The sequence below is a fragment of the Delphinapterus leucas genome, chromosome 15 (assembly GCF_059928025.1).
Source record: "Delphinapterus leucas isolate spDelLeu-1000000601 "Yukka" chromosome 15, BTC_Dleu_Yukka2, whole genome shotgun sequence".
Classification (NCBI taxonomy): Eukaryota; Metazoa; Chordata; class Mammalia; order Artiodactyla; family Monodontidae; genus Delphinapterus; species Delphinapterus leucas.
The window spans coordinates 88,466,459-88,536,265 of record NC_143143.1 but is presented as its reverse complement, the minus strand read 5'-3'; the positions used below and the strand labels follow the sequence as shown (position 1 = coordinate 88,536,265).

The 69,807-nt window shown below is 56.6% G+C and overlaps 2 protein-coding genes across 5 annotated transcripts in view; both read right to left on the bottom strand.

Annotated features, from left to right (window-relative positions):
- Positions 1–2,314, bottom strand: part of PCMTD2 (protein-L-isoaspartate (D-aspartate) O-methyltransferase domain containing 2) — a 16,823-nt gene extending 14,509 nt beyond the window's left edge. Inside the window, exons 1-2 of one of the 3 annotated variants that reach the window (XM_089897230.1) lie at positions 2,217–2,293; positions 1,903–1,977 (exon numbers count right to left, since the gene is read on the bottom strand). The gene's annotated coding sequence lies outside the window, so the exon portion shown is untranslated. The other 2 variants (XM_089897228.1, XM_089897229.1) reach the window with 2 other exon arrangements.
- A 19,941-nt stretch (positions 2,315–22,255) lies between these two features.
- On the bottom strand, positions 22,256–57,482 carry MYT1 (myelin transcription factor 1). 2 transcript variants are annotated; one of them, XM_022597425.2, is made up of 21 exons: positions 57,150–57,482; positions 56,106–56,136; positions 50,767–50,829; positions 49,786–50,033; positions 47,536–48,300; positions 46,305–46,439; positions 45,743–45,833; positions 44,566–44,679; positions 41,219–41,433; positions 39,697–39,884; positions 38,906–39,163; positions 36,061–36,215; positions 35,019–35,081; positions 34,835–34,903; positions 30,508–30,570; positions 30,094–30,177; positions 26,695–26,916; positions 26,032–26,123; positions 25,363–25,466; positions 22,890–23,033; positions 22,256–22,569 (listed from the first exon to the last, which is right to left on the bottom strand). In XM_022597425.2, the coding sequence occupies exons 1-21, from the start codon at positions 57,202–57,204 to the stop codon at positions 22,429–22,431; spliced, it is 3,300 nt and encodes a 1,099-aa protein (XP_022453133.2). In that variant the 5' UTR covers positions 57,205–57,482; the 3' UTR covers positions 22,256–22,428. The 2 variants fall into 2 exon arrangements, with proteins under 2 accessions (XP_022453133.2, XP_022453127.2); XM_022597419.2 differs by having other exon boundaries at positions 39,697–39,821.
- Between the last annotated feature and the right edge of the window lie 12,325 nt (positions 57,483–69,807).

Below are 69,807 nucleotides of genomic sequence, written 5' to 3'. Positions count from 1 at the left end.
CGGACCTGAAAGCCACCTCTTCACCCAGAAGCCCGCAAAGTATAATGTTCTATCCTCAGAAAGCAAACATGGAGTATATGTTGGGTATGTTTCATTGTCTATTAAGTATTTATCCCTTATTTTCAACTTTGCCTCACTTTGAAAGTTTATTCCACGTGCAAAGGCTAGGTTTTTAGTAAAACTAGCAACTAACTACAACCTTTTTATAGGCACCACCTGCCCGTCACGACCTCATTTTGGCTTTACGACATTATTAGGCATATTGGGACTGAGAAGTTATTCTCGTGGTCACACACCAGTGCGAAAGGACAGGGCTGCCATTCAACCCCGGGCCTATGTTCTTTACCCCACACCAAATACAGCTTTAAAAAATCCTCAAGGGAGCAAAATTCTTTACCAATGAACACACTGGTAATCTCTACCCAAAATGACAGACGAAATAACTACGTGGTAACCCTATCTGCTGCCACTGGTAGGCTGCACGTGATAACCTGTAGGATCTGATATTTACTATTAACTTTCCCTGGCAATCTAACACTCCCTCACACTGGAAACAATCACTGCTTATTACTGACCACGAATGTGATCAGTCCTAACGCCACCAAAAACACCAGCAACAGGTTAAGAGATGTCCTTGCCAAACCAAATCTGGACCTACAAGCCACTCAAATTCAATTTTTCAAAGTAATGGCAAGTCATTTTTCGGATGCTGCACTCGACTATACTTTGCAACCCTGAATTCACCGCTCCGCAGTAACCGGGCACCACCCAACAAGAAAGCCTTACTCTAATGCTGCTTCTTCCAAAACCAGCCGTAAGGGCACAGGGAGGAGACAGCGCTCAGCCATCTGGAGCAGGACCAGGCATCGGAAGGTCTCAGGTGGACAATCGAGGAGGCTGTGACAGTGGCCAGGCTAACGGAGCATGCAGCTCTGATACCCGGGGCCAAGATTCAAGTCGACGCTGGGTTTATCAGGCTACTTATTAAGGGCAACATGGACAAAGTAATTCAGCTGGAAGATGAGCTGGGGAGAAGGAACCAAAACCACACCTCCTGCCGCAGGAATAATGGAAGAAATGGAGACTTCTTTCATTTTGAAAACCAAAACTCTTACAAGGAATGCAGAGGGATTTTTTTCCCCCAAGTACTCGAAAGGCTACCATATACACACTATACATGAATGAGCCTGATAAAAGCCAGGCCAGTGGAACACGTGTTGGATGGAGATAATTTCTACTAAACACACAAAAAAATGCTTTCTAAAACTGGAACTGAAAACATTGACACGTTGTCAGAACGAGGAGTCTCTCCCCGCCAGGGATGTCCCGCGCCAAGTACAAGCAGGGAGGGGGCCCAGGCGCTGGTCTCAGGGGCCGAAACCCACCATCTCCAAGGGCCCCTCCCACCCTAGCGTATGGCTCTATTTCCCCCCAGCAGAGCCACAAGTTCGGACTTGTTTATACAGGGACCTGCCGGTCTACCCAACACTGAGAATGCAGTTGTTTACTTCAGCCCCTCCTTGGTCAAAAAGAACGAAGAAAACGTTGACAAGCACATTGAGCAAAGGGGGGAAATAAAGGACTTCTCTGATGTGCAAACATCAACTCGGGAGACACAGGCCCTCGCAAACACAAACAAAACACACGAACCAAAGCCCGGCGAGCTCTCCTTTCCCAACGGAAGGCGTCTTTCAGGTCTTGCCTGAAGCTAAGTCCCCAAGGCTTGAAGGGCCAATACTTCCTTAACAGACTCTGTCACCTTCGGAAAAGGTACAACCTGTTTCAAACCTTGGTAACTCTCCACTTGCCGTGCTAACTGCAAATGTTTCCTACTTAGTAAGTCAGGGACGAGCTACGCGTCTGGAGAGTTAAGTCAACCCAAGGGGTGTAAGCAATGCGCACCTGGAGAGACCTCGGGAACCCCCGGAACGCTGGAGGGCGGACCCCCGGGGAGGGGGGAGGGGCGACGGGAGACGCCTGGGACGCGGAGGGGTGTTTATGCTTGGGGGTGGGGAACGAGAGGACAGCGGAAGAGGACAGGAAGACGGGGAGAAGAGAGGGCGGCCCTGGGGGAGGGTCCGGGAGCCCGGGACCACGGGAAGGGGAGGGGTGGAGAGGAGGGAGAGAGGGGGAGGGGGCCGAGGGGCCGCACCGCCCCCCATACCCCGCTGCAGGCCGGGCCGAGGGCGGCGGCGGCGGCGGCGGCGGCTCAGTACCTCCTGGCTCGGCGGGCCCGCGGAATCGGCCGCTGGGCCGCACCTGCAGCTCTTCTGGCGCCCCTCGCCAGTCCGCCTCCCACTACGCAGCCCCGACCTCCGCCGCCGTAAACATCCACCGCCCCACTGCGCCTGCGCGCCCGAACGCCCTACTGCGCGTGCGCCTGGGTCCAGCGTTTAAAGGGGCAACGGCGCAGCGGAGGGCCCCATCCAGACGTCCCGGCCGGCCACGCGCTCCGCTGGGAGGCGGAAGTCAAAGGGCAGCCGCAGGTGAGCGTTAACTCTTCCGCGCCCCACCGCGAGCCAGGACTCAGCTGTGACCACGACAGGCAGGGCTCACTCCTTGGAAGTGACCTTCCAGGAGGGGACCGACCGGTGAGGAAGAAATGAAAACACAGGGGATGGACAGCAACTGGCGGCGGCGGTGGCTACTGTGGCTTGGATGACACGGAAGGGACATTCCAGCGAAGATCTGCAGGACCGGAAGGATCCAGCTGTGCCAAGAGAGGGTCCAATGGCTGCAGGCCAGGGAGAGCTGAAGTGGGCAGGAGCCCCTACCATGCCCACCCCTGCGAGGGGTCCACACAGCCCCGGCTTGCACACCCACCCTCACTGGCTTCACCGCCGCCTCCCACGCCGCATCCTGATCAGCCCTTCCTGTCATTCTGCGTCTCAGAAGTGGCCTGCCCCTGCATCCTGGCCCACTGGCAGGTCCTCGGTGTTACTTCCCCGGCCACCCACCGACGCGGGGGGGCCTTCTGCCCTGATGCCACACATCCCTTGTGGGCCACCTGCCCGGCCTACCCAGTAAACTTTGTGAAATCTGCCCGAAACTCACATAGGTTTTCCAGCTGAGTCTTGAGCAGCAGGACCCTTTCTTTAGACACAGTCCTATAAGGGAGCCCTTATACTTAACAGGTGCAAGCACTGCTGCCTGGGTCCCTCCTGCCCCCACATTCCTCCCCAGACTTGAGCTGCACTTGGGGGCATGGTTTTCACCACTTTCCACGTTCCAGGGAAGGCTTGCTTCTCTTGGTGGTCCACAGCCCCGAATCAGTGGCCCTGTGGTTGCCGCCAACCTAGTGACGGTCACACTGGCTCTCAGAGCCCTTCCTACCTGATTGCCTGTGATAGTCTGTGACTGTTTCAAATTACAGACGCCCTGGAGCCATCCTTGACCCTCTCCCTGCTGTGAGGGGATATGCCCTCCATCCACCCCACCCTGCCTAGGCCTTGCTTCCCTCCTCTCTATGCGGCCAGGCTGTAGCCTCGCATCTCACCACCCCTCCCTCTGCTCTGCGGAGTGGTCTTCCTAATATAAATAATAGACAACATACCATCAGTACTGGTCTTTGTAGAGCATCATGCTAAGCACTTTACAGAGATTATTTCCTTGGAGTAGATATTAGCATGCTCTCCAGGAAGAAGGGCAGCCCTGACCATGGGAGTTGGCCTGGGCTCACGGCAAGGTTGTCCTGCTGGACACAGACATCTGGCAGAAAAGCTGCACTGTGACAAAGGCCACATCTTAACTCTGTCCAGGTAGAAGCCAAAACCAGGTCTCTGTGCCACCAGCATGCCCTCTCCCAGCCCACAGCAGTGAGGCCTGCTCCTGCCTCAGCATAGCTGAGCCTCCCTCTGCCCTGCCCCTCACAGGTATCACTCATTTAGATACCCCTGCTTCCTGACAGCATCCAGCCCATGCAGAATTTGTCCGTCTGTAAAAGAGATGTCAGTGCCCTGCCAAGGCCACCAGACATACTGTAGTTGGATGAGCTGGGATTATTCCTTGTCCCAGGGAGTGGGGGTCACACCATGGGGAGCTGTGGGGTGTCTCTAACAGGTATTGGGAAAGCTCACTGAAAGATGTAGGCTTGGGTTGGGTGATTTGTGGGCCACTCATGGTTGATGTATCTGGAGGAGGGGTCCCCAGGCACAGGGGTGGTCATGCATAGGCCTGAGGCAGGAGCACACCCGAGGCTGGAGCCACATGCGGGGTTGTGTTGTCATCTTCAAAGAACAGTACTAGGACTTCCCTTTGTTCAGGTAGCCCTTTTTTTAAGGTGTTTTTTTTGTGTGTGTGGTAATATATAGATAACATGAAATTTACCATTTTAACCATTTTTAAGTGAACAGTTCAGTGGCATCAAGTACATTCTAATTGTTGTGCAACCATCACCACTATCGATCTCCAGAATTTTTTCATAATTCCAAACTGAAACTCTGTACTAAGAAACTCTGAAGCTCTGACCAAGATGCAGTGACAGGAGTTGGACTTGCCCCCATTCGTGAAACAACAAAGAAATGGACAAAATACGTGATGCAATAGTTCTCGGGACACTAAACATTGTGCAGCAAAGCTCAGTGACTCCTGAGAGATGAAGAACCAATGCACTGAGCCCTGCAATTGCCCCCATCTTACCACTGTGAGAATCTCCAGGCTGCAGTGCAGAGAAAGGGAACCCAAGCAGAGCCAGAAGGACTCCCTGAGTCGAGGAGATAAAACTGAGAATTCAGGGAAGCCAAGGCAGCTAGGGGCCACAGCTGGTGAGGAGAAGGCGACATTGAGAAGGAACTTGGGGATCTGCAGGGGACCCCCCCACACACACCAAAGCTTCAGCAGAGAACTGATCAGCGCATGCATGTCAGTAAACAACCCAAGTCTGGGCGAAGAACCGCCCAGAAGGATTCGAGGCAACGCCCCGCACCGTAACAAGGCAGGAAGTAGTGCGGGCTCCCACCAGCCAGACTGGAAAACCTCTTGGTTCACTGGACATTGGTTAGAGGACGGATGTCCCCTGCATCGGCAGGCAGACTCTCAACCACTGCACCACCAGGGAAGCCCAAGAATATTTTTAAGAACACAAAATATCCAACCCTCAACAAGGTAAAATTCACAGTGTCTGGCACCCAATCTAAAATTGTCAGGTACACAAAGGGGGAAAATACAACTCATAATGAGGAGAAAAATCAAGCAATTGAAACTGGCCCAGAGCTGACACAGATCTTAGTATCAGTAGACAAAGACACTAACACGGGTGCTATAATGAATATCAAGTACTGAAAACAGTTAAGTAGAGACATAGAGGTTACAATAAAAGACTCAAATATAGCTTCTAGAAATGAAAATTATAATGTCTGAGTTGAAAACTCTGCAGATATTATTAGCAGCAGATTGGACATTGCTGCAGGAAGGTTTGAAGAGGTAGCAATAGGAACTGTCCCAAATAAGACATGGAGAGAAAGGAGAATAAAAAGTTAACAGCCTCAGTGACAACTGTGGGACAACCTCAAGTGACCTAATATACATGTAATTAGTGTCCCAGAAAGAAGGAAAGACAGGTTGGGAGGGAAAAAATTATTTGAAAAAACAAAGGCTGAAAATTTTCCAAATTTGATGAAAACTACAAACCTCAATGTACCTCCAGCTCAGAAACATGAAGGAAACTACACCAAGGTGTAACACAATCGAGTTGCTCAACCAGTGATAAAGAGAAAAAACTTAAAACACCCAGAGAAAAAAAGACACATTATGTACAAAGGAATAAAAATAAGGCTGACAGCAGATCTCCTGATGGAAACAATACAAGCAAGAAGACAGTGAAGTAACATATTTAAAATACTAAAAGGAAGAACAAAACCCTGCCACCCTAGAATTCTAGCTTTCAAAAACAAAGGGGAGGGGCTTCCCCAGTGGTGCAATGGATAAGAATCCGCCTGCCAATGCAGGGGACACAGGTTTGATCCCTGCTCTGGGAAGATCCCACATGCCACGGAGCAGCTAAGCCCGTGCACCACAACTACTGAGCCCACATGCTGCAACCACTGAAGCCCACACGCCTAGAGCCCATGCTCTGCAACAAGAGAAGCCACGACAAGTAGAAGCCTGCGCACCGCAAGGAAGAGTAGCCCCCACTCGCCACAACTAGAGAAAGCCCGCGTGCAGCGACGAAGACCCAACGCAGCCAAAAATAAGTAAATTCAAAAACAAAGGGGAGAAGAGTGTAGTGTAAGTGCCTGGCGTGAAGCTTTGATTACCGAGGCATCCATGTCAGATGACATGGCTCGTGAATAAACATATCACCAGCTGTATGACACGACAACTAGCAAAACAATCAGGTAGGGAATTCCCCTCCCGCCTTGCATGGAGTGTTCCCATTTCAGAAAACCCTGGGAGACCTAGAAAACTGAGCACCTGAATGACCCTGCCTACACCCTAATTCCTGCCCTTATGCTCCAGGCTTGCCAGTAATGAGTGATCCCATGATCCTAGACACCCCACCCTCAGACCCTAATAAAGGCAAAGCCCCAGGCTCTCTTTCTCCCCCTCTGACCTTGCTGTGTGGCCCTGAGCTGTGCCATGTACCCTCCAGCACCTGTGAGTAATAAATCTTGTTCCTCAGAGTTCCCTCACGGTTTTTGCTAAAGCGCATCCAGTGATCATAATAAGAACCACAAGAGCCAGTCCAGCCACAACATTGCCCCAGTAGCAGGGTTAGGGGGGGATGTCTCCGGGGCTCACTACAAGTAATACAGGCCCAGAAAGTGCCTCAGGCATTCCTAGCTGAGAGCATCACCATCAACAAGCTGGGACTGACACAGCAAAGAGCAAATTACATCCAAAGTGAGCAGAAGAAAAGAAATAATAAAAATTTGAGCAGAAATCAATGAAACAGAAATCAATAGGGGAAATTAGTGAAACCAGCAGGTGGTTCTCGGAAAAGACTGATAAAATTGATAAACCTCTAGCCAGGCTAACCAAGAAAAATAGAAGATACAAATTATTAATTATCAGAAATGAAATAAGGGCCATCACTATGGATCCCATGAATATTAAAAGCAAATAAAAATATTGTGGGGACTTCCCTGGTGGCGCAGTGGTTAAGAATCCACCTGCCAGTGCAGGGGACACGGGTTCCAGCCCCGGTCCATGAAGATCCCACATGCTGCGGAGCAACTAAGCCTGTGCGCCACAACTACTGAACCCATGCGCTGCACCTACTGAAGCCCACACGCCAAGAGCCCTTGCTCTGCAACAAGAGAAACCGCTGCAATGAGAAGCCCGCACACCACAGTGAAGAGTAGCCCGCGCTCACCACAACTAGAGAAAGCCTGCACACAGCAATGATGACCCAGTGCAGCCAAATAAATAATTAATTTTTTTAAAAAAAGAATATTGTGAACAACTCTAGCTCACAAATATGATAATCTAAAAAATGAACCAGTTCATTTTAAGACGCAACTTACCAAACTCATACAAGGATATATAGATCATGTGAATAGTCCTACATCTATTAAAGAAATCAATAATTAATGACCTTCCAAAACAGAAAGCACCAGGCACAGATGGGTTTACTGGTGAATTCTACCAAAAACTTAAGGAAGAAATGATACCAGTTATCTGATCTCTTCCACAAAACAGAAGCTAGGGAACACTTCCTAACTCATTCTACGAGACCAGAATTTCCCTAATACCAAAACTAGACAGAGACATTACAAGAAAGGGAAAGTATTAGGTTGACCAAAAGTGTCATTTGTTTTTTTCTGTAAGATGCTCTAGTAGCACTTAGCTGTCTTTAACTTCATTCGAAGCAATTTTGTTAGATTGTCTGTGACAGCTGTCATATCAGCGTGCATTTAAAACAAGACTTATCAAAATTGGTGAATTTTTGTGTAACCATTTTAATATTGAAGATGGAAGGAAAAAAAGCAACATTTTCAGCATATTATGCTTTACTATTTCAAGAAAGGTAAAAATGCAACGAAACGCAAAAACAGATTTGTGCAGTGTATGGAGAAGGTGCTGTGCCTAATTGACTATGTCCAAAGTGCTTTGCGAAGTTTCGTGCTGGAGATTTCTCACTGGATGATGCTCCACAGTCAGGTAGAGCAGTTGAAGTGGACAGATCAAATCGAGACATTGATTGAGAACAATCAATGTTATACCACTCGGGAGATAGCTGACATACTCAAAACATCCAAGTCAAGCATTGAAAATCATTTGCACCAGCTTGGTTATGTTAATCGCTTTGATGTTTGGGTTCCGCATAAGTTAAGTGAAAATAAACCTTCTTGACCGTATTTCCGCATGCAATTCTCTACTTAAACGCAACAAAAACGTTCCATTTTAGAACAAATTGTGACGGGCGATGAAAAGTGGATACTGTACAATAATGTGGAACAGAAGAAATCGTGGGGCAAGCAAAATGAACCACCACCAACCACACCAAAGGCTGGTCTTCATCCAAAGAATGTGATGTTGTTTATATTGTAGGATTAGAAGGGAGTCCTCTATTCTGAGCTCCTTCCAGAAAACCAAACGATTAATTCCAACAAGTATTGCTCCCAATTAAGCCAAGTGAAAGCAGCACTCAACAGAAAGCGAAAAGCGTCCACAATTAGTCAACAGAAAATGCATAATATTCCATCAAGATAATGCAAGACCACATGTTTCTTTGATGACCAGGCAAAACTGTTACAGCTTGGCTGGGAAGCTCTGATTCATCTGCCATATTCCCCAGATATTGCACCTTTGGATTTCCATTTATTTAGGTCTTTACAAAATCTCTTAATGGAAAAATCTTCAATTCCCTGGAAGACTGTAAAAAGCACCTGGAACAGTTCTTTGCTCAAAAAGACAAAAAGTTTTGGGAAGATGGAATGATGAAGTTGCCTGGAAAATGGCAGAAGGTAGTGGAACGAAAGAGCGAATACATTATTCAATAAAGGTCTTTGTGAAAATGAAAAATTTGTCTTTTATTTTTACTTAAAAACTGAAGGCACTTTTTGGCCAACCCAATACAAACCAATATCTCTCATGAGCATAGACACAAAAATCCAATATGTACAAATTGAATCCAATAATATATAGAATGAATTACACACCACGACCAAGTGCAGTTTACTCCAGGGATACATTTAACATTTCAAAGTAATCCATCACATCAACAGGCTAAAGAAGAAAAATCTTATGATCATATCAATTTTGGATATGAAATCGGATTTTGTTAGATGCAGAAAAAGCATCTGACAAAATCTAATACCCATTCACTATAAAGACTCTCAGCAAACTAGAATTAGAGGGGAACTTTCTCAGCTTAGTAAAGAACATCTACAGAAAACCCACAACAAACATCATACTGGATGAGAAAACAGATACTTTCCCATAACATTGGGAATAAGGCAAGAATGTTCTCGCCACTTCTCTTCAACATTGTACTAGAAGCTCTAGCTAATCCAATAAGACATGAAAAGGAGAGAAAGGGTGTGCAGATTTGGAAGGAAGAAATAACTGTCTTTGTTCGCAGACGACAAGATTGTCTACATAGAATATACCCCCAAAATCTATTAAAATAAACAAACAAAAACCTCCTGAACTAATAAATGATTATAGCAAGGTTTCAGCATACAATGTTAATATACAAAAATCTATCGCGTTCCTACTTACCAGCAATGGACAACTGGAATTTGAAACTAAAAACACAACATTTACATTAGCACCAAAACAAACAAACAGCAACAACAAAAAAAAACCTTAGGTATAAATCTAACCCAAAAAAGTACAAGATGGATAAGAGGAAAACTACAATACTCTGATTAAAGAAATCAAGGAAAACCTAAATAAATGAACAGATATTCCATGTTCACAGATAGGAAGACCCAATGTTGTTAAAATGTCAGTTCATCCCACATTGATCTGTAGATTCAATGCAATCCAGTCAAAATCCCAGCAAACTATTTTGTGGATATCAACAAACTGATTTAAAGTTTATGTGGAAAGGCAAAAAAAAAAGAATATCTGACACAATATTGAAGGAGAAGAATAAAATTGGAGACTGACAGTACTCGACTTCAAGACAATTTAAAGTTACAGTAATGAAGACAGTGTGGTATTGATGAAAGAATAGACAAATAGATCAACAGAACAGAATAGAGGGCCCATAAAAAGACCTGCACAAATACAGTCAACTGTTTTTTGACAAAGGAGCAAATCAATTCAATGGAGAAAGGATAGTGTTTTCAACAAATGATGCTAGAACAACTGGACATACAGATACACAAAAAAGGATCTAGACACAAACCTCACAATTATCACATAAAAGTTCTAGAAGATGATATAGAAGCAGACGTGGGTGACTTTTGGCTTGGCGATGATGTTTTACATACAACATCAAAGACAGTATTCATGAAAGAAACAATTGGTAAGGTTGATTTCTTTTTTTTTTTTTTTTGGTTGCACTGGATCTTAGTTGAGGCAGGCGGGCTCTTTAGTTGCGGCTCACCAGCTCCTTAGTTGTGGCATGCGAACTCTTAGTTGTGGCACGCATGTGGGATCTAGTTCCCGGACCAGGGATCGGACCCGGGCCCCCTGCATTGGGAGCGCAGAGTCTTAACCACTGTGCCACCAGGGAAGTCCCAGTAAGGTGGATTTCATTACAATTCAAAACTTCTGCTCTGTGAAAGACACTATTAAGAGAATGAAGGGATAAGCCAAAGACTGAGAGAGACTATTTGCAAAACACATAACTTATAAAGGACTTGTATCCAAAATATATAAAGAACTCTTAAAACTCAACAACAACAGAAGCCAAATAATCCAATTTAAAAATGGGCCAAAGACCTGAATAGATGCCTCAGCAAAAAAAGACATACGGAGGGCAAATAAGCATATAAAAGGATGTTCAACATCCTATGTCATCAGGGAAATGCAAATTAAAACAACGAGATACACTACACACCTGTTACAACGGCTAAAACCCAAAACACTGACAACACCAGATGCTGGTAAGAATATGGAGTAACGGGAACTCTCATTCATTGCTTGTAGGAATGCAAACTAGTGCAGCCACTTTGGAAAACATTTTGGCGGTTTCTTACAAAGCTAAACAGTCTCATTAGATACAGCAGTCTCCCTGGTATTTACCCAAAGGAGTTGACAACTTACGTACACACAAAAACCTGCACACGAATGTTTACGGCAGCTTTATTCATAATTGCCAATTTTTGTGCACAACTGTGGTACATCCCAACTATGGAATGTTATTATTCAGCACTAAAAAGAAATGAGCTGTCAAGGCATGAAAAGACAGGGAGGAACCTTATGCTATTTCTAAATAAATGAAAGAAACCAGTCTCAAAAGGCTACAGACTGTGTGATTACGTACATACTGTATGATATGACATTTTGGAAAGGGTGAAACTGTAGAAATAGTAGAAAGATTAGTGGTTGCCAGGGATGGGGTTGGCGAAGGGGGGATAAATAAACAAAGCACATAGGGTTTTTAGGGCAGTGAACCTATTCTGTGTGATACTGTAATGGTGGCTATATGACATATGCATTGTCAAAACTCACAGAATGTACAACCCCAAGAGTGAACCCTAATGTAACTTATGGTCTTTAATAGTGTATCAATATTGGTACATCAGTTGTAACAAGGTACCACATTAATGCAAGATGTTAATAATAGGGGAAACCGTGTGCAGGGGAGAGAGGGCATACGGGAAGTCTCTGTACTACCCCCTATTTTCTGTAAACATAAAACTACTCGCAAAAATGAAGTATATTAATTTTTTTTTAAAGGAGATGAAATTTTTTTCAGACATACAAAAGCTAGAAGCAGCAGCAGACCCGCACATGTGTCAACAACAAATCAGCCCTCGCCATGGGCACTTGCCAGCCACGTCTGCAAAGATTAAGTCCTGTGCTGCTCCTGCAGCGGCAGCTGCAGACCTTCGACACCCCCGAAAGGAGCTCAGGGCGGAGAGCAGAGATGAGGGGCTCTGTGCTCCGGGAAAAAGTGGCAGAACAGGTCTTCAGACAGTTAGATATTTCCAGGAGCCAATTTTATGAGCCCAATTCTTGCATCTCCTCATATCTAGAAAAGCACTAAAACCCTTCATGGTGATGTCTGCTCCTTGTGACTAGCAGAAACCTTCTGCAAAAAAAATGTGTTTGATTGCATGTGCTTCCCCTTCACCAAAATCACATCTATACTGACCTTCCCCCCCACCTCTTTGGAGCGGTTTCTCAGAGATATCTGGGATACTGTCTCCCGGGCTGCAGTCCTCATTTTGCCCCCAAAAAAACTTAACTCGCAACTCTCACGTTGTGCATTTTTTTAAGTTGACACATGAAATGATAAAGTGAGTTTTTCATGCAGAAAGCAAACAATAACAGATGGAAATACAGATCTACACAAAAGAATGAAGAGCCCTGGAAGTGCTAACTGTGTGGGTAAATATATAAGATTATTTTTTAGTGTGCCTCGGTCCTGGACAAGGACGTCACTTCTCACTTTACCTACTTCAGTGCTGTTTTTACTACGGACAAGAATTGCCTTTGCAATTACAGTAACTAAAACATGCCTCCCCCACCCCACCCCACCCCCAGCCCCGCTTCCAACGTCTCCTCCAAGGGGGGGGGGGGGGGAAGGGCTCACGTCCACTCTCCGCATCCGGGGCCTCGGAGTGAGATTACTGCCCACAGACGCATCAGACTCCACTGGGGGGGTCAAGGAGGGGGCCTCAGAGCAAGTGAATGCTGTTACACCTGGACCTTCTCTCCTGCCTCTGGCCATCTGTGAAGTGAGGCAGGACGGATCGCATCCCAGGGCCAGGCCATAGCAACGACGAGACCCGATATTGACCACAAGGCGTCGCCGCTGCACTGTTGTGTTGAGAGCGTCCAAACTAGGTCATCTGAGAAGAGAAAAAAGTTTGTTCTTCTTCATTTTAAGCCATTCGTAGCCATTTGTGGTGGAATTAGCCACAGTTTCAGACATGAGCTGAGGCTTCTCTGCTATTTGTACTATGTTTGATGTTGATCTGAAATTATTGGTGAACTCAAATGTATTCATATAAGTAAAATGACTGGGAAGGGATTCTGAAAAATAACTTCTCATCTTAAAACAAACGACCTTAATAAAAGGTTAGCAATGCCTGGGCACAGGAATCTTCAATGATTACTTTTATGTGTCCACTTGACTAGGTTATGGTGCCCAGATATTTGGTCAAATACCAGTTAGGTGTTACCATGAGGGTAGCTTTTAAACGTGGTTCACATTTACATCAGTAAACTTTGAATAAAGCAAATTACCCATCAGAATGGAGGGCCTCAGCCATGCAGCTGAGGCCCTAAGAGCAAAGATGGAGATCCCACTCACCACCCTCTCACTACCACTTACCTCCAGACATCAAGACCTCCGGGTCTCCAGGCTGTTGGCCTGCCCTACAGATTGCAGACTTGCCCCCCACATTGTGTGAGCCAGTTCCTGGAAATAAACCACTCTCCATATATAGATATAGATGTACGGGTATAGATAGATACACATGATATGGATATAGATACGGATACGGATAGAGATAATAGCTATAGATATGGATACGGATATAGATATAGACATAGCTATAGATATGGATACGGATATAGATATAGATATAGATACGGATACAGATACAGATATAGATACAGCTGATATAGGTATCTCCTCTTGGTTCTGTTTCTCTGGAGAACCCTGGCTAATACAGCGTCCTGACCCAGAAGTGGTAGCAGATCAGGGCCCAGAGGTCTGTCTACAGGACACCTGGGGCAGAAGCACCCTGAGGTGCTGACACCCGCATTTCTTAGGGTGCCGTTCCCAGGATTCGAGGCGCCCCTTCCCCTTAGCCAGCTCTCACTGTGTTTTATGATTTATGAGAGGGAAAGCTTGCGGGGACAGCGTGAGCGGGTAGCAGCCTTAGAGACATGGGGCCAGCCTGGGAAGAGCAAACTCCAGAACCTCTGGCTGCAGCTGTCAGTGGACAAGACCAGTTGCCAGTGCAGGTGGCAGCAGCAGTCGTATTCACCCTGCGGGCACCAGGTGGGTGGCAGTTAGACTTTGCAGACAGGAGTGCCCTGGGTGGCGCCTCCAAACCCAGGGCTTAGCTGGCAGCTGTGGTCAGACATCAGGTGTCTGGTAACCCACGAGGGGCAGATCTTGGAGCCAGGAGTGGTGGCTGGTGCTGATGGGGGGTGCAAGAAGGAGAGGCAGGCTAGAGGGTGTCCGCAGAGCATCAGGGGTGGCATGTGGCCCAGGGCCTGGGCTCCCGCTCGCTCCCTCCCACTCTCCTTCAGCAGCATGTGCTGTGGACCCCTTTACAGAGAAGGAAACTGAGGCACAGGGGCTGGAAGTGTCCTGCTCAAGGTTCCCAGGTATGAGACGGGCCTGGACTCAAACCAGAGAGCTGACACCTGTGCTAACGTATCGGAAACCAGGAGCCCCCGTGAGGGGCATCTCGGCATACTCTTAACTCATGTCCATCTGCTGCCCCTCACCACTGTCCAGACGTACTTCCTGGGCCCTCCTCCAACCCTACAAATCCCCCACCCTGCTGAGCATGAGTTCTGTGCTTGGCTGCCCACGGCCACACCAGTCTGACCCTCAGCCTCCGCCAGAGCAGCATGGGGGCTCCGGGTGACACTCCACTTAAAGGGTTTAGGTGACTGAACAATGTTCGAAGACCGCCAGTCCCGACCCAGGGCTCCAACGTGCAGGGCAGCAGCAGCATCCCCTCCCCCACACCACTGGCCACCCAGGGGCACATAAACCTGTTGGGGGTACCCTAGGGCCCCTCTAGCATGAGTGCGGGGTGGGTGTGGATGGCCCCTGGGGCAGAGCTCTGTGGCCGGGGGGGGGTGAGCCTTGAGGCCTGGAGCACATCACCACCACTGTGAACCCCTCTCACAGATGCCTCTGAGCTGGCTTCCCAGGGACATGCGATGGCAGGGGTGGGGTGTCCAGATGTCTCAGGGCAGCCTGCTCCCCATCGCAGTGCACGCACTTGTCTCAGCGCGTCTGCCCCCTGAACTGAGGAGGAAACTGCCGCACAGAGGGTCGACCTGCCCAGGGCCTGGGCCGCTCTGAGTGCTGTTCACAGGACACGTGGCGACCGTGAGCTGGGAAGTATCCCTGCTGCACTAAAGAATTTGCGGTGGGCTGCGGGCCAGGGAAAGAACCCCTCTGAACGTGCACACATGATTTCTCAATTTAAAGTTGTCTGGACTCTAAAAGGCCCCTAGACTCAGCACTTAAGAAGGAAACACGTTTGAGGGTCTGGTGGTGATCCCAGACCCCAGCTTGGCAGGAATCACGTGGGACAGACCTTCCCCCACCCAGGGTCAGCACAGGGGATGAGGCCAGGAGGCCGCTGTAACCTCTGGGAACAGCATGAATGTGGAGGGGCCTCCAGGGAGGGTACAGTGTGAAGGTGGCTCTGGAATGATCAGGAAGGTTCTGGAAAACGTGGTCCCAGGGCAAGGACCATGTCTTACTCCTCTCTGCCTCTGACTGAAAATGCGTGCATCGGAGGAGACCGCCTTTAGGCATCCAGAGAAGACATCTTGGACAAGCCTGGCCGCCCTTGAGGGAAACCCATGGCTACCCCAGTGACAGTGAATCCTCACCGGACAACAACTGGAGAGGGGCCACTCTGACAGCAGGTCTGGCCTGCCTGGTGGCTGCCACCATCCCCAGCTCACAGTGAAGGAGGAGCCTCTCCAGGAGGCTCCAGAAAGAGGAGATCAGAACATGTGGCTGGTCCGTCCTCCTCCCGTCGGACGGCATGGACTGTGAACCTGGCAGTAAAGCTGAGAAGGGAATCTCCTGGGCCTGGTGGCCCCAGACCCCTGACGTCCAGGTGGGGCCCCTGCGGCTACGTCAACCTCTTTGTCCAAGACACAGAGGCCAGCTTCCACCTGGCTCCTCCCACACTGCAATGGGGCAGTGTACCTTGGGCCACACTACAGACAAGCTGATCTGCAAAGAGCCTTCTCATTCTGGAAAAAAAAAAGACCCCGTCTGTAATTAGCCCGAGGTGAAGGGAGACAAATACTTTCTCTTTGTAGCCCCTCCGTCATGTTTGAAAGCAAAGTTATTTATAAATCAGAAGCACTGATTGCTTTTCTCTCAGAGCTTAGCACCCTGGAAGGAGGGACCAGAGCTCCTCTGGAGTTCACCGTGGAGCCACCTGTCAGGGAGGGTTAGGCTCAGGGTCTTTCCCTTGACGGTCCAAGCAGGTCTGGGGACTTCTTAACTCCTGGGGCTCCTGCCAGGCGTGGCTCCCACCTGTGGGCTGCTCCTAGCTGAGGTGTCCAGGGGCACAACTGGATCCTCCTAATTCAGACCCAGGGCCCTGGGCCCACCTCCTGCCCCATGCAGCCACCCCTCTCCCCACTCTGGCATGATCTAGGGGGCACCCTGCTCAGCCTTCCTGTGGCAGGTGGGACATCCAAGTGGAGACCCAGAAGGTGCTAGAACTGGGAAAGGCAGGCCTGGGGAACAGTGTGGGCATTCTCTGCACGTGGCACACTCTTGTAGGGATGGTGAGAAAGGGAGGGGAGAGGCCAGGAGGAGACCCAGGGCAGCTTCTGCGGGGCGCAAGGGGGACAGGCTGGAGGAGGGCACAGAGGGGGAGGGATGGAGGGAGCCATAAAAGGCGCTGGAAGGGTAGAAGCCAGGCTTCAGTGGCCCACACACCCTAGACCAGAGGGGACAGGGAGAGGGGCAAGGCTAGCAGGGGCGGGGTCTGGGGGGCAGAAGGGACCGCAGGGGCCTGTCCCTAGGGTCAGCTGCCAGCACTGGTGGTGTGCCCACGATCGTGGATCCCCTGGCACCCCTATGTGTTTTAACCTGACGGGCACTTGGCTGAGGTGGGGGCTGGGATTCTCTCGGAGAAGCCACCTCCTATTTCAAGGAGGAGCAAAGAGAAAGGCAATGCCATAACACCTGCAGACCCGTATGGCAAGGTTTGGACCCGTATCGCCCAGTGTTAGGAAACCCTCCACATCCACAGCTGTAACAGCCTCTACGGAGCCATGAGCCTTAGGGGTGCAGTGGTTAAGGGGAAAGTCTCTCCTGCAATCATGGGGTGGCATCAACACAGCCTCCACACACAGCCTGATGTTCACCCACTTGGGGCGTTACCTGTGGGTCCAGGTAAGGAGGGCAGGTAGACACGCCTATCTACATTGGCACCCTCTCAAAACCTGGCTAAAGTGACAGTTTTTAAGGTATAAACTGGCAGGCAACAAACACATGAAAGGGTGCTCAACATCACTAATCATTAGAGAAATGCAAATCAAAACCGCAGTGAGGTATCACCTCACACCAGTCAGAATGGCCATCATCAAAAAATCTAGAAACAATAAATGCTGCAGAGGGTGTGGGGAAAAGGGAACCCTCTTGCACTGCTGGTGGGAATGTGAATTGCTACAGCCACTATAGAGAACAGTATGGAGGTTCCTTGAAAAACTACAAATAGAGCTACCATATGGCCCAGCAATCCCACTACGGGGCATATACCCTGAGAAAACCGTTAATTCAAAAAGAGTCATGTACCACGATGTTCACTGCAACACTATTTACAATAGCCACGACATGGAAGTCCAAGCTATTAGGAGGGACAACCTAAGTGTCCATCAACAGATGAATGGATAAAGAAGATGTGGCACATACATACAATGGAATATTACTCAGCCATAAAAAGAAATGAAATTGAGCGATTTGCAGTGAGGTGGATGGACCTAGAGTCTGTCATACAGAGTGAAGTAAGTCAGAAAGAGAGAGACAAATACCGCATGCTAACACATATATATGGAATCAAAAAATATATATGGTTCTGAAGAACCTAGGGGCAGGACAGGAATAAAGACGCAGACGTAGAGAATGGACTTGAGGACACGGGGAGGGGGAAGGGTAAGATGGGACGAAGTGAGAGAGAGGTATGGACATATATACACTACCAAATGTAAAACAGCTAGCTAGTGGGAAGCAGCCACACAGCACAGGGAGATCAGCTCGGTGCTTTGTGACCACCTAGAGGGGTGGGATAGGGAGGGTGGGAGGGACACGCAAGAGGGAGGAGATATGGGGACATATGTCTATGTACAGCTGATTCACTTTGTTATAGAGCAGCAACTAACACACCAGTGTAAAGCAATTATACTCCAATAAAGATGTTTAAAAAAAAAAAAGGTATAAACTGGCAGGAATGGGAAGATGGAAGAGGAGACAACAATGTGATTCAGAAGGCAGAAAAGACACCGATATGCAGTGGACGACTTAGCAGACCCCAAACCCGAATTATAGCTAGAGTGTGGGAGGCTCAGAACCAAGGCCATCCGCACCTCAGAACCCGGGTACCTGGCAGATTCAGGTGATGCTGGAGAAGGAAGAAAGGGCCTGTAACAAAGATGGCTGGTGGCAAGTGTCTCTGAGAGCTGGGGAACGCTCCCCTCCCTCAGGATAAAGCCTTGAGTTTTATTCTCTGCAGGGTGTAAAAGAAGGGTCTGCAGGCTGGGAGAGGAGGCCTGGCTGTGGATGAGGTCCCCACCCCAAAAATAAATCCTAAGAGAGCATATGCCAATGACACCAAGACCTTCCCCAACCCTGGACCCCAGGAGGCTGGTGGCTGAGGCAGACCCTCCAAGCAGGAGGTAGGATCAGCTTTTTGGGGGGTGAACAGCTAATGTCATCATTAGACTGTGGGACCATACAACCTTCTAGCGGCACGGTGCTGCTGCATCTGCTTGAAGCCAGAGGGGCTGCCGTGGACCCTCTGCCCACAGCATCACACACAGACACCAGCAGGTAAGTGCAGAGCCCCATTCAAGCCCAGGTCTGCTGACACCACAGTGGACAAAGCCTCAGAAGCCCAGGATATCATCGTGGATGGAAGCCGAGAGATACTGAGGACCCAGAAGCCCGAGGCCAGGCTGCCTAGTACCTCCCAGAATCCTGGAGCCGGAGAACAGCTTGGAAAGCCTACAGGTCTTATAGAGCAAAGCAGCCTCCTGAGTGCTGTGGTTCTTCAACATCAGGGTCCTACACGCCAGCATCCGTGCCCACGGTGCTACCTCTCCAGGAAGCCCCCTCTCCTCCAATCCACCTGCCACATCCGGCACACGGCCTCTGAGAGGTCTTCCGAGATCCCACACTCCAGGGGAATGCCCTTGGCCCACCTGGCCAGCCATGGGCCTGAGCAGCCCTGCGGGTAAGGCTGAGTCCATCTTTGCTGGAGCCCAGGCCCAGGGCCAGTCCAGGGCTGGTTTGGAGCTGACCTCTCCCCAGGCTGTCCTTTCGCTGTGGCCCACCTGTCCCCCAATTATGCATACAGGACTTCACTGAGATGTGGCTCGTGGAGGGAGCCTCTGGCCCGCCCCTGCCCGCACCCTCCACAGCCCCTCTGTCCCCCCACATCTGTGCACTCACCTGCTCTGGACGCTGACCTCTGGGGCCCTCTTCCCAGCCGTGTTGTCTTTGTTGTTCTTTGGACCAACCAGGTTCTGCAGAGCCCACAGGCAGAGCTTACCGCGACGAAGCCAGCTGGAGACCTGCGTGGCAAGTGCGCCGGCACCCAACCGTCACCTCCACGGGCACCAGCGCTTCTCACGTTGCTGGAGCCCTTGGAAATCTCTGCTGAGGCCGTGCCGTGTGGCGCTGGGGAGAGGTTCTGGCTGAACTGGTGCCAGGTCGGGGTGCGGTAAGCTGGGTCCCCCGAAGCGCAACGTTTCAGAGTCAGGAGGCTAAGAGGCCCGCTAAACCCTCGGCAGGGAGCGGGCGAAGCCCGGGGAGAGGGCGGGAGCAGGGTGTCACGCGTGGGACGGACACGGCCCTTCACCCGTTCTTCCGCAGTCCTGGCCTCTGCTCGCCTCCTGCCAACTCTCATGCCTCCAGAACGCTGTCACCCCAGCATCTGTGTGCTGACACAGATGAGTACCAACCCAGACCACTGGTTCCCTGTGCCCCCCCGGGGAGCCCCTCCTCAAGGCTGCACAGGTTCCACGCACTGTCACATGCTCTGGTCCCCACAGCCAGCAGCTGAGGCCCTCCAGAGCCTCAACTGTCCAGCTGGGACAGGTCTTGGAAGTGAGGCCCAGAATTCCTAAGAATCTCCCTTCGTTCTCAATTCGGGTGGGAGCTCCAGTTTGCCCTCAAGGGCCAGATTCCCAGTGAGGTCAAAGTTTGTTGACAGTTCAGGTTGAATGTGACCAGAAGCCCCAAATCTAAGTCTTACCTGGGAGAGCCCCGCCTGACACAAAAGGGTAAAGCAGTGAGGAGCCACTACAGCCATCACCGCCTTCAGGTATGGCTGAATCCAGGAGCTCTGTCTGCCTCCCCCTCCCACCTCCACCTTTCTCTCTCCCCCTCCCAGCTCTGCCTCCCTCCTAAATGTCCAAACTCCCTCCTCTGCAGATGGCTCCCTCCGGCAGCCAGGAGAGGTGGCCTTGGGCAGCCCCCATTTCACACCCCCAGTCTAGCAACCCCAGCAGGAAGACTTCTTCTGACCCTAAGAGAAAACTCTGATTTACACATGCAGGTCTGTGACTCAGACCTTGGGGGGGAGGGCGGTTCCACAAAGGAGATGTGGGTTCCACGTGTAGCATCAAGGAGAGCCCACCCACCATCCACTCCCCAGGAAGGTGACCCCTAGAGCTCTCGGGACAGAGACAGCACCCTCACCAGACACAGCTCCCACTCGCAGTCAGAGTGGACTTTTATTAGGAAATCACCCTGCAGACACACTGAGAAGTGCTGTGCTGTGGGTTCAACGTTTCCTGAGGAAGGAGAATCACAGTATCAGAGCTGTCAGAGGGACGGGAGCCTAGAGCGGGCAGCTGCTCAGGGAGGCCTGCGGCCAGCACCCCTCACAGCAACAGGACTCAGCCATCAAGAACCGGCACACAGACGCGACACAAGAAACACGCCAGAGCACACACGTCTGCACTACGCTTAAATAAACAATAAATACAGAATTCCATTTGCTGTCGTCCGCGCCTGAAACCAAAGGAGCCAAAAGGGATGAAGAAAACCAAAAAGTCGTTCTTTCCATTGGACCGAGGGGGAAATATCCCCAAATTATCAAAATTCCTGTTACAAAATACTTTTTTAAAATTCCATTATTAAAAGAATAAATAACAAAATATATAAAAAATAACTCAGTTGCATTAAAATCATAACTAGAAGTTACAGCAAGATTTTTCGTGTGGCCTATCGCATAGTGAAATCGTTAATTTCGCTTTGATTTCATTGATTTCCCTCTCGTGTGTCCTAGTGTGGGATCTAGGTAAAATAGTATAAAATTAATAAATAAAAATGTTAAATAAATAGCAAACATTAACATAAGAGGTTGTGAATATAAATACTTACATTTTGACAAAATTAAATAATTTACAGAATAATTAAACTAACTACTTTCTTATTTCTTCCAGGAAGTGCAATTTCTCTACTTTTAAATACTAACTTGGAATCGCAGTCACAGTTGATTTGGACTCTATTTACACGTTAGGAACATTGTGTTTTTAACACATTAAATCAAAATTTACCTTCTTTCTAATCTCGAATGGATCTAAAAAGAAGTGACACCTTGGTGGTCTCTAGTTAGGAACTTATCCCCTGACCTCGCTGACACTGTCCCCACCTCAGTAAAGCTCAGCCATGACCCGGGTGGTGGGCGGGTCACGGGCCACGTGGGCACACAGAGAGCCAGAGGCCCTGGCCTTGACCCCAACATGGGTCTAAAGGCCACAGCCTCGAGGGAGCCAAACCCCGAGCACAGGGTCTGCAGGCTCAGCCGGGGGTGCTTCCATGTGGAGCTGGCGCTGTCTTTCAGGGGGTCCTGGGCCAGCTTCCTCGAGGCCTACTCCTAACCTACTCTCTGGAACGCTGTTCTCTTCCACCCTTAACGTAAAAACTGAATTAAAGGACAACAGGAAACACACTTGCCACGCGGCCTCACCGCGCAGGCGCACTGGCCGCCCCAGGCTGGCTCATCACACGCACCACCGCCCGGCCGGGCTGCCCTCTCGGCCTTGACAGACAAAGGAGTACTGTGGCTGCAGCTCCAAAACTTCCCTGAGAACCTGGTCCTTGAGTTTCCCCTGGAGACTTCGAGCTTTCAGAAGCAAAAATAAATCACTTTGTAATACTTCACGCCCCGCACTCGTGTGGAGAGGTCAAGGCCTCTGGCCCGGCGAGCGCATCGCATCGAGGGAGACACGGATTTCCAGGCACCCCTCTGGGTAAACCCCCCGAGGCCGCCCTGGGCTGCCAACTAGAAGTCACTGTGAGTTGGGAATCTCCACTGGGAGGGCAGGGCAAGGGAGGTAAAAGATGGAGGCAAGTCGGGGTACCCCCGGTGCCCCGGATCAGCACGAGGGCTCCTCACACGAGGAGGACTAGACCTGGATGCCCCTCACGGCCTGCTTGATGCTCTCGAGGAGGTCCTTGTTCTCGGGGTTCTGGTAGCACTCCTGGTTGGAGTACATGTCGGTGAGGGTGCTTACATAGGCATCAAAATTCTGTTCGCATATTGGCTCCTAGAGAACAGAACCAGGTTAGCGAGGCCCATCCGTGCAGGGGGCCCCAGGGTTTCCAGAAGCAAGGGAAATCGATGGGGGAACTCTCGGACCCACACGCCCATGCCACCAGAGACAAGCCCACGGACCCACCACGGGCAGCACTCGGGCTGAGACAGCCACAGCCCAGGCTGCTCAGGGTGTTACAGCCACCATGGCCAGCTGTCTGCCCAGGCAGAATCCCCAGCTCAGGGCCCCTCCAGCAAGACCCCAGAGGCAGAGGGGCGCCCTCCCTCCCAAGAGCCCGAGGACGTGGCTGCCACGGGGCTGCTGCTACCTACCATGTGCGGAAGGCGGATGTTGGCAAGACTTTGGATGAGGGCTTGGCTCAGGCCGGACAGCTCCAGGAACAGGGCTTCGTTCTGCTCCTCGATGAGCCTGTTCTCCTCCTCGATGTTCTTCAGGCTCCTCTCCATGGACGAGATCTGCGCCAGACAGAGACGGGAGCTGCCTTCCGACGCATCCGCCCGGGAGCGCACGGGGTGTGCCCGCTGGGCCACGCCTCACGTCCCTCTGCGAGAGGGTGAGGAGGCAGAGGCCCTGCCACAAGTGAGGGCTGGCAGCACCCTGGTCCCTGGGTGGAGGAGGGGATGCAGTGACTGAGCCAGGGCGGGGGTGCCACGGCTTTATGTGCCCCACGGGGTGGAGAGGAGCACAGACTGAGGCACCTGGGCTCAAGTCCCAGCTGCTACTAGCTTCCTGTTCTTCCTCTCTGGTAGGGACACTGTACACACCTTGTGGGACGTCCACCTGCCTTTGGGTTTCCCCCACCAGAAAGACCAACCAAGTGCCTTATTAAAGCTGTGAAGGTGGGCTTCCCTGGTGGCGCAGTGGTTGAGAGTCTGCCTGCTGATGCTGGTGGACGCGGGTTCGTACCCCGGTCCGGGAGGATCCCGCATGCCGCGGAGCAGCTGGGCCCGTGAGCCATGGCCGCTGAGCCTGTGCATCCGGAGCCTGTGCTCCACGGCGGGAGAGGCCACAACAGTGGGGCCCGTGTACAGGAAAAAAAAAAAAAAAAGTAAAGCTGTGAAGGCAAGCAAAGCAGGCCGCTGCAGCTCTCTGCAACTCACGGCGGAGTGGAACCAGCACACCAGAGAGCATCCTGGGATTTCTGGCACAAACACTTCTCCTTCTCTGGACCCAGCAGGGCACTAGGAGGGAGCCTGGAAGTTCTCCCAGGGGCTCTAAGGGTTCCACATGGAACAGCAGAGGACGGTGATGACAGGGGTCATGGCCATGGGCAGTCTCACCTGCTCTAGGCGCCACAGGCACCACATGAGTCTCAGGGTGAGCAGAACCCTGTGCAGAGGGTCACCACCCCATGGGGAAGGTGGGAGAGAAGCCCACCACGGGGCCTGGACCAGAGGAGACATGCTTGGGAGGGCAGCCCCCAGCCTCACTGCATCTCAAAGGAGCCTCAGGGCAGAGGCAATCTCATGCAGTGTGTGTGACACACCAAGCCATCCCTCAGGGGCAGGATGGCGAGCCGCCGTTTAGGAGGCTACGGCTCTGTGACCTGCGGCTGAGAAGCATCACTCTCTCACCGCCTAGTGACAAGCCTTTGGCTTTAAAAAAGTTTTGAGTAGAGGTCTGGAGCCTGCCTTCTCTGCCTGAGCCCTCCTGCGGGGCACACAACTCAAAACTCCCCGGACGGGAAGGGGAACTCCAAGTCCTTCCAAAAGGACGATAGTGAATAATCTGTCTATAAATAGGTGGGCATTGGCAAATAAAGAGAAATCAGAGGTGCTTCCCAAGGGTGTTGACACTGGGAGATCCCTTGGACTTTGAGAAGGAAAGGAGCAGGGAGGTATGGGGGGGACAGCCACCCAGTGGGGTGTCTTGGTCCCCAGAGACAGCCCCTGCACCCCTTCTCTGCTTCCACTGCCTGTGAATGTGGAGAAGACGTTGCACAGCAGAACAAAACTCCCTCCAGATCCTCATGGGCTGATGCTCTTTTTACACCAGTTCCTGGGTAACAGGAGGTCAGCGTAGAGGCCCGTCTGCCAGGGGAAGGAGGGGCGGCACAAGTCATGTGGACTCCAACATCTCACACTTCCCATTCACCCCCTCTGCCCTCCAGTTCCGCAGGGCCAGGTCACCTCCTTGTCCTTGGGGACGTGGCTGTGTGCGGCCTCCCCTTCTGTGCCCCTAGCTCTGCTCCGGCCCCCACTCAGCAGCCAAGGGAAGGGCATGGTCTTCTTTTCAAAATAGACCATCACCGTTCTTTGCAGGTTTTTGTTCTTGTTTTTTTCTGGTTGCAAATGTTCGATTTGGGGAAATCAGAGAGGTAGGATGCAGACACCTAAAGTAACGTGTAACCCTGTCCCTCAGCACAGCAGTTCTTTCTGGGTCGGACACCGTGCTCACCGCTTTCCTCGTAGAAATGCATTCACCTTACAACAAATGAATGCAGTAGGTTCTCTTATTATCTCCACGCTACCTGGGAGGACATCCAGGTACGGATCAGATGAGAGCCTCACAAGGTCACAGAGGTGGTTTGTGGCAGCGCTGGGCTAGAACCCAGCACCAGCCGGGCTCTGAGGACCCACACTGGGGCTCTGCTCCTACTAACCAACGGGACCAACAGCCACCAGCACCTCAGGACTCCTGACGCCGCTGAGCAGAGCACGCGCTGAGCAGAAGCTGGACAAGGCGCTGGGCTCCCCGCACACTCCCCAGAAGAGGAGGCCGAGGACGGGAAGGACATCCTTGGGTTGGAGGGCGGGGCGGGGGCAGGTAGGCAGCACCACCCACCTGGGACTGCAGCTGCACCATGGCGGCCTCCATCTCGGAGTTGGACTCGTTCAGGTCTCGAATCTCCTGGTTCAGCTGCTTGATCTCCTCGTCGCTGTCCAGCACTGCCCCAGAGAGAAACCTCAGTCGCGGCTCTCGCAAGCGGCGGTCGGCCGAGACCTGATTTCTAGATGGACCCAGGTACCCCCTTCCCAAGCAGAAGCCCTGGCTCATGGCCCACATCTCAGGCTGGGAAAGATGGCCTTCAGGACTAGTAGACGTGTGTCAGCTGTTTGCCTCCTGGCCCTGGGTCTTGGTGGGAAAATAGACGCCTCCTGGGCAAGTGTTAATTGCTGAGATAAAAATGGAAGTTTTTCCCCGATGGCGCTGATTTCCTCAGCTTTCCTCTTCATTGAGCCTGAGTGAGTTCACAGGCCCACACTATGGCTTCCAGCGCGGCCAGCAGGGCTCACCAGCCCCCAGGTTAGAGCCGTAATGACCACGCGAGGGCACAGGGCAGCCAGAGGCTCTGAGCCCAGGTCAGGAGGGCCAGCGGCTCAGCTCAAGAGCTCTGTCCCCACCGCGACTCGCTCCAGGGTGGCTTTGCTTCCCGACCCACTTCTCGCCAGTGCCACCCGCCCACTCTGGCTGCAAAGACCACGTGCAGGGGCTGCAGGAGGGCAGCCTTACCATCACTCGTCTTGAATTTTGTGCCGAGAACCTCATCCCCTGAGACTTTTCCCTTCTTTCCAGCGAAGGTCGCTCTGGGACAGCCGGACAAGCTGGAAGCAAAGGTCACACGTGAAAAGCCAGTGCAAGCTCACGCACCATGGGCCAGTCTGAGGTCACATGTCACAGTGAGAGCTGGCGGCCTGGTGGGATCCTGTTTGGAATGTCGCTCATCCCCAGTGCCCCTCGCTCCCGACACCAGCCCGCAGGCTCCCTCAGTCCTCAGCAGCCCAGGCCATTCCCAGCTCAAGCCACTGCCCTGAAGTCTTGTCCCTCGGACGGCTCGGGGCAAGCGCCACACCACCTTTTCAGAAAGGACTTCCTACCCGCTTCCTGCTGCTATCTCCCCGCAGTGTGTACCATCCTTCACCAAACTAGGTATTTAACTTGTGTGCTGGTTTGCAGGGGGGCTGGTGTCCTCTTGTTCTCCAGAGACTGATACTTGATGGACTTTCAGTAATGGCTTGTGGAATGAATGGGCTACCAGTTCGGGTCTTGCTTTTTCCTCGAGAAACTACCATTTACACCTGAGCCCTGGTCTGGCCCTCCCTGGGAGCCTTGCCCACAGCCCCGCAGCTGGGGCCCTCCTGGGTGATGCAGGGGCAGGGAGGCTGGGATAGTCACCTCCTGTGGGTGAGGAAGCTGCCGTTGGCATGGCCGGAGCCGTCGCAGCCCGGGGTGGGGCAGGTGGGCCCCTCGTTCTTCAAGGGCTTCCAGGAGGAGGATGAGCCATTGAGGGAGCCCTCTTTCTGCCTTCGGGCGGCCAGAGGGCAGCCCGACGCACTTCTGTGAGAGGCGTATTTGCCGCTGATGTGACCAAGCCCCACGCAGCCTGGAACTGGGCACCTGGGCACAAAAAGGTCAGAGGTGAGCCCCAGGCGCCGGAGCCCAGAGACCCCCCCACCCCAGGCCAGACCCTAAGACACACCGGGGTCTCCTGGACGAACTCCAGGCCTTGGAGCAAGAGAAGCACAGGAAGCACAGGAGGCCTGGGGCCTCCCCAGCACAGGGCTCGCGCTCCCTCCCCAGCCTTGGCCTCACATCCCCTGCACAGCTGGGGGGTCAGCAGCCACCTTCTTGCCCCGACCCTCAGCAGCAGTGACCCCTGGGGCCTGGGGCTGGCTCTTGGTGGCCTCAGGTCCACAGCGGGACCTTGCGGCTGGCATCATTTCTGCATCAGCCCAGAGGCCACTTGCTGGGCGCTTGCCCTGAGCACTGGCCGCTTGTCACCGCTTTCTGCAGGCCACAGACCCAGCAAGCACAGAGGACCCAGTTCACAGAGAGCTCGCTGGGGTACAGACACACCAGAGGCAGGAAGCCCCCGGGAGGTGGCAGGGCTGGGGGACAGCGTGCTGCCTCGTGGCCCGCACACTCGGACTCATCTCACAGGCGCCCTCCTCAGCCGGGCCCATCCTCATACGTCCCCTGTCTCAGCTCTCACCCCTTTCTCACTCATCCCAGCCACGTGGGCCCTAACGTGGGCTGTCCACCAAGCCGGCCCAAGGTCACCTTCACCGCCGATCCAGAGCGGAGTCACTGCCAGGGGCCCCTGCAGGGGACTTGGGGAGGTTCCCTTCTATGTCCACCGCCAAGCCTGGACACCTCCCAACTGTGGGGTCCCAGGGGGACCACTGGGCCCGGCCGTCTGAGGTACCTGAGGTACCTGACGTTACAAGATCAAGAGGCCAAGTGAGAGTCACCAGCTGAATCTAAGCGCTTCTCTCCTGCTCTCCTTGCGAAACCCTTGTCTTCTCAGGAGGGGCTGCTGGGGTTTCCCAGCAACTGCCCTCGTGGTGAGTAGCTCAGATATGTCAACGGTGACTCTGCGAGTCTTTCCCTCCACACCCCAGGTCCAGATCTTCAGAGCTGTCAGGTGACCTCATGTTAAGACGTGTGGCACACCCAGGGGACCCCCGCTCAGAGGCACATCTCTTTGGTCAGGTGCCAGGGCGGCCGGGGGCAGCCGAGGCCTCTCCACGGGCAATGGATGTGCAGCTCCCGACCCGCCACGCTGGAACCTCCACAGACTTTCCTTCTTCTTTTTTTATTGGGGTACAGCTGTTTTACAATGTTGTGTTAAGTTCCCACTGTACAGCGAAGCGGAGCTCCCTGTGCTATAGAGCAGGTCCTCGTTAGTTACCTGTTTTACACGTATTAGCGCGTATGTGTCAATCCCAGTCTCCCAAGTCATCCCACCCACCACCTCCACAGACTGTCTAGGCCAGTTATTCAGTCGTGGCCAAAGGGATTTACTGCAACGTGCTGACCGACTCAAACGCTGCAGACACGAGACGCCTAAGAGGGAGCTCTTCCTCTACGGGTCCCTCCACAGCCGCGCCAGTGCCGGCCGACCAAGTCACGCCACGCAGCAGGGCCTGGCGCACCGACTGAGGTTTCTGCAGCCACCTGCCCTTGTCTAAGATGCTCGTCACTTATAAATATGGTTAGTCTATGGCTAGGGAGGAGATCCTATAAAACGGAGGTGCTAAGTGAGCGGCCCCCTCTCCTTGCCATGGAGCCATTAGAAACTCCATCCATCCTGTAAATGGTGAACTGTTTCTACAAGTCACATTCTCCACTTGGCTGCAGAATCTTGCTGTGTGTTTTTAAAGCAAAGTTGACAGCACATCAGGGAAAGGAAAACCACTTTTCCCCGTTAACCTGAAAAACGCTGATCTTGACTCTAATCGTTTGCAAATGCAGCACAATTCATTTATCATCCCTACCAGCAGGATCCTTGCTAAACCCATAACAGCAATGCGTCTGTATGATCACAGGCAAATTCCTAGGTTCTCAGAAGAAAAAATATTCTTTATCCACCCTCTCATTTAGTAGGCAGCATTCACAATACCAACAACCATGTATTCTGCATTTTTGATTTAGCATTCATTACAGTTTTACTGTATAAATTAAATAAACAAGCCACTGCCTTATTACAGCAAACAGCCGGTGGGGCTGTCCCCTTTGAAGGGCATAATGCTGGTCAATTAGGCCCCTCCTCTGTGGCCAAGCAGATGTTTGGGTGGCCAAGCAGCTGGGGTGAGCTCCCGGGAGGAGCAACGGAACCTCGGGCCAGGTTGATCCCCTCTACAGAGGTGAGTGTCCAGCTGTTCCTGACAGTCAGGGCAGACCTGCTTCCCGTGCAACTGCGTGCCCTGCCCCAGCCAAGCCACCAGACAGCCAGAGCCCTTCTCTTCCAGCCCTCACCCGCCTGGGGGCACCCACTGCCTGCTCTACCTGGTGTCAGCTCTGAAAGTCCTGGGCAAGTTGGGTGGTGGGTCACCCTGTTTGAACCTGTGGCACAGCCTCGCCCCCACCTGCCAGTGGGGAGCTCGGGGGGTCCCTCCTGGAAGGATCAGTTTTCAGCAATACCAGCCCCCACCAGGCGAGTCGGGGTCTGGGTCAGGGTTCATGACATGTCAAGCACCCCCAGTGAGAAGGTCCGTAGAGGGTTTCAGGCACTCCGATCACTTAAGGCCCAGGATGTCCTCTCTCCTCCCCACAGGACTGCTGAGGTCCCAGTTCAAGGTGACCTTCCCAGGCCCCCTCACTGCGCGTCAGCTCCCTTCAGAGGTGTGGGAGCGCGCACACGTGATTCAGAGACTTGCTGTCTTTCTAACCACCCTCTCCTCCTTGACTCTTTGCACCTGACCTTTCCCACCAGGCCAGGAGCCGTGCAGACCGCAATGCCCGTGAGTGCCTGGGGTTGCCAGGCCCTGAGGTCCATGCCCAGGTGCCCAGGTGCGCGGGCAGCCGGGCACTCTGCCTCTCCCGGCCCGTCAAACGCCGCAAACCCGAGAAGCCCAGACAGGAGCCCGCACACGCAGGTGCCCTCTACACAACGCACACGGCTCCCGCCTGCAAGGTGTCCCCGTGCACGGTGCGAGCACGTCTGTAAAAGTGGGCGTTGTCACAGCTATATTAATGCAAACAGAATCTAGAAGGAGCTTTTAAAATTATAAAAAATACCGGAAAACCCCAAGTCTGCACAGCAGCCAAGAGGCCGGCAGGACCTGGACTCACTTCATCAGCTCAGGGTCTTCCTTGTCATCCTTTGCGGGTGTAGCCTTGGCTCCGCTTTTCTTGGCACGAGGGCAGCCTGACAAGCTGGTTTTGAAAGAGGAAACAATGCCACAGTGGTCCAAGGACAGCAAAGCCTCACACCCCCCAGCCTCACCCCTCCCCTTAAGCTCTGTGACAGCAGCCCTGGCGGGCGCCGGCAGCAGAGCCACATGCAGGAGGCGGCACCGTGAGCCCCCAGCTCTGGTCAGAGGGTGCCCTGATCAGGCTCTGGGAACACTGGTAGTTCCCATGAAAGGGACGAAACCGTCTCTGGATGCAGCAACGTTAATGTCTTACTTGGAGCCTGGAACTTCGTCTGAGGAGGAAACCGTCCCCACCCGCTCCGGCCTGGCACCCAGGGCACGGCAGGCTCACCTCCGGTGCGATGCGTAGTTCCCCGTTATGTGGCCGGAGCCGTCGCAGCCGGGTGTGGGGCACCTGCGGAGGAGAGCGGAGCTGGGACCAGAGCCGCGGAAGTCACTTGGCCACAGAAGACGCCTCTGTACTCAGCCCCCTACAAGTCGTCTACCCACTAAGGTCTCACAGATGGCCACGTGTGTCCCGGCTGGCCTGCTGCCACGACCTCCGGGCCTCAGAGCTTGGCCACCCACGCTCCCCAAGGGGGCCCGGGGGGCGGAGAGGAGAGCACGTTTCCACTGCGGGATGATGGGCTCCTGACTCAGCCTCCTGCAGAGGACCAGGCTGGACTAGAAGGTTCCAGAACACATGTGGGCCTTTAAACAAGCGCTCAGGATGCAAACCTCACATCTAGGACCGGTTCATCCTCCTTGAGCTTGCTGGAGGAAGACGGCCTATTCCCACCGAGGGCTGCCACCGTCGTGAGCACGAACAGACAGCACTGAGACTTGCCACCCCCAGAAGTGGCGACGTCGGGGCGTGAGTCCTACTTGGTGAGTGCCGAGATCACACGGGTGCGGGCTTTCGAGGGATGGCTGGCACCAGCCGAGGGGAGGGAGGGGAGGAACAAACCACAAAAGCCCAACTGGGTACACCCCAAGTGCTTGATGAATGTATCACATAGAAGGTAAAACTTCCCCTCTGATACACCGGCTTGGGTTTTCTTATTTTTTCCCTGAATGTCCACTGAAGAAACATGAATCCGTTCCTGCTGGCGCCAGTGGAGAAAGCACCCGATCCTGCAGGTGGGTCCTCAGGAGGCCTCCTCCAGGGTGGATCTGCCGCCTGTGCCGTGTCCCTCGTGAGGGCGTGGTTTCGTCCTATGGACCCGGCAGGACCTTGGTGCTTGCATCTGGAGAGGCTGGCACTCACTGGGTGCTTATCTGCCATTCCTGGCTCCATCCTCACACGGAGAGAGAACTGTGGAGCCAAGGCCATTCCTCAGCACAAACGTGGACCCAGAAGGACAGAGGGCCGAGCGCCAGCGGGCCAGGACACGGGTGGCCATCAATCAACAGAGGGCTCCCTCGCGCCCAGGCTCCGGCAGCCGTCAGCAGGCAACACTGCCCGCCCATCTCAGGCTGGCATGGCAACACGGAGGGGCTAGATGCCCAGAAGCCTCCTTCTTGGCCCCTCTCTTCACCCCTGCCCCAAGTGCCACACGTCAGCGCCTCCCTGGCCTGGCAGCCGGCCAACGGGTCAATCTCCCTCCTGTCGGGCTTTGGGGTAACTCAGACCCCACTGAGGTTGGGACACCTCCTGCCCGTCACGTGTGGTCACATTCCAACCCCCACATCTGGGGCAAAGAGGTTTTTGTGTTTTAACGGAAACCACCCACCACCTCTGTCCAGGTAAGCATCACCCTTTTCAAATGACCCCCAGCTGCTGGGACCTCCTGCTCTGACACTCTGCGTCTCTGCGTGGCCCGCGGTCCCAGGGCGCCAGCTGCTCAGAAAGGCCCTCTGGGCCGCACTGAGGGTACCAGGGTGTCCCTCGCATGGCTCTCTGCGCTGAGGCCCGGGCCTTGTGACACCCTCTGGAAGGACACTCTTCTCCCTCCTGGTCTTTCGCAGCTTCGGAACACACAAGCTGGGTGCTGCAGGCAGTGGCCAGGACGGCGGGTCCACAGCAGTCCCAGGCCTCTGCGGCCATAAGCACAGCTCTGGTCTGCGGGTGACACCCCTGCGAGTTGCAGCCTCTGGTGGTGCCTGTGAGTGGGTCTCAGGTCTGGGGGAAGCGACTCGGCGAGAACACGCACGTTGGGGCCCTCCAGGAAGGCGGGGCAGCCCCACCCTCCTTGCTGGCCTGATGTAACGGCTTTTCCCCAAGAGTCCTGTCCGAGAGAGGATGACGTCACACGGCTGGAAAAGCAGGTGTGTGCTCTGGGCGCCAGTAGCGTCGGCCACTCTTATGGCCCTGGGTAACCCCAGGGCCAGCTCCAGGAACCCTCCCACCTTCTGTTCTGAGTGCGTTGTCTGGGCAAGACAAAGAATCCATGCCGCTTGGTGCACAGCAGACGTCACCCCACCCCCAGCCCTGTCCTGTGGCCGGGGCGGGGTGGCGGGGGCTGTCCCCCACCCCGTGCAGAGCTCCCCCATGACGCCCTTGCAGGCTGTGTGGCCGCACTCTGAACGCCCACACATGGAGCGGGCTGCGCAGCCCAAGGCAGCCGAGTCCCCAGCTCCTGACCACACTGGGCACGTGGATGGGAAGAACAAACGCCCTTGGGATTTGATTGAAACACAGAAAACACATCGCCTGCAACTGTCACCACAAACCAGGTGTTGATGGAGGGCCACCAAAAATGACTCATTTGCAAGGCACAGGTGCCTTTGCCCCCCGTGGACAGGTCACCTTCAGCTGGCACTGCCACGAGGCTGATCAGGGTGCCAAACCCCCACCGAGCGGGGGAAGGAGAGAGAAGCATGGGGGAGCCAGGCCACACCCACACTGTGGCCTGCGAGAAGCAAGGAGCACGCTCCACGGAAGGAACCCTTTGGGGAGAAAAGCGCGTCGGAGGGAGTTAGGGAGTGATTTGTTTTCACACGAGGAAAACTTTCCATTGCTAACTTCCAGACAAGTTTGGGTTACAGTTCTTCACAGGCTCTCAGTCTTAGAAGGGCACTGACCCTCCCTGTCGGCCACATTTCTGGACCCAGACCAAGTCTGCGTGCTCCTTCCAGGAGCCCTGACTAACGGCTCTGCAGGAAAAGGGCTACTGAGGGTATGTGGTCACTTCTAGAATTCTACCACCACTCAGGCAGGCCTTCAAACTGGAAAACCATGAAAACTGATCAGTTAGAAAAGCAGGTCGAATTGGAAAAGATAGTAGGAGAAAGGATCACGAGAAAGATGGTAAAAGAAGAGAGGAAGGAAAGCGGGAAGAGGACGGTGGGGAAGAGTGCGTCGAACCTACGGGACTGAGAGCCTCACTGCCTTTCTGGGGCTGGACACGGGGTGAGTGAGCACATGTGTGAAGCTGCCATGATGAGCTGAGCCTCAGAACATGCAGGTATCAAAGCCGATAGTTCCCAGAAAGACGCTTCTGTCCATGACCCCTGCCCAGCCTTGCCTGTCGGAACGGAAGGCCCCACGGGTCAAAGAGGCAACGCCACACTTCTCCCGGCTGCTAGGACCAGACAGGCTCCCCCGAGCCACAGAAATGAGGCCGGCAGGACCGGACCCTCTGAGAGAGCTGGAGCTTCCTGCCCCGTTTCCGAGTCAGCTCAGGTCGCCAGAAGCCTGCGGCAACCGTGGTTCCTCACCTTAGAGGCACCAGAGCCCCAGTTCCTCTCTGGCCTCAGACGGGGATGGGCCGGGGAAACCCGGCCTGGATTCAGACCCCCAGCACAGAGGCCCAGGGCGGTAGGAACCCCCTGAAGAGGGGGTGACCTGAGGGGCCAAGAGGGGGCCCTCCTTCCACAACCTCGGCTCAGCCTGGAAATCCAGAGCCAGCACCTTGTGGCTTAGGGCTTAGCCCAGCTCAAGGCATGAAACCAAAGGCAATCACAGCCCCGGGTCCAGCCCCGCGAGGACGCTGAGAGCCGGAAACCTCTGGGTCCTTGCTCCTTGCTTGAACAAGACCATCAAGGAGAGTGGCTGGTGCCACAGGGCGGCCCTGCCCAGACGTCAGGGGCAGGGGGAGCAGAGACAGGGCACAGCCAAAGAAAGGGTGAGCATGGAGGAGAGGCGTGGGGGCGAGGGCACGAGGGGCCAAGACGGAAGCAGCTGGAAGGGGCTGCACGAGGAGGGACGCGCACAGAGTTACCGCTGCCGTCACCAGCATCCAGCTCACTTAGCAAGAGCCGCACGGCCTGTAGCCTCGAGTCACGGAGAGACTTACAAGCCAAGGCCAATTCGGGACTCCTCCCGAATCTCCACGGCAGGAGGAAAGCAGGCCCAGACAGCCCGGCAGGGCTCCTCAGGAGAGGGAGAGAACGGGCCAGACCACCACGAGCCGCAACCAGGCCCTACACCTGCTTGGTCCTCCCAGCCGTCGGCCCTCAGAGGGGAGCGCGGGAGCCTGTAGCGGCCCTGGGCCCAAGGGGGCAGGCAGACAGCGGCACTCAGAGCAGGGAGATACAGGCAGCAGCGGCGACAGCCCAGCCAAGCAGAATGAGCCCCTCCGTGGCCCTGCCTCTCGGCCCCACAGCCCCGGGCCTCAGGCTGGGGCTGGCCTGTGCCAGAGCCCCGCAGAAGGCTGCTTTTGGCCAGAGCCTCATGGAAGGAGTGAGCAGAGCAAGGAAGCCACCCAAGAGACGGGAGGCCGGGAGGGCAGACATACTTGAGGTCAGCAGAATGGGCAGCCATGAGGTTTCTGAGGCTCTTGTCAGCAAGAGGGCAACCAGAGAGGCTGAAAGAGAAGAGATGGGATATCGGGGTGAGCCAAGAGGGGGAGCAGAGGCGCAGAGGAGGAAGACCCACCACGCAGCACCCAGGCCGGGCCGGACCCGAGTGGGGGGACGAACCTGCGGTGGGAAGCATAGTTCCCAGTGATGTGGCCACTGCCGTCACAGCCGGGGGTGGGACAGCTGGACAAAGGAAACAGAGCGTCAGAACAGAGAGCGAGGCACCCCCGCCAGGCCCGCCCCCCAGGCTGAGCCCGCTCGGAGAGGGCGGCTGCCACCTGCCTCTGGCTCACCCGAAAGCCAAGGAGCGTCTCGTCCCCACCAGCCCTCAGGGCCGGGCCCTCGCCTCTCCGACTATAAGCTTCTCCCACGCAACTTAACTCAAGAAGCAAAGGGAACCCACGTGAAGCTCAGCTTAAAGTTGGGGTGCCTCCGAAGCAGACGTGCTGTGCGTGCACACGTGTGCGTGCTGGGGGATGCGTGTGCAGGGAGCCCCTTCCTGACGTGGCAGGGCCTTCCCCAAGGACAAGACCAGAGCCACCCTGGGGCGAGCCAGCTACAGGGCAGGAGGAAGCTGGAAGCTGGCGGGGTTCGGGGCAGGAAGAGGAACCCCAGGAACAGACTCTAAGCGTCGGTGGGGGCTGGATCACCTGAGGGGCAGGGGCCAGGCCTCTCATGCCCCCTAGGGAAGGTGGTTCTTAGTGGGGGCCGGCCAGAAGGCCGTGGGGTAGCGCACGTCTACCAGTAGCCGCCCCCTCTCCAGTGGCACCTGGTTAAACTGACTCGGCTGCCGGAGCTGAGGTCACGGAGCCCAAGGCAGAGCGCACCTCAGGCCTGGGCGCGAGGGCCAGGAGCACAGCGGGCGCTCGGGGGCGGTCCCTCCCCTCGGCCCTTGTCTGCTCTGTGGGCCAGACGGGGGCTTTTGCCCTCACTCTTTATCAGCCTGAAGGAGTGGGTTAGAGGCCCGCGTGGTGCAGGGGTGAGAGGACGCCTTCCCCCGCTGCCTGGCCCAGGAGGGGCCTAGTAGCGGAGGCCCAGCCTCTGCCCACCAAGGCAGCCAGGCCAGCAGGACGGTCAGCACGGGGCGCTCCCACCGAGACGAGCTCCTCTCAGGGCCGTGGCGGTGCCCTGAGGGGTCCCGCCGCCCAAGGTGGGGACTTACGTGAGCAGCTCCTTCTTTATGTCCTTGGAGAGAAACTTCAGCTTAAAGTTGGCCAGGGTGACCTCCCCGGGGTACTTCCTCTCCTCAAAATTCTCCTCCGACGCTTCCTGGTCATCTGCTTCAGAAGAAGCAAAAGAATGGGCTGCTGGCTCTGACTGCAAAAGACCAGCAGGGAGAGGTTTCAACCGGCTGGCGGGGGGCCGGGCGCCCGGCCCGGGGGCTGAGGGAGAGGGGCCTTTCAGAGGCATCTTCCGGAGTCTCCTGTCTTCTGGAAGCAGGAGGAAGACACAGGAAACGGCGCCCCGAGGGGCTGGGGTGCTGCCTCACCTCAGCCACTGCTCCTGAGCTGCCCGGGAACGAGGAGACCCGGGCGCTGCCCGGCACCGCAGCTTCTGATGCCCTCCGCGGACTCAGGCAGGTGGGTCACCTCCAACTACCCGCCCTGGGCTGCAATCTACACGCCAGAGTGTACACCGAGGGCGGCTCCTTTGGGGCTGGGAACGCACTCAGTAGGCAGTGGCACTAAGGAAGTGTTTGTTGAAATGCTTTGAGGATGAGACGGCACGATGCACAGAGTATGATACAAAATAATCACAGCGACCTCGGGACCATCTGGCCCTACCGAACCCCAGCCAGCACGACGACCGGGCCGCAGCAGGCACCGAATAAGCACTTTGGCCTCAAAAGCGGGGCCTGCAAGTGCTGAATCGCCACCCAAGGGCAGGGTGCTGTGGATGCAGGGGTGAACAAGGACAGTCCCTGCGTCCGAGCGCAGGGAAGGAGTCCACGAGAGTCAGGAAGGCCAGTGCCCTACAGGTCAGTCTGCAGCAGACCACTACCCCCGTGGTGGATCACGATTCAGATCTCAGGACTGGTACTTGCTGTGTGTCCCAGGCATGCCGTCCAACCTCCTGGGCGCCACACTTTTCAACTGGAAAGAATAGCTGCCCCTCCCAGGACGTCTGGGGATGGAAGGAGGAAGGGTCCTCGGCACCATGTCGTGCCGAGGTCACTGTCGCCACTGTTACTATTACTGAACAAGGCGCAGCTGGGTGGACGAAGCCCCTCAACTCAAGCCCAGTCTGCAGGAGAAACGGGGGCCTCCCAGAAGCATAGGGGTAGAGGCTGCTCCAGAGCAGGGAGCGTCCCAGAGGCCCCTAGACACGGGGGCCAGGGGTGTTGGGGTGTTAGGGGGACCTGAGGTGGGGCTGCTGCCAGAGTTGGGTGAGGCAAGGTTAAGAGTGGGGCAGTAGCCCTACCCAGGATGGTCAAGGAGCCTCAGACAGAGCTAGAAGGAGAGTCTGAGCAGGGAATCCAGGGCCATGGTAGAGGGACTGGGAAGGCCTGATGCAGGAGGTGTTTCTGGGGGGTCACCCAATAGGACGTGGGCACCTGTGCCCAGGGCACAGGGGAGGAGAGGAAGGTCCTGGGGGTCAGCTGAGGCTTCCTGCTGGAGAGTGGACTGTCGACCATGGGGCAGAGCAGCAGGCCTCTGTGGCCAGGGACCACAGGACCTCTGAGACCAGGGTCATCCACAGAGGACATGACAGTCCTGGGAGGGGATGAGGATGCTCAGAGGGCACGTGGAGGGGGCGGGGGGCAGCGTGGCCAGAGAGGCCAGCCTGAGCTGGGGGTCAAAGAAAGGGGCAGGGAAAGGGAAGGAGCCGAAGGAGGGGCCGAGGGGCAGAACTGAATAGGGTGACAGCAGACGTGGGGACGCTACGCTGGTGGCCCAGAACAGGAACAGGAAGGCGGGGCCCACCAGCCAGGGAGAAGCCCTCCTGTCGGCCCCGGGTGGGCACCCTCAGCCAGCCTCCCTCCCCTGGGGGCTCCCTCTGAAGAGGTGTCCCTCTTCTGAGGCCAGACATTGAGTTGCAGCCATGTGACTGAGGCAGAAGACCTAGACCTGAGGCTCAGTCGGCTCCTCTGTAAAGTGGGGTTGCATGCGAAGCCTGCAGAGAGAGGGGCCCTAGCTGGCCCTGAGGGTGGGACTGTGGAGGGGCTGGGCTCTCAGAGGAACCCTCACCACCCCGTACTCCTGCACAGGGGCTTGCCCCCCTTGCCCTCCTGGGCATGGGGGCTGGCAAGGAGGGCAGGGCTGGGGGGGCACCCACAGGCCTGTCCACACTGTGCAGAGGCCACCTGGTCTGAGCCCTCAGAGCAGGGCTCTGCTGTTCGGGAGGCTCTTCTCCTTGGGGAGAAGCCCTGCATCAGCCCCCATCTCAGCTGGGTGGAGTAACTGGGAAGGGAATGTTCCACTGCCCCCAGACTACAGCTCCAACACAGCGGCCTGGTGTGCGGCCCTTCACCAGGCAGTACTGTCCTGGGACTCTGGCCACTGGCCACCCAAGGGGCTCCTGAGTCCAGGAATTTTCTCCTGCCTCCGTCCAGGGAGCCAGGCGCCTGAAGTGTCCTGGTGACAGTGAGAAGAGGCTGCTGCCAGGGCTCAGGGTGTCCCTGATCTGGACACAGCAGGTCGGTGGGAGGCCCACAGAAACGAGGAACTCGGAGCCACTCCCGAATCATCCCCCGTGGGGTCTGAACAAAAGCCCTTCTCCTCCCCGTGCTCTCGGAGAACCGCATTGGTGCTGAACACTGATTCTGCAGAGGTGAGAAGGCCACCTCTCTCTCCGAGGGGACAAGGCCACAGACTGGCCCAATGGTGAAAATCCCTCCAAGAAGGTGGGCTTAGCTGCCCAAAGGGTGCAGGACCCTGGGTGGAAAGGGGCAGGACGCACGGAGGCTCTGCCTGGAGCGAAAGTGCGTTCACACCCGCCCTCGGGTAAGGCAGACTGACCACCAGCGCCTGCTCGACCTTCTGCCAGCTCAGGACCCCAGGACCCACCTCCTCAGGTTCCTCCTCTCGCTGGCGGCTGGGCTTGGTGTAGTCCAGGGGCCGGTCCCACTCGTCCTGGCGGGAGGCGTGGCTGGACTGGGGCGAGGCCACGGAGCTGCTGGGGGCCGTGATGCTCTGGCCCTGGCAGGCATCAGGCGAGGTCACGCCGGGGCCGCCACCGCCGCCGGGGAAAGCGTTCTCCCGCCTGCGGTGTCTGTGCATGCTCAAATCCAGGGTTCCGTTCTCATCCACCGCAATGTCCGTGGCCTGCATTGCAAAGGTAACGCCTGCGTCAGACCCCACCCCCTTCCCACGCGTGCCTCTGGTCCCTTACTCAGCTCACCGGAAGCCCAGACAGCGTCTCCCTCCAAAGAGAGCAGACCCAAACAAGAAGAGAAGAGCCTACGCGGGAAGAGAGCGTCCTGAGGCTGACGTGGGCCACGCTCTGCCCACTGCCTTGAGGCTTCCAGCGCCGGAAAACCAGACCCTTGACACGGCAGCTCGTGTGGGCCCCAAAACACGTGCAGGGTCCTTAGACTCGGCGAGATATGGGAACACACGTGTGCACAGCCACTTGGGCCCCCTTAGGCACAGCGCACGGAGTTCGGAGGGGACCCATCCAATGTCTCTGCCCAGCAGGGTCAACGGTCAGGAGGGAGAAGAGGAAAGAGTGGTAATCACCTAGTAGACCCTGGGTTTGCTGAGCCCCCTTCGTGCAGGCTGCACGTGCCCCTGACTGCAAATCCCAACCCCCTTCTCTGCGTCAGCAGGGGCTCCTGGCGGGGGGGGGACACACCAACCTTGCTGGGCAGGTCCTGCGGCTTCATGCTGAGGTTCTCGGGCATCTCCCAGCAGCGCGTGGAGAGGTTCAGGATGGCCGTGGCGGCCATGTGTGCGGCCTCCGCGTCATGGGCGTAGTCGAAGCCTGTAGAAGAGGACGAAGTGCAGGGGCTGGGCCTGGGGGGAGAGGCCTTTGGGAAAGGTTTGGCTGCAAAAAGGGAACAAGAGCAGGCTGATATACAACCTGAACGGGAGGCGGCCACACAGACATGGGGTGGGGGGTGGGGTACTTCGGGGGGGCTGGGAGCAAGCACACAGGGCACAGCCAGGGCCGGGAGCCTGGCCCCACCGCAGCCTCACCCCTGTCGGGCATTGAGAAGGCCGTTTCTATCTTGACCTAACTTGGGCAGAAAGGGCAAAGCCTCCGAAGACGTTCGAGCGCCCCCGATATTTCAAACAAACAAGTTGTCTGTCGGTGATGCTCATTGAGAGACTAAAGTCTGCAAGTAGGAGGAGTGTCTGGAATATCATTCAAGTAGGAAAAGTTTATCACAACGCCTCAAAAGGCTGATTTCGGTGTCGCCCCCCGCCCCCCTCCGCCAAGAGCCACAGCTTTGGTGAATGACATTAGTGTTCAAATAAACACGACACAGGAAGGCATCAAACGTTATCTTTTCTAGTAACTGTGCTATAACCATAAGGTCACCCTCAGGTATGATTTCTGAGTAATCAGGATATCGCCAGCAGATTTCCAGCGCCCCAGCGTAAGTGGGTGCCTTGCGGGAAGGCATGAGGCCCCCAGTCCTAACAAGCCGGAGAGACACTCGCACTCCAGGTGGTAATTGTATCATTAACCTGTAGGAAACTCATCACTGCCAATTCTGGGGGCTGACAACAGCCACCAGGGGCCGCCAGCTCCAATCTCAAGTGCACTGGGGCGCTTTTCCATGCTATTTGTATTTCCAGGGCTAACAGGCTTGCAACTCACAAATTAGCGCAATAAGTGAGCCCTCCCCCCTCCAAAAAAAAGCCAGGAAGGCTTGTTCCGGAAGGTTTGGCGGAATGAATGTTGTTAGTGCGACGAGCACCCGGAAAGTTTGCTGCTAATGTCACAAATGGCACATTGTATCCAGCAAGATGGTCCCCGCGCAGGAAGCATCTGTCGGGTACCCAGGCTCAGCACAGCGGTTGTCTGACCCTCCCAGACCCCCAGCCCTTGAGCTGGGATAAACTGGCTGGGAACGGACAGCCAGGGGAGGGCACGCTCGTAGGGTGAACCACGGCAGCGACGTCGTTAAGTCTGTGGACACGCACGGCATAATGGACTTGGGTTTGTTTCACGTGTGGTGAGGAGACACATCCAGTTTGATGGTGAGTGTGTGGGCAGCAACGTGGGTGAGACACGGACTCTGAGAAATCCGCCACGGGGGATTGGGGCGTTTTGGGCCCCAGCGTGGAGAGGACCGACACGCTGCTGCTGAGGGCTCCCCCTCCACTGCCCCTCAGACGCTACACCTCCGGGAGCAGCTTTCCCCAACTTACATTTAAAGGCTTTCGGTGAGGTTTCGCTGGTCTGAATCTTTGGGGCAAGCATGCGCTTGCCAAAAACCTGAGCGTCAAAACTTGCGTAGTCAAAGGTGACCTTGGAGAACTTCTCCAGCTCCTTGGCCAGGTTGGCCCTGGGTGTGGTGGAGGCCACGCTGGGCCGGTAGCTTCCATACGGAGGGACCTCAAGCTGCTTCACAAAGCACATGGGCCTGGGGTGTGAGACGGAGATGAGAATCATGAAGACAGGACGCAAGGACTCTGTGCTGTTCATCCCAATGCCCCGTGCCATGGCCTGGCCCAGCCATCCCTCAGACCCCGGCGCGGACAGAGACCCAGGCAGGCCCTCCCTCACATCCACCACTACAGGGTGCCTAGGGGCTGATGTGCAGGAAGAATTGCCACAGGGACGAAGCACTAGGAGCCTTGAAGAAACAGTGCGTGTCCCCTTGCGGACCGCGTCAACAGAGGGAATGAGGAGAGCAGGTTTCTGAGCCCTTTGCAGGGAGCCCTAGAGGAGCATCCTTAGGGCGGCAGGCAGCCGAGGCAGAATTCTGGTGGTGGAATAACTTACAGTTCCCCAGAGGGGAGGGAGCTGGGGTGCCTGGAGGGAACATGAAGGAGGTTCTGAGAATCAGCCTCAGGGCGGCCGACTCAGCCCTTAGCCCTCCAGGTCGTCTGCTGAAAGTCACCTGAGATGCCCCTGGAGGGGCTGCTGCAAGGGTTAAAGACACGCATGAAAGGACGCTGCAAGCATTCAGCCACCGTTACTGAAGCTCTGAAAGAGCTCAGATTTTTAAATGCACGAGAGATGGTGCGAACACACCAGCCCTGACAGCACTGGAGCCACGGCGGGAGGAAGACCAGGCCGGCACAGAAAGGCCACAAGGTCTGTACCCGTCTGCGGAGGGGCTTGTGTACCAGTCAGCTGAGAGAAGAGCGGAGGAGGCCTGGGAGAGCCATGCAGTGACTTCAGTCTGGAGAAGGTGGTGGGCGGAATTAAGAAGGAGCCAGTGGTGAGGCCCCCAGGGCGCCAGGCACTACGAGAACTTAGGTGTGACCCGAAAATATGAGCCGGGTGCCAGGAAGACCCTGCAACCACGATAGGCTGGCTCTGCAGGGCCTTGGGAAACCGACGGCTCTCCTTCCCCAGAAAGGGCGGGGGGCCCTCTGAACCAGCCAGTGGCATCGGAGAAGTGGCTGATGAGTGCTCAGGCACCCCCGGGGGGAGACAAGTCCTAAACTTAATGTCTGTGCCACGTTTTGGTGGCTTCCTCAGCCGGGGCTTCCGCCAGCAGCAGACTCAGTGTCCGTGATGCCCACAGAGCTTTGCAGAGATTCGCCCCACACCCTGGGGTACTGGCCCCTCCACGGAGCACGTGGAGCCTGGATGGAAAGCTCTGCACCGCGGCCACAGCTGCCACCATCTGGCCTCCTCACCGAGGGCCCGGAAACAAAACGGCCCTGCCTCATCCAGCCTCATGAGGAACTTCTGAAGTCGATAACGCTGTCGTCCCACTTTTACCGGCAAACAAACGGAGTCACGTTCCCGGGGCACAACTCCCACATTTGGCAGCTGTTTGGCCCCCACCCTGGCCTCGCCAAGCCTCACCTGCCTGGTAGTTTGACATTTTGTCAGTGACTTGGATCAAGGCAAGAAACCCGACAAGAAGCCAGAGGAACAGGAATAAGATGGAGGAAAGAAGCAGTTTCCACCACCGTGAGCGCCACCCGCTTGAAAGAAGCCAACTGGAGTGCAGGGCGCCCCAGTGCGGGAGGGCGAGGCCCAGCCCGGAGACCACTTGCACGTGACCCTGAGGCCAAGGTGGGAGGCCACGCTGCTCAGGCAGTGGCTCTGCCCGGCACATGCCAGGGAAGGGACAGCTGGGTGATGGAGGTGGCCCGCCCACCTCCAGGCCATGGTCTGTGCCATCGCCCATGCTCGTGACTGCCGGACGCCGGGCCTGTGCAGGGGACGGTGGCCCTGGTCTCCCACACTCTCCTTTGGGAGACAGACGTGGAACAGAGAGTCTAGACGGGACAACCTGTCAGTTCTAGCTCCTCAGAGATGAGGGAGCAGGGAGTCCGCTGAGCAAGGACACGGGGGTGAGGGAGAGTCCCCCAGCACGGTGGGCACCAGAGAACCGGTCCCACTGGGAGGAGATTCTGAAGGCAGGCTGCTGGGGAGCGTGTGGCCTTGGGATAGCTCCTCAGCCTCTGGCCTTGTTTGTGGCACCTACAGGGGCCTGCGGGTGAGGCCACACCAAGCAGACTCGCTCTGAAGGGTCCTTCAGAAGCCCCCTCATTGATGAGCCGTGTCTGCACGCACACACGGGTGCACACACACTCACACATGTGCATATGCACCTAAACACACGGCACCTCAAGGGTCACGGGGAGTGGCACTCCGGAGGGTGCCGCTGGCACCCACTCCACTCCCCAGCTCACGGTCCGTCCTGGGGTGAGCAGCTCCCAGGGCTCCCTAGACAGCAGGGGTCCTGGGCTGGTGCAACCCACTCTCTCCAAACAGGACCAGCGACTCCACAAACAAATCCCTGAACAATCCCAGGCGGTGACATCAGACACCCTCGGGGACAGCGAGGCAGGGGCAGCCGTGCGGGTGCCGGGGCCCATGAAACCACCCTCCAAGTCCCCCCTGGGAGACACCAGCACACACGTGCACATACACACGAGCATGGACACGCACACACAGCGGCAGAGAGGCGAGAAGCCCCCTGGGCACTTGCGGAGGCAGCCCATGAAGCCTAGCAGGACCCTGCAGGGCCTTCCCGGGTAAAAAAGCCCCTGCGCATCCCTGATTCTCGTTTGTAGGAAAAAAAAAAAAAAACAGTCTTGAAGCCCCCTAGGCCTTCCCACCCAGTTCCAAAGAGCAGGTTCAGTCAGTTAATAGGACAACAGAGTCACAGGGCTCCTAGTTCCTCCTGAAGAGACAGAGGGAACAATCTGACACGTATCTCTGAGTCACTCTGCAGAAACTAAGACCCCACCCGGTGGAGGATGGTGATGACATGGTGACCGCAAGCACGTGGACCCCAGACTGCTTGGAACCGTAAGGCTGAGATTCCCTCACCATCAGCTGATCAGAAGAAGGTCCACGAGCTGATCACCCATCCTGGACCCTCTCCCCTCACACTGGCTGTAAAGACCCTGCCTGAAAGCCACCGGGGAGTCGAGTCTTCGGAGCACGAGCCGCCCGTCCTCCTGGCTCGGCTCTTGTAACAAACCTTCTCCGCTCCAGACTCTGAGCTTGGCCTCACTGCACGTCAGGCATATGGACCCGGGGTCGAAAACACGCCTCCCGGTCTGTGACTCATTTCACTCACCTGAGGATCCGATCCGAACTGGAGCTATTCTTGGAAGGGTCTCCCGTCGGTGGCTGTTGCTTCTCATGAGATTTGGCTAATTTTTCGGCAGCAGCAATGGGACACCCAGACAAACTAGAGAAAGGACAGGAGGACAGCTGAGCCCTCCTCCAGGCCCCACCCATCTGAGCCGGGAGCCAGGCGCCAGCAGGAGCTCAGGGAAGGCTGCCTTGCCTATAGAGGGGCCTTTCCCCAGGTCTGTCCTCAAGCCTTCAAAGCACCTGCTGCTCAGCCAGCTTCTGTTTTTGGAAATTCTAAGCCAATGACACAGAGACAAAACGCACCCGAAAGTTCTTCAAGGCTCTGAGGAAAGGCACCTCCTCTGGGTGGGTGCGGGGCTCGGGCCGCCTCTCACCTCCCTCCTCTCCCCTCACCACCAACCAGAGCTGCTCACAGTCTATCAGCCCACGGGCCACGGGCTGGGTGCTGACCCTGGAGGACATGGTCTACCAGGGTCGCACGAGGAGGGCACAGGTCCTGCCCAGGAAAGCACCCAATCCGAGACGCCACAGGTGCAGCTTCCACTGTCAGAACTGAGAAACTGCGATCAGCCAGGAGAGGTGACATCATCCCAGCAGTGTTGGGGAATTTAGCCTCTTCTCAGTGATTGGACCTCAAAAACTCTGGCTAGTCGTTCCAGCTGAGTGTCACTTGCCGGAGCCACTTCACGCCCCGCCACGGCTGCAGCTACCCATGGCTCGGGGCGAGGGCGGGGCCGACCTCTCACCAGAAGACGGCAGACAACTCAAGCACCAGGCTCTCAGCACCCCTACAGAACAGCCAGGCTCGGCCCCGGCTGCTGAGGTTCTGCCTTGAGCAAAAGCTAGTGTCCAGAGGTTTCCCGAATCTCAGCAGGACAGGGTCTCTACCTGGCTCTCCCCACAGGCTGCAGGCCTCCCTGCGCTGCGTGCGTCCATTCCTCCAGCCGCCCTCTGGTCTCTCGGGACCCCCACTCACAGTGACACAGGTGACCACCCCTCCAGGTGCTGCTCTGCTCCCGCCAAAGGTCTGCCCTGACCGTGCACTCACCCCAAAGGGCAGCACACAGGGAGACCGTGTCCCAGGCTGGGGCATGCACTGCAGGCAGCCCCCTCCATGGCCCTCACCATTCCCAGCCCAGCCCAGCCCAGCCCCGTACCTTCTGTGCGTGTTACGGTTGCTATTCACGTGGCCCTGGCCTGTGCAGCCAGGAGTGGGGCACTTGAGCACGTTCTCATGCATGGCCAATACTGCAAGACAACGTGGCGGGGGGGGGGAGCCGGTGAGCACCACCAGCCGCGGAGGGCGCAGGAGCCCCAGGCCCCGCTCAGTCAGGCCACGCCTGCCCCCTCTCACCGCGACCCTGGCCTCCCTGAGGCAGAAACCTTACAAACTTAATGGTCACGATTGCTGCCCCTCGCCTAGAAGCAAGGACAGCTTTTCTCCTGAGCCCTCAGAACACAGACAGCAGCCCCTCCCCAGCTCCAGGGCCCAGCCTCCCCTCCTGTGTGCCCGTGTCTGTGGCCGGTTTCCAGGGGCCCTGATCCAGGCTGCCGTTTCAAGGTGAATAACTGGGCGTGCTCCAAGTCGCCACGCTTGTAGGGCCCAAGTTTGGGCTTCTGGACGTGCCAGTCCAGAGGGACAGGGTCCTGGGTGGCCACTCCTCTATGTGGACACCATCCAAACACCAGAGGCGGCCTGAGCCGTGCAGAGCTACTCACTCTCCGGGGGGATCCTGTCCTTGTGGGGGCAGCCGGACAGGCTGCGGTGGTGCGGGTACAGCCCAGTGACGTGGCCGGTGCCGTCGCAGCCTGGTGTCGGACACTTGATCTCACGCTTCTCAGCTCTTGAGGGATCTAAACACACAAGGCCTATCCGTCAGAGGGCAGCCGGGAAGCTGGGCGGGAGGTGGTGAGCAGGGAGGCGGAAGGGCAGCTCACCGTCCTTCACTCTGGCTGTCCAGAGAGGAGAGTGACCAGACTGCCCAAGAGCCCAAAAGGGACCGTGGCTGGACAGCACGGGGACCCTGCAGAGACCGTCCACACTGGCCGTCCGCGTGGAAAAGCTCCCCACAGATTGCGGCAAGCCACAAACAGCAGGACCCGCAGGGCTTTAGGGGGGACCCCCCCGGATGGCGGCTGACACCTTCTGCCCTGTCCTGCTAATGTCATGCGAGGGCCACTGGCTTCGGGCTGGGAGCCAGGCCTCTGCACAGAGAGGTAAAGCCGTGTGACAAGGTCTCTGCCAGGACACGTCCTTTGTATTTGACAGTAACGGAGTCCGAGGGGCTGAGTCACTTACCCAAAGCAGCTAATAAAGGCCTGGGCAGAAATTTGACCCCAAATCTCAGTTACTGACCTCGTAGAGCCTCTGCAGGCCCAGAGAGGTCACTTTCAGTGTGGGGCAGAAGGGAATGCCTCTCAGGACACACACGGTCCCCAGAGCATAGCCAGTGTCCCAGGGAAACTTCCAGCGGAGCCATCCGTCCCCTTTGGTAGGGAAGCCACAATGCAGAAGTGACAGACATCCTCAGAAAGCCCACCCCAGGGAGGGCAGGACCCTGGCGGGCTCTGTGTGTGTGGTTTAAATGGGAGGAAGTTGTCCTCAGACCACCGGGCAGGCAGGGGCACCCTAAGGGGTTCACAAGCCTCTCCCGGGCACTGCCTTCCTGCGCTCGCTGTCGCCGGCCTCTCTGTCCAGGGCGTCTGCACCTCAGCGTCAGTCGGTCCCTGAGAACCAGTCCCACTGTCCTCCATGGCTTGGGCCTGCTCTGCACTGCTCAGTGCTCCCAGCCTGGCCACCTGCCTCACCGACCACAGGCGGCTTCTGTCTGGCTCACACCACCTCCCCCCGCCCATGCCCCCCAGCCCGTAAAGACCTCGGGACTCGCCCGTGGGTCCGGGACTGCGCACCCCTGGGAGGGGGCGGGGCAGAGCCAGGTGCCCAGCCTACCTTTGCTGCAGTAGCTCTTCCGGGCGGCATCCAGGGGCCTCGCCGCCTTCCCCGGCTCGCCCGGGCCCAGCGGGCCTTGCTCGGCGGGTGGGCATCCCGGCTCGCGGACGGCCCGCACCTGCTCAGCCTTCAGGGCGATGGCCTGCTCCAGGAGGCCCAGGTTCCCACGGGTCATCATGTCGTACATCTCCGACTCATCCGTGACTGTGGACTTCTGGGACCTCGAGTCCTCATCCTTCCCGTTGTCGTCAGAGCGCACTTCCACGAGGACGGAGTACGCGGGCCTGGGGCTGGGCGGCGCCGGGCGCCGGGGCTCAGAGGCCTCTGGGCGGGGGGCGGGGGGGGCCTGCTCCTGGCAGATCGCATCAGGCGGGGCCTCCCCCCGCTCAGTGCCCAGGACCACCCTCTGCTTGCTGGACTCCTCGCTGGCCACACCCTCCAGGGACTGGGGACGCAGCTCCTGGGAGCGCTCACTGGTGACTTCGATCGCTTCCTCTGCGTCCTCCGGCTGGATGAAGACATCCTTCTCCCCCTCGTCGCTGGTGGCTCCTTCCTCAGCCTCCTCCCGCACCAGGCGCACGATGCCGGCGCCCCGCTTGGCCCCCTGGCCCGAGTCTTCCCCGACCAGTGTCTCTTCGGCGATTTGGCCCAAATTTAGGAGAGAAGTTGCGATGATCTCCTGATAGCTGCTGTAGCTGCCCTTGGAGGAGCCCGTGAGGCTGCTGATGGGATTGGATCCGAAACGAGCCTTGATGGTGCTCCTTCCTGCACAAAATCAGAAACTGCGTGGGAGGCACACGGGGAATAGAGGACAGGTCTCCAGGCGGGGCTCCTCCAGCCTGCCCCACTGCCGCTGGGGGACACCAAACCCCCAGAAATGGGCTCGGGGTGGCCGTTTTTGTCAGCCCCTCTGCCCAGATCTGGAGGTCACAGTAAACTTATGTTGGGAGGTGGAGGGAGAAACCACCGCTGTATTTTGAAGCTGAGAATTACTCTGATACTTTTGATTAACGGTCCTCCCTGTTATGTGTACTTTCTTAAATCAGGCGAATCTACATTTCATAAAATGGAGCTTAAAGAATGGATCAGGGCTTCCCTGGTGGCGCAGTGGTTGAGAGTCTGCCTGCCGATGCAGGGGACGCGGGTTCGTGCCCCGGTCCGGGAAGATCCCACATGCCGCGGAGCGGCTGGGCCCGTGAGCCATGGCCGCTGAGCCTGCGCGTCCGGAGCCTGTGCTCCGCAACGGGAGGGGTCTCAACAGTGAGAGGCCCACGTACGGCAAAAAAAAAAAAAAAAGAATGGATCAGATTTTTTAAAATTGTTTCATAACAGATAAACAGCAAAAGCTGGTTTTAAAGTTTAAGGCTTTTAATTGCCATGGCTAAGACGCAGTGGGTGCTCACCACACCCAGGCCCCCTGGGATCAACGACAAGGACCACCCCCCAGGGCGCAGCAGCCAGCCCACATCCTCCCACTGTAGGAGGGGCCAAGCCAGGGCCGATGCCTGAGCGCCAAACTCCCTCCTTTATAAGAAACCCAGCAAGCGAGAGTCCCCTGGCCCTGCACCCTCTCAGGCAGAGCCGGGTCGTCAGGAGGGAGGCGGGTATGAGGACCCTCCCTGGAGTGGCTGCAAAATGAATAAAAATCCACCTCAGGCCCTGAGAGGCGAGAGCACCAGAAGCTTGGAGGTGTTGCGGGGTTGGGGCCTCAGGCCTCAGCCACATCCCCAGGACCCTACAGTCAGCCAGGGTCTCGGGACATGGACGTGTCCCACCTTCGCACTAGTGTTTGCCAAGGGCTGGGGGCCCCGCAGGAAAGAAGGTGCCAGCAGGGAGACCCCCTCAGTTCCCCCTGCCCTGCCCATCTTCCCTGAACATCCGCACCATCTCCCCTGATGCCAAGCAGACCCCTTGCCCCTCCTGCAGGTGGCTCTCCTGAGGCCAAGTGGGGCGGGTCTATCTGAGACCCCGCCACACAGACGCACAGCCACATCCATCTGTCCGACCGTCTCTCACACACACAGACACACATCCAGGTCCACAATGCTCACATACAGATGAGCCTCTGGGCCCCCCCCCCCCGAGCCCCAAGCGCCAGCCCCTCCCCAGGAAGCCTTGCAAACGTCAGACAAGAGGCGCTTGTTCTCAGCAGGGCTTCCTCGCTCGCGGGAGCCCCGCCTGCTCACAGGCTGCGATTCTCCGGGCCCACACTAAGCGCCTTTATTCAGGGGAGAAAGAGCAACAAAGCACCTTCAGCTGGCTCGGGGCGATGAATCTCCTCCTGTCCTGACGCCTCAGCCTCGTCCTCCTCCGCAGTTCCTTCCGATTCATCAGAAACAGAGGCGCCCTTCACCTCGGCATCCTCGCTGCTGTCGCTGTCCACGCCGTAGCCCTCGTCCAGAGCCAGCTTCAGGGGGTGTGCCTTCCGCTTGGACCCCAGGTGCTCGGCCTCGGCGCCCCCCAGCTTCCTCTTCTTGGCCAGAGGGCAGCTCAGTAAACTGGGAGGGAGGAGGCCGGGCCACCCTGTCAGCACCTCCCGGGCCCCCGGCCTTCACCCTCTGCAGCGCTATCCCTGTCCTGAAAATTTCTCTTTGCATCTCATCACCACCCCTCCACCAAAGCCCCAAACTCAAGACTGGCAGGTTGATGTGTTCAAAATTTTACAGTAATTGTCCGCATTAAAAAGGCCCTGATTGTGCTTTAAATTTCACTTCCTGCTTCTCTGGGAAGGCCTAACCTCAACGGCCCTGTCCACGCCACAGTCATCCCCCCTGGGATGGCCGGGGGTGGGGGCCGGCCCAGGCTGCTCTGCTCCGTGCCCACCGCCCCCCAGGCAGGTCGTCGGGAGTGCCCAGGCCCTTCCTCCTTCACCTCCAGACCCTTCACACCCTCACCCACCTCCTGAGCCTGGCACCGCAGTCGGGGGCCCCTGAGGCCCAGCAGACCCCCGGGATGACAGCAGTGAGAAGAGCCACCCAGCGTGTGCCGGCTCTGCTCTGGGCTCTCCCGCACAGACTCCTCCGGTCTCACAGCAGCCCCAAAGGGGAGACAACGGAAAGGCACGCCACAGCCGCGCTCAGCCTCCCAGTAAGAGGGTCACGTGGGAGGCCACCGCAGCTCAGCAGCCAAGAGCAGGGGTGGAAGGTTCTAGACCCACAAAGGGTCCCAGAGCAGCAGAGCAGCCCAACCTCTTTCCCAGGAACCCTGTTGAGGGCCCTCCAGCCTCCTTACCTTCGGTGCCTGGAGTACTTGCCCCGGATATGTCCCGAGCCCGTGCATCCGGGAGTGGGACAGCTGGGGGGAGACAAGCAGGGGTGGTCACCTGGGGGCGGGCCCCGTGGGGCATGGGGAGAGGGTCCGAATCTCGGGGCCCACCCCAGACCCTCACCCGGGGAAGCAGAAGATTGTCTCCAAACAGTTCATCTCAGAATGGCTGCTTGCAGTTTGCAAAAAATTAATGAAATAACTCACCCCCATTTATGTAAATGAATGGCTCATTACAACTTTATAAGAGTGTTTAATTAAAGATCTGTGTGTATGAAATCAAGGCTGGACGACTTCCTTTTTCCACAGTGAGTCTTTCCCACTGCAGGCAAACCACCACCAGGCTTCCAGGGGGCTGGGAACAAGGAAGCTCCAGGGTGCCCCCAGAGCCAGCACCTGAAGCTGGCCCAAGGGCAAAGCACAAACACGGGGATCCTCCAGGGCCTTCAAGATGCTGCGAGGCCTTGCCAGGCGTGCCCCTCGCTGGCACACAGCCGAACCCCCCCGGCAGGAACAACTCTGCAAAGGTGCAGCTTTGACCCAAGCCACAGGACCCCGGCTGCAGGTGGCAGCAAAGACCCCACTCCAGAACTTGCGGCCTGGTGTGATCCCAGCTTCCCATGAAGGGAGGTGAAGCCAGGAGGGCCGATGACCCAGGAGCTGCGTGAGACCTCGGTGGGGCGAAGCCTGGCCCCTTACAGTTCCAGGGGTCCCTCTCCCTTCACCATCATCTACCTCCCCACAGAACCAGATGGTGGGAAGCTCTGGAAACTTCCAGTCACAGCCACAGACCACCCAACCCACTTCCCCAGCAGTCAGCTCCCCAGGGCAGCAAGGGGCCTGTGTGGGGCTTGAGGTCAGGGTCCTGTGGGCTTCTGAGACGGAGAACCCGTGGTGGGAACAGGGGGAGCCCGAGCTCCTCCCGGGAGGTATCACCGCAAGGTGCCCCCATCCAAGAAGGGACAACCTTGTCGTCACAGGGTCTGAGCCCCCCACCTCCGAGCAGGCTCTCCCAGAGCCTGGGAAGGAAGGCTGTGCGGACCCACCGACGCCAGTGAGCTCCTGAGGCTCACAAAGGGGCACCACTCTGGACCTCTGTCCAGACACACTGATGTGTCTAATCTGATTGATCACGGACCTGACTACAGAGGACTGTGGGGTCCCGCCGGCCGGCAGGCCACACTCGCTGACGGATCAGCAAGAAACAGAACAGTCCGTGGAGGCAGGGTCGCGCCCCCCAGCGCAACGGTGGCCCTTGCGGGAGCCGGGGTCTCTGAGGGGGACGCACCCTGCAGCCCCCCATGATGAGGCCACCGTGGCTCGTCTCCTGGTGTTTAAAAGAAGAGAGGAAAGGAGAGAGGGAGAGGAAGGGGGAGGATGGGGGGGGAAACATGCGAACTTTGTGTGGGTTTCCTTTCCAGACAGACAGGACTTGCTGCTGCCCGAGGCCTCTCACTCTGAAATCTATGCCCCACACTTGCTGTCACTTTCTCAAGAACTAGCTTTGAGACTCTTCACAAAAGCTCCTTGTTATTGGGGATTTGAAGCTGAGGTCCCAATTAGTCGATTAATCACTGAGTCAGTCAGGCAATTAGGTGCCAGCTGCTGTAGCACTGGCACTGCCCCCAAACACGTCACCTGCTCCGAGCACACCTCCGCCCACCAGTTCAGAAGCACCTGGCCTCCAGCCCTGAGGGCCGGCCCCTCCAAGGGCAGTGGGCCAGGCATGCGCCGCATGTGCAGAGCTGCCAAGGGCCCCTCTGGGAGAGGAATCTGGAGACCCCCTTCTCCCCACGTGCCAGCACAGAGAGTACCCGTTGAAAGCGAGCCCCACGGGCTCAGTGCCAGCAGGTCACCCTATGGGCACCCCCAGTGCTGGTAGGATGCCCTCTGTGTGCTCGGGCCCGGAGGGCAGGGTGAGGCACCAGCTCTGGTTCCAGGCCTCTGGAGCCCCTCCCCAGCATGGAGGAAGAGGGAGACCCGGCCAAGCCCTCCCCCGATTCCACAGCATGGCCCTGAGTGTGGCAGAGACAGGGAGGTGGGCAGAGGGCCTGCCTGCCGTCAGCCTGAGAGGGGTCCTGGCGATGGCTCGGAGGGATCTGAGGATCTGGACATAAACAGTAGCTCTCAGGCCATGGCGGAGGCCGGGAGGAGCCGTGCCCCAGCGGGAGCCCCTGGAAGCGACTGGCTTCCCTCCGGCCCCGTGGGGGCAGGTAGAGGGCTCCCCACTCCCTTCTGTCGCCTTGGCAGGAGCTGGCCAGTGGCTCAAGAGGAGGCCCTCAGGTGAGGACAGGCAGGCTGCGGACTGGGGCGCGGGCGTGGCAGACGGGCATCCTTCCCGGGACTGGGAGACACCCCAAGGATGCTCCAAGAGGGGTCCACCCACTCCCTTCCGCAGAGAGGGCAGCGCCCACCTTCCCTGCATAAGCCACCTCCCACAGCGTGGACAGCAGATGGGCCCCATGGAGACCGGGGGCGGGGTGCAGGGGGAGTCTGCTGGCTCTTCACTGCGCAAAGGGAAAGGCCACCAGACCCGCTTGTTTTCTCTCAGGGACTCGGCTTCAAGTCAGAGCAAGAGCTGAAGGGGCTCCGGGTGGGAGGAGGCAGCTGAGAGCCCTGCTTGGTCCAGGCCCACCAGCTCCTCAGCTCGTTTCCTAGCAACCGCCACTCGCCGGCAAGCGGCTCCCGGAGTCTCTGCTTGAGATGGGGAAAGGGCCGCTGGGGGCGGTGGGCCACAGATTCTGGGTCCACAGGGTGCAAGTCCCTCGTCCACAGAGTGAGCCCTGCGGGTACAGCTTCCCTGTGACCCGTCCTCCCGTCAAGTGATTCCGAAGGGGTTCCTTTGACATCCCAGCGGCACGTCTGCTCCAGGGTCGCTCTGCCTGTGCTGGCGCCCACTGCGAAGGCCCCGCCGGGACCAACCACAGCCCCCCACGTGCTGGGGGCAGCAGTCGGGCTTGCAGCACCTGCCCCTTCCCGCGGGGTGAGCGCACAATCACAGAGCCTCAGGGATCGTGCCCCACGGGTGTTTCGCGGCCAACAAACAGTTGTGAACTCAGGCGTGGGTGGCACGTTCCATGTGGATTTTCCTCTAAGCATCGATTCTCAGAAACGGGAAGAATTGCTGAGGACATGGTTGCTAGAACACGTCAATGCATCTCTCCCCAGTTTCTCCATCAGATTGCATGCGGGCCTCACTATTACCATGTAAACAGGGTGAGACCAAGAGATCGATGATGCTGCACAAATTCCAGATGCCCACACAATCCCCTTACTTACACTGGTCAAGTCCGCTCTCAGAATATTTCAAAATACATCTATTCTGGGTCATTTTTGCTTCAAAGTTTCAAGAGAAACCTAGCCCTCTGGGTTTGCCTTTCCAGTCTCCTCCATTACTTCATCTGTTCCCAAAACTCAAGTCCTGTGCCCAGCCTCCTCTCCCTCGTTGTCCCCAGGATGTCCCCAGGTGAACGTCACATAGCCCAAGGGAAGCAGCACCTCCCCCGGGAGACCTGCTCTGCACCCTGCGGTCTGCGGCCCCTCTGAGCGTCACGTGGGGTCTCCTCCACTGGTCCACCCGCAGGCCCCTACCCTCCAGGGAGCTGACCACTGTGCTCCATGCAACTCCAGGGGCCTGGCTTGTCTGCTGTGCCCCCCTCGCCCTCCAGCCCTGTGACCAGGACTGGCCTTTGAGCAGGAGGGTGTATGATTCAGCTCTTCCGGCTGTGTGAGTTCTAACCCTCCGAGCCTCAGTTTCCCCACTTCACAAATGGGGAAACACCAGCAGCCGCCAGTGCTTCCATGAGAATCCCTGAGATCGGACTGCACTGTACGGCCGCTGCAGGGCTCGCCGCATGCGCGGGGCTCTGAGCACCGCTCCCGCGTGCTTCCCCTCCCGCCTCCAGGTTACAGCCTCAAAGGTTGGAGAGATGCTGGGATGTTCTGGGGTCCTCTCATTTTCCTGACTGGCAAAAGAAGCCATCCACTCAACCACTAGTTGGTGAAGAATAAGATGGTCCCAGCCCCAGACGTGTTCACTGTCTAGTGAGAATCTTCACCCCTAGGAATGTAGAAGTGGCTTATGCCCTGGAACCATGCAATTAGGTGGAGAGAGCTGTTCCAGGCTGGGGCACAGGGAGCACGAAATAACAGCACCCACCCTCAGTAACTAGAAAGCTCTGTTTGTCTCCATCCTCGAGCCTGGAAGCCCACAGAAATGTCCATCGGGGGGAGTGGCCACCACCCCCAACCCCGCAGCACAGGCAGAGCAGGACCACGGTGAACTCAGCACCAGAGCTGCCCCAGGGGCGGGAGGGTGGGCTCGGAGCCCCTTCATCCCTCCAGCAAGCCTCAGGCAGGTTACCTTGGCCACAGTTCAAGTCTGGCCCCATCTCACAGGAAACTTATAAAAATTAGACGGGGCACCCAGAGCCCACCTGGCACACTGGGGGCCCTCCCTTCCGTCTCCAGTGTTCTGAGCCAGACGCACTGGCACTACCCCTCGCCCGGAAAGGGGGGATGCGAGAGGCTGCTTTCCTTGCCACTCACGGGACACCATTCACTGGAGCTCTGCCTGGGCAAGATGGCCCCCGGGGCCGGCCCTGGACGCCCCAGGAAGAGCCCAGGCCCACAGGACCTGCAGTCCGAAGGCCACGTGGGGCGATGCTGGGGCAGCCCAGCCCGTAAGCATTGGGGTGGCTTTCTCTCTGGCCTTCCCCCAGCCCCTCCCCTCCACACACACACAAAGCCTTTAGCCAAGCCCAGGACGGAAGCCAGCAGGCGAGGGCAAGTCGACCTCTGGGGAGGAAGCCTGGCCCCTCCTGCTTCAACCCAGGAAATTGCCATGTGTCTGTCCTCCCTCCTGTTCGGGATGCCCGTCCCTGTGAGGCCGGCCCGGAATCTGGAAAGTCACAGAACTCAGCCGATACATAAGCCACTGCTGCCCTCAAGTCAGTGGAAGACTCGGGCGTGGGACAGCCTGTCCCCTCATCTCTGGCCGAGGAGCCACTAAGACAGCACCTTGCTGCCGGCTGAGGACCATGGTGACAGTCATGTCCCAGGGGTGACAAGGTGTGAGCACATCTGTGCCACTGTGCAAGGCTGGCTGCATGGCGGTGCCAGGACAAGGCGGGAGAGGACAAGGCAGGGTGAAGACGGATGCACACAGGCCAGGCAGAAAGGAGCCTCGTTAGGGAAAGCAGGGGCCCGGGCGCGGTTGCTCAACTCCAAGCTCCCAGTGCAACATTTACGACGAACGGGGTCACAGGCGTGCACCATGCTGGGTGCGGGCAGGAAGCCTTTCTTACCTGAGGTCGGCACCTGTGGGCTCTGGGGGAGCTGAGTGAGAGAAAGAGAAACAGGGAAACTTGTGTGGGAAGCAGAACTGAAAAGGCACGTGTGTCTCCACAGCACAAGCGACTGAAGGGCGGGGGCGACCCCCGTCCTAAACCCCTCTTTTCCCTCCTAGAATGTCCTCCAGGGTCTCACAGAGGGAGCTGCCTCCTCCAAGCCGGTGCTCATGTCAGACCCCCCCCCGCCGCCACCGGTGGCTGCTGGTTTTGCGGAGTCGGACAGAGGCCCCAGCTAAGACAGGCTCCCTAGGACAGCATCTCTTTCTCTAATCTCAGGGAGCAGTCATCTTCTGGCTGGAAAGAGGACCCAGAGGATAAAGCTGGCCAGAGAAGAGAACAGGTGGCCCAAGCACCTGGTCCCTCAGTGATGGGGCCACTGGGACAAGAACTTGCATTAGTCTGACTGGCAGACACTTGAGAAGCTCGGGGCGTCTGGCCCCTCCTTGAGGGCCACCCACGCACAGGAGCAGTGTGTGCCCTGTGGCGTCGGGGTGGCAAGGCTGGCCACGGTGTCGGGACTTGGTCCCTGCAGAGCAAGCAGGGCCTCAGCCCCTCTCCCTACCCCAGTGCCAGTTCAACCCAGGAACATCCCAGTGCCCTCAGCGCCAAGACTAATCTGGGAGGCAGAGAGGCTGGTGATGCGAGGCTGGCGGCCTCTCCTTCCCAAACAGAACAGGTCTAACCAGGTTTTGCTTTCCCCACTCTGCAGCGCTGGGGCTGCCACTTCCTCTCCTCCCCAGCAGGTGCATCTAGGCCAAAAGCCCCCCAGTGGCCGTGGCCCTCAAATGCACCCTGAGGTTGAAGAAGCCTGAGGCCACCAGGTGCCCGGCTTAGGGGAGGAGCGTCCCAGGGGCGAGGCACTGCTGCGGGATTCTGTCCTCCTAAGGACAACTGCTGTGGGAGGTGGCATTTACAGCTTTAGGACCTGGGACTCTTGGCCAGAGGCAGGCTGTGGACGGCCCTGGCCAGACCCTGCTGGGAGGGGAGGGGGGAACTCACCTCGGAGGGCCTTGGATCTCGTACGAGCTCTCTTCTCGTCATTTTCTAAGCTCATCTGCAAGTAAAAACAACTGCGCTGTCAACAGGAAGACGGCAGAGCCACCCCCTGTGTCTGCAGCGTCACCTCCAGGCATTTTCTGTCTCAAGCTTCACCGGGGCCTGTGAAGCTGACACAGGAGACAAGGAACCGCTCGCAGGGCAGGAACGGCCTGCGAACCCGCGAGCAGCAGGTGAGGCGGAGGCGCTTCGGGGCGGAGACCGCTGGCCCCACAGTGTCCCTCATCTCCTGCTCTGGGCCCTCCTGACGCCCCCAGGCTCACATCCGAGGAGGAAGCCGCAGCCACCAAGCCTTCATTAACGTCCGGGTGTCGTAACACACGGTCCCCTGGCGACACCACCCACCGCAGACTCTGACCCCGCCATGCTGAGAGCCCAGCTTCCCCTGGGAGTTGGTGACCCCGGCACTCGAGGGTCGTCTTGTTAGAAACAGGTGCCTGGGACCTGAGCGGGCTTTGCCGCCCCCCGTGCGCTGTCCCGCGGAGAGCCAATGGGGCAGCCTGAGCTTGGGGACCCGATCATCCTCAACAAGAGATGGGCGGGTGCTTCCAGCAGCACAGGGGCCTCCAGGCACTGCTGCCCAGGGGAACACAGAACAGGTCATCCACTCATTTAAACTTTTCTAATAACTTTTTCTAATTAAAAGTGTAAAAAGAGGCCTTCCCTGGTGGCGCAGTGGTTGAGAGTCCGCCTGCCGATGCAGGGGACACAGGTTCGTGCCCCGGTCCGGGAGGATCCCACGTGCCGCAGAGCGGCTGGGCCCGTGAGCCATGGCCGCTGAGCCTGCGCGTCCGGAGCCTGTGCTCCGCAACGGGAGAGGCCACGGCAGTGGGAGGCCCACGTACCGAAAAAAAAAAAAAAGTGTAAAAAGAAGCGGGTGAAATTGATTTTAATATTAAACTTTACTTAGCCCGATCTCTCCAAAACATTATCATTTCTACAGCATCAATAGAAAAAGTTATGAACGGGATTTTGTTTAGTGCTAACTCTTAGAAATCCTGCACATCTCCTGGACTCACAGCCCCTCTGAGTTTGACCAGCCACATGCCAAGGGCCCGTGGTCACGGCACCGGCTCTGGAGGCGGGAAGCACACGGGGGTGAGAGCTGGTAGGAGCGCAGGCCGAGGCGTCCCCTGGACCCGACACACAGGCCGCCCTCCCAGAGATGCTGACTCCCCCAGGAGAGAGGGAGTGGAGGCCCTCGAGGGGGACAGGGACCCCGCACGTCCTCTGGCTACCCTGCCTGAGCCCATCAGCTCCTGTCCCGCATTCTCTGCCTCAGACCCACTTCCATGGGGGATGCTGCCCACATCCTTCCAGGGAACGAGGCAGAGCCCTGGGAGGGTAGGGACGCCCCGGAGCACAGGTCATCACACGGGATCCCCAGCCGGGTCGGGGCTGGAACGAGTGGGAGATAGAAGGGGCCCTCTTCCCAGCAGGTGTGCCCTGTGGGGGGCGGGGGAGGGAGCAGCCCCACCTCCCAGGCCCCCAAGAGGCCATCAGAGCAAAGCCAGCCAGTGGGAAAGGAGCAGCCGGGGAAGGGGCTTCAGTCCCCAGAGGCCAGCACAGGACAAGCAGCTAAGGTCCCACTCGGGAAGAAAGACAAGGGACCCCTCCCATTAACTCCCCTGCTAGTAAGCTAGAACTTGCAAAGTGAGCCCCCCACCCCGGGCAGCACGAACGCACAGAGATTCATGTGCTGTGTTAAGGACGGAAATCACAACCTGGGGTAATTTATGCAGCCGTCGACTCCAGGCGGTAGAGCTAAGAGCTGTGCGCTTACAGCCTCCCGACAGCACGGAAGACAATTACTATAATTCCTATTTTTAAAGCAGCGTTCCCCATGGACCAATGGCTCACATTTAAAGTGAAGAGAGGAGCAGGTGTCAAAGGGACTTCATTACATTTATGAGTCTTCAAATGTCGTCTGCGCTGAGCCCAGCACAGAGGCTTCCGATGCAGTGGCACAAAGGGGCCAAGGCGTCTGATTGCCAGGCCGCTCTCAGCTGAAATGCAATCTACAGCTCTTTTTTTTTTTTTTTTTTTTTCTGTCAGTTTTCCCAAGGAAATTGGCGAGCATTCTGCTAGGTTAAAGCGTGCCTTGGCAATTTGGATTTCCTGAAGATAAATTATTCAAAGAGCACAGAATAGAGAGGGTTGCAGGATGCGTCCGGGCGCTGCTCGCACACTGCAAGCTCCTGTTGGCAGAGCTGACAGCTGTGGCATTCACTCTGCCAAGCACCTTTCCATCTGCAATTTACCTGCATCAAATGGTCAATAAGTGAGAAGTTCTCTCCAGTGCACGGAGCTTTGATGTGCAAAGGGGAAAAACTGAACTACGGGAGGAAGAACTAGGGTTATGGCTCTTCAATATGAGAATGAGCTTCTGAGAGCCGGGTGCCGCCACCGACGGGCAAGCAGGGAAACCTTGATTTCTGAGCCAGCGCCACTGGCTTTTTACTGCTTTCCTTCTCTGAGGGTGGTTCTCTGCATCCTCCCACCCTCAGCACCGGTGCCTCACGTGGGGATGGGTAGCCCTGTTCAGCCTGCCGGCCGCCCCACCTTCTGCCCCCACCACAGCAAGACAGGCCAAGACAGGGAGACACTTCCCAATTTTTCATTAATTTATTTTTGAAATTCTTCCCTTGTTCCGAGCACAAACCAGTCAAGTCTGTTTCTGAAAGGCCCACACGTAGTCGAGTGACCTCCCACCGGAGGGTGAAAGGCCCCATCCCAGCCTACCGGCCTCAACGCACCCCCGTGGGGCTAGCGATCTCTCAAGAACTGGTCCACGCTGCTTCTGTGATGCCCACCGCCTTCCGCCGCCAGCGGCCTGTCTTGCGGCTGCCCTGGGCTCCCTGCGCCAGCTCTTCGCTCTAATAACATTTCAGTCGTTCTGTCTTCAACAGGAGAACTATGGGAGAATAATTTACAAATGCAAACGCACCCCATTTGGCCACATCTCTCTTTTTTTTAATTATTTATTTGTTTGTTTGTTTGTTTGTTTTTTGGCTGCGTTGGGTCTTTGTTGCTGCACGCAAGCGTTTCTCCGGTTGCTGTGAGTGGGGGCTACTTTTCGTTGCGGTGCATGGGCTTCTCATTGTGGTGCCTTCTCTTTTTGTTTTTGTTTTTGTTTTTTTTGCAGTATGCGGGCCTCTCACTGTTGTGGCCTTTCCCGTTGCGGAGCACAGGCTCCGGACGCACAGGCTCAGTGGCCATGGCTCACGGGCCCAGCCGCTCCGCGGCATGTGGGATCTTCCCAGACCGGGGCGCGAACCCGTGTCCCCTGCATCGGCAGGCGGACTCTCAACCACTGCGCCACCAGGGAAGCCCGGTGGCTTCTCTTGTTGTGGAGCACGGGCTCTAGGCGCACAGATTCAGTAGCTGTGGCATGCGGGCTCAGTAGTTGTGGCTCGTGGGCTCTAGAGTACAGCTCAGTAGTTGTGGCGCACGGGCTTAGTTGCTCCAAAGCATGTGGGATCTTCCTGGACCAGGGATCGAACCCATGTCCCCTGCATTGGCAGGCGGATTCCTAAGCACTGTGCCACCAGGGAAGTCCCTGACCACATCTCTTAACCAGCGAGAACGGTCTCTTCACCCTTCTTCTGAACCTGCTTTGTGGTATCACGTGATGGTCTCGCTCACAGGGGTGGCGATGCTTGGCTCTGTTTTGTATTTTTCAGTAAAGTCAAGGGTAATCGTGTAAGCTCTTCTTAAATGTAAACGGTTCTCACAATGACTTGTTACAAAACCAGCCCCTTCCACATGGCACCCTTGCCAAACCTGAGGTCCCCGAGTTGGATGTTTACAAACTCGGGGACCAAGAGAGCAAACGTGCAGAGCAACCTTGAAACCAGTAGCTTCTTAGGCTGTGGTTGTGAGAAGGGCTCTCAGAATCCAGACGCACAGCCAGTAACACAGTGGACAGGGTGGACTCTCCCCCAGGAATGTCCAGTCAGAGGTCCAACAGGCTTCGTGCCAACCTTCAACTCTACCCCCAGAACCCAGGCCTGCCCACCCCCTGCCAAGTTCAGGGACCTGCAGGTGGTTTCTGGAGGGGTGCCTCCCCCGTTTCTCTTTCTGGCTCAGTCATCCTCCCTCCGTCTGTCTGTCTCTATGTGTCTCTCTGAATCTCTCTCTCCGACTCTCTCCCTCTGTCCCTGTCTCCGTCTCTCTGACTCTCTATGTCTCTCTCTGTTTCTCTTTCATTCTCTTTCCTTCTTGGTTCTTCCCGGGGCCTTCACAGCTGAAGAGCTTCCCCCCTCTCCACCCTATACCACGTCCCTGCCCTTCTGCACCATGGCTAAGGGCTAGACGAAAACCAGACTCCAGGCTGGAGCCTGGCCCTGAGCAGCCCTGGACGTCGCCTGACGCTCCGGCCCCTGCGGGCTGTCCTGGCCTGAGTAGCACAAACTATGGGACCCGAGGCAGCAGGTCCCTCACTGCAGAAAAGGGGAGATGTCAGGGCGTCGGGGGGGAGCTCAAGAGGAAGGGGCTGCTCAGCCGTGGGAGCCTGGGTGGGAGTGGGGAGGCCCCGTGGATCAGAGAGGACCTGAGGACATTCAGGGAAGAGGGCCTCAGGGGGCGGGTGCGCCTGCCCCGTGGAGAAGGTGCACCCTTGGGTGGCCAGCGCCTCTCAGTGGTCAGGCCTGCGTCCTCCCTCTTTGCACCCCCTCTCTCGCTCTCCCCCTGGCCTGCTCATCTCCATCTGAAATAAGCTCAATCATTCATGTTTTTGAGGTCAGTGTCTCCCTGCAGAGACCTCTTTGGCTGCTCGGGGCATACTGTGTAAGGTCAGACAAACAGGCAGAGGGACAGACAAACTGGGACGATCTGAAACGTCTGAGATCCTAGAGCTGGGAAGGTGGCCAGGAGCCATCAGAGCAGAGACCAGAGCCCCGAGCTGCTGGAGAGTCCAGGGCCCCTGGGACCACAGAGGACTCCCCCTGGACCTGGGCTGCGGGAGTAAGTCCAGGAGCTCGGGCTAGTGCCCCATTTTACTTAGAACACGTTGCAACAGCTTGCAAAGCTGGGGTTAGAATGGACTTAGGACGACTTTTAAAACGCACAAGATTATTCGGGTGATGGCGTCCCTTTTCCTCCGGGAAGACCCAGGCGAAGAAGGGGGAGTGTCTGCTGGCTCGCAGGACCAGGCAGCCTGCCTAGAAGGAGGGGTGACGTGGGGAGAGGAGGGCAGAGCAGGGGCACAGTCTGGGCTGGTTTTATTCCCTCACCGTGCGCACAGCCTGGGAGCAGAGCGTTGGGACAAACCCGTGCTCCTACCTCTGGAGAGACGCCCCCTTGAAGGATTTCCGAGCAGCTTTCAAGTACGTTCCTTGCTCCGTCTCCCACCAGCCATTCCAGCAGAATACTCGCCATCTCCCAGCCCAGCCCGCAAGCCGCAGCAGGGCAGACCCCAGAGCAGCCTTCTGCTTTGAAGATGCTGAAGTCCTGCTGTCTCCGGGATCCTCAGCATACATCCTGCTCTCCATTCTCTGATGGCTGAGGCTAAACCACACACACGCACCCCTGCACCTCCTGACAGCTGTCACAGCACCCCTGGTTCCTGGCGGTGACGCCTGTGTCCCCCGTGGAGGAAGTCTGACTGTGTGTCTGAAAATCTCTGACGCTCCACCCATTGTCCAACCGACTGGCAGCTGAACAGGCCAGCCCTCTCCTTGGGTTGTAGAAAGGACACCCCACGGAGCATTATTTAATGCGCATCTTGGGAGGGGCTCTCCTGGCATCTCCAAGCGTGGGGTCATGGCTCACTCCAACCCCTACATTAAAATTATAACTATATAATAGACACCCTGATACAGCAGCCATGCCTGGATCCATCTGTCTAAAACTTCAGCATAAATGGAGTTTCCACCTTCTCGGGGTAGAAATCTAGCCACATCCAAGTAGGCAGGTCAGAGGACACAGCTGGCGCCACCTCCTCCCCTCGTCAGGAGCATCCACTGCAGTGGCAGGAGGGAGGCCCTGCTGAGCATCCCCGCAGTCACCCTGCTCCTGGCTTGCGTACCTCTAGTCATCCACTGAACACCCATGATCTGGGGCCCAAGTGCTTCATTCTTCAAGGTCAAGAAGAGCTTTAAGGTCCTACCATCCATACCTGCTCCTTTCCTCCTTAAGTTTATAAAAAAAAAAAAAAGCCCGATGCCCAGCACTTCCCACAAAGCACACAACCACCTAATCTTGTCTAACAGCCCCTTCCAAACCCACCTCCGAGCTGTCCACACGCCTGGTGCTGAACTCAGAGGCCGAGGCGGCTGTGACCACCCCCCACACACAGGGCTCCTCTGCTCAGGGTGCCCTCGGGGCGCCGAGCTCCCCAGCTCCCCGCCTCCTTCTCGGGCCAGTCCTGCCATTGTGAGCGCGCTGCCCTCTTGTGTCCCCGCCCCTTCTTGGCCTCCTCGGTGAGAAGGTGCCCCCGGTGCCAGCCCCATAGTCCCTCCTTCTCTGGCTCACTCTTCTTAGCTTCCCTGCTCAGAGCAGTAACTCTGGCCCTGTCTGCCCAAACTAGAGGAAATGACCCTAACGGAGCAGGTGTGAAACAGTCGGCGCTGGGGGAGAAGCTGAGCGTGGCCACCAGGCATGTTCCCAGCAGGTCCCACACACTCCAAGCTTGTCACACCTGAGCCACGGGGTGACTGCAGCCTTCCTACCTGCCCCTTACACAACGCCAGCCACTGTGAAGACACGGCACCCAGAGCCCCTGGCCTCAAACCAGGTAGCTTCTTGGTCACGTGATCCCTGAGCGCTCAGGGCCAGATGGGTGAGGCGAGTACAGCATTCAGTCAGGTGCAGATTTAAGGGGGAAACAAAACTAAGTGATCAAATTAAATAATAATTTAATGCAATATTTTAAAACATCTAAATTAATGCAAAAATTCCATGATGAGCAAAATAACAAAACTTTAAATAAAGACTGGGCCAGCATTACTGTCTGAGCTGAGCTCAAACACGGCTCAGCAGAGCACAGATGACCACACAGGAATAAGAGTGTGAGTGGAGGTGCCTGACAAGGTGCTACGACAGACCCATGCCACCTACAGTCCAGTCACCAGATTCAAAAGAAAAACGCTGGGCTTCGAGAGTAAAATACAAGCCCCCTCAAATGAGGTTGCCACCTAAAACTTCACAGCCCTGCCTGTCTATCCCCCGGGCTGCCACTTCTTGGTGGCCATGCTCTGGGTCATGGCTTGGATCCTTGGTGGAGAGCGTCTACATGTCAAAGAATATGAGAGATCAGAATCTGAGATCTGGGAAGGGATGCCCACCAAGCCCGTTGTCACCCGCACTTCCATCTCTGAGGGTCACCTGAGCCTGGGCACCTGGCTTCACCCAGAGCCCATCATGGGGAGTGAGCACATCCAGAATGAGAGGTTTGGTGTGGCTATGAGTGCATGTGATATCTGGGTCTGGAGCATCCCTGTGGAGGTGGAGTGCCCGAGTCACCTCCACCGGCGAGTTCCAGGCAGGTATGAGCAGGGCACCACAGGCCCCCACTTGGGAAGATTGCAGTCAACCAGATCAGCAGACCTCAGGAGTCCCTGCAGCAAAGGCTGCCCAGCGAGCGGCGGGGAGAAGAGCAAGTACTGAAGTGCACCGCGGAGCCCGGTGGGACCGGGCCCCAGAGCAGGGGCCTGGCAGACGCGGGACCTGCTGCCGCATTGTAGTTTTCCTCTACTCAGAGGCACTTTTCTTCCTTTCATTTTAAAGATCATGGATGGTCCTAGCCTGCACTTATTCTTGGCCTAATCTAGATGGATAGTGACTAGACCAAAAGTCACCTCCACGCTCCACGCCAAGGAGTGAGAAGGACCCTTGCCCGGACCCGGGGCCCCAGGTTGGGCGCTGCGCTCCAAGCACCTCACCTTGCTGTGTCCGCCCAGGAAGAGTCTCGGGGTCCTGCAGTTGTCGGTCTTGTCTCCGTGCGTCCACCCCTGACTCAGCAGCTCACCCCGGAACTCATTTTCTGAGAGTCAGAGAAAGAAAACCTAATGAACGCCAGCCATGCCAGCTCAAGGGGAGAAACCGAGAAACTGGGGCCACTCTTGTACACAGCACTCATACGACCCTTGTTTTCTGGAATCCACCAGAAAGACATGACCGTCTCAGGAACACAGGACAGGGGCTCTTGGGGGGAAGTCACTCTCTGCTTCGGACAGCCTCAGGCTTCTAGCACCCGCAGCCCTGCACCATCGTCCCAGCTCTTGCGCTGTTTTATGGAGCATGTCAGAAAGTGGGGGGGGGGGGATTTCCACTAACAGCCACTCCGACCAGGGGGCTGGCACAAGTCAGGTGAGGTCCAATGCTTTGCCTCCCCTTTGCCCGGGTTCCCGGCATCCTTCCTCTCCCTGTGTTTCCGCCTCTCTCCAGGGCAATACTTCTAGTTAATATTTAATTCCTCACATAAATTCACACGTCAAAGCAGAGGCTATAGGCATCAGCTGGACCGGACAAAGAAACGCATCGTGTACCTATTCCTTGCACGGCACTCCCTTGTTTCCATGACAACCAGCTTTCTACAACTGCAGCGTTTCAAAGGAAGGTCATGAAGTAACCAACAATAAAAACAGGAAATGAATATTCCTGCATCCTGCTCTCTGCTTCTCCTTGGAAGTGAGTTTGAGTTCCGCTGAAGGCCGGTCAGGCTCACTGCTGTAACACCCATCATCCTTCTTTCCTCACGTTTTCGATGTGCATCCCCAAATGCCGTTTTGCTATAATTCCACCGCTCCTGCCCCGCTCAGCCCTGTGCTCCGGCCACAGTGCCCTCTTGTCTGGAAATGTCTCCATCCCATTAAAGGGCCTCCTCTGACCTCCAGTAGCACAGGAGGGAAGCAGATTGGTTGTCAAGGAGACGGCCTAATGCACCGTCTTCAAAGGAATGGGTGATACCACCAGAATTTGGCACCTACTGTGTGCGCCAGCTGTGTGCCTCACCCTCACCGAGCTGTGGGCCACCTGCAGGGGACCCCCCTGAGGACTGGACTCCACTAGAGAGGTGTAAACCGATCATCTCGGGCCCGCTACCCCATGGCCATCAGCACACGGTAAGAGGAGCCAGGCCCACCCAATCAAACCTATGAGAGGAGTCGCCCAGGGCCCCGGACCCCGGAGGAGGAGACAGCAAACAGCATCTGTGGTGAGGAGAGAGCAGACAGTCTCCTCCAAAGGCGATGGAAGGGAAGAAACTGGGGAGGTGAGTTGACAAGAATGGCCCTGGCCACAGGGTGTGCATCGCACTTGAAGACGGGTGGTAGGAATTCTGCATCTAGAGTGACAGTGGAGGCTGGGAGACCCCTGGCCACAAATGAGGTTCCCTTTCCACACGTACCTCCCGTCAGAGGAGACGTTGCAGGAACCCTCATCCTGGGCTGGTTTGCGAGGCTCCAGGGGAATTTCTTACCATGGTGACATATGTGAATGAGTGGGGTAACTGGGCATATCTCCCTGGCAGCTGTAGGGAAGGACATACCCTGAGATCTGTGCTGCTGCGAGCAGGATGGGTCCCTCCCCCTCGGCGTCCCAGCAGGTGTCCTGGAAGCCTCCCTCCCAGGCCTTCCTGCTCTCGGTCCCACATGCTTCCTGGAGAAGCCCAGCAGGTGAAGGGCGCGAGTCTGTGCCAGGGGGCCTCTGTGCTCTGTGACGGGAGGGAACCAGCTCACTGGGCCTCGCCACCCTCTCCTGGAGCGAAGTCCTGTTGAGGGGAACCCTCCCCTCACCTGCATTCCCTGTGCCCCACGCCTGCTCAGGCCACACAAGAGGACCTTAAGAACATCTACCCCAGACTTCCCTGGTGGCGCAGTGGTTAAGAATCCACCTGCCAACACAGGGGACACAGGTTCGAGCCCTGGTCCGGGAAGATCCCATGTGCCACGGAGCAACTAAGCCCGTGCGCCACAACTACTGAGCCCATGTGCCACAACTACTGAAGCCCGCGCGCCTAGAGCCCGTGCTCCGCAACAAGAGAAGCCACCGCAATGAGAAGCCCGCGCACCGCAACGAAGAGTAGCCCCATCTCACTGCAACTAGAGAAAAGCCCGCACGCAGCAACGAAGATCCAACGCAGCCAAAAATAAATAAATAAATAAATATAAATAAAAATAAAATAAAGACTATGGTCTGTAAAGCTTAAGAGGAAAGAGTAAAAAGAACAGGTGCCCAGCATCTCCTCACAACAGCACCCCAGCGATGCCTTCAGCACCAGCCCTGGGAGGCGGAGGGAACTTGCAGGAGTCACACACCCCGAGACCAGTACCACACGACGTGGGTCCATAATTGACACGATTCCTTCCTTTTCCTGGGAATGTTCTGGTAGCAAACCACAGCCACCACAGTAAAGCGTGATGGTGCTTCTCCTTTGCTTGGAGATAACCCAGGGCCCCTTGGTCCCCCACTGGGACCCGCCTACGTCCCACCGCAGACAAGCCCTCCGCTGCGTGGACGCGCTGAGCTGCAGCAGCCCACACACGCCCAAACCGCGGCCGCCAGCCACAGGACGGGAGGAGGAGCCATCGGAGACCGAGCGCCTGGCGCACAGTGGCCGCGTGAGGGTGGCCTGCTTCCGTTGCCCGGGATCACAAGCAGGGAGCGCTCTCCTCAAGACCGTCCCTTTTCCTGGGCTCTCAGGTCTCTAGTGAGCTCATCTGAAGCCCCGCCCCCAGACACACAGAACAAAGAGGCCGCTTGGGAGCCGCTGGCCCTGGCCGTGGCCTCTCTTCGGGACGGCCTGCTCCGTGTCACCCCAGCGTCTGACCCCACAGAGGCCCCAAACTCACTTTGGCAGGACTCCGGCTGACAGACAAGCTCAGAAAAGCAACCAGGGCCTTTTAACAGCCACACTCGGGCCCGCAGGGCAGGGAGGATCCTGGAAGCTCAACTGGCATCGCCCTCCTGGGGCCGGAGTCAGGTCTGTCCCTCTCCTGATGACGCCAGTGTTCAGGGTCAGATCAGGCCTCCCCAACACATGCCACTTTGGCATGTGGATTGTTTAGCTCCGAAGGCAGTAGAGACCCTGTGGACTCAAGAGAAACTCCTGTCAAAATGTTTTCAGAGTCTTCACTAGAGTGTGTGTCTCTGGTGACCTGCCTGTGGAACCAAGAGCTGTCACTACCGGCCTTCCACCCAGCAAGCAAAGGAGGAGGGTCTTTGCTTGGAGGGAGCCCACATCTTGGCTCTTCCATGCCCCCACCCGGTAGGACCTGTCAGCCCCCGATCCCCCGCCATCCTCTGTCCCCGCTCTGTCCCGTCCTGGCTGAGCCCACCTCTCCCCCCAGGGCTTGTCAGGCCCTTCTTCCCAATGCCAATTAAAGTGTCCTCGAAGAAGCAACCATAGACCATCTTCCTCTCAAATGTTTGCTCACCTGCCCTAACTGGACCCTTCCTGGGGCTTCTCGACTCTGCAACGAGCTTGAGGCGTCCACACTCACAAAACACAATGTGTCTGGACTCTGCACCCCAGCCCTGGGGCTCCACATCTCTACCCGCTTCGACAACCCGATTTCTTAAGGGGCCCCGAGAAGCTGACTCCGTCCCTGCTCCCCAGGCCAGCTCCCAGCCCTCCACCAAAGCAGCAGCCCTTGAAGGGTCACCGGTACCATCCTGGCCGCCTGCCCGTCCTGCACCGATACTCGCTCCCTCCCTCCTCGCCTGGGGCACTCCGGCTCGCCCCCAGCCTCTGCTCCTCTGCCCCACTGACCATCCTACCACCTCCTCCTCTGACTTCTCCCCTCCCTGCTGCCTGTCCTGCGCCCTGAATCCTGCCTGTCATTTTCTGACTCTCACCAGTATCTGAGCACTTTTGACTCTCCAGCTGTTTTGTTTTGTTTTTGCAAAAATTGATAAACTGATTCTAAAACTGATACGGCAGATCAAGGAACATAGAATAACCAAGACAATAAAGGTGGACCCGCCTCACACCATACGTAAAAACTCACACAATGGATTGGAGATCTAAACATCTGAGTTAATACTCCTAGAAAACACAGGAGTAAATCATCCTGACTTTTTGAGTTAGGCAGTGGTTTCTCTGACTCCTAAAACACAAGCGACAAAAGAGGAAATGGATGAACTGGACGTTATCAAAGTTGAACACTTTGGGAAGTCAAATAACACCACGAGTCAAGTGAAGAGACAACCCACAGACTGGGAGAAAACATGTGCAAGATCACATATCTGATAAGGGACTTATATTCAGAGTATAGAAAGACCTCTTACAACTCCAGAATAAAACAAATAACCCAATTTTAAAGTGGGCAAAGGGGAATTCCCTAGTGGTCCAGTGGTTAGCGCTCGGTGCTTTCACTGCCAGGGCCCGGGTTCAATCCCTGGTGGGGGAACTAAGATCCTGCAAGCCACACGGCATGGCCAAGAAAAAAAAAAGTGGGCAAAGGATTTGAATAGGCATTCCTCCAAAGTTAACATATAAAAGATGCTCCTCATCGGGCTTCCCTGGTGGCGCAGCGGTTGAGAGTCCGCCTGCCGATGCAGGGGACACAGGTTCATGCCCCAGTCCGGGAGGATCCCACATGCCGCGGAGCGGCTGGGCCCGTGAGCCATGGCCGCTGAGCCTGCATGTCCAGAGCCT

Bases quoted from the DNA above. Each gene is read 5' to 3' on its own strand.
- MYT1 (XM_022597425.2), bottom strand. From the start codon at position 57,204: ATGAGCTTAGAAAATGACGAGAAGAGAGCTCGTACGAGATCCAAGGCC. The intron at 48,301-49,785 runs GTGCTTTGTTGC...GATTTTGTGCAG, and splicing joins TCGCCCCGAGCCAGCTGAAG to GAAGGAGCACCATCAAGGCT. The intron at 23,034-25,362 runs GTGGGTGGTGCT...TGTCTGGCGCAG, and splicing joins TGGTGCAGCTGCAGTCCCAG to ATCTCGTCCATGGAGAGGAG.